At 37.2% G+C, this 72,089-nt stretch overlaps 3 protein-coding genes across 9 annotated transcripts in view; all 3 read right to left on the bottom strand.

Annotated features, from left to right (window-relative positions):
• Positions 1-9,652: 9,652 nt before the first annotated feature.
• Positions 9,653-33,722, bottom strand: zfand3 (zinc finger, AN1-type domain 3). Of its 6 annotated transcripts, XR_014029129.1 has the most exons (9): positions 33,486-33,633; positions 33,355-33,415; positions 33,058-33,253; positions 20,468-20,508; positions 20,201-20,380; positions 19,717-19,782; positions 16,668-16,835; positions 15,739-15,856; positions 9,653-11,115 (listed from the first exon to the last, which is right to left on the bottom strand). XR_014029129.1 is itself a non-coding variant. In XM_081351898.1 (8 exons), the coding sequence occupies exons 3-8, from the start codon at positions 33,126-33,128 to the stop codon at positions 10,961-10,963; spliced, it is 681 nt and encodes a 226-aa protein (XP_081208024.1). In that variant the 5' UTR covers positions 33,129-33,253; positions 33,355-33,415; positions 33,486-33,707; the 3' UTR covers positions 9,653-10,960. The 6 variants fall into 6 exon arrangements, 3 of the variants coding, with proteins under 3 accessions (XP_081208024.1, XP_081208023.1, XP_081208025.1); XR_014029128.1 differs by having other exon boundaries at positions 33,355-33,635; XM_081351898.1 differs by lacking the exon at positions 15,739-15,856 and having other exon boundaries at positions 33,486-33,707.
• A 14,378-nt stretch (positions 33,723-48,100) lies between these two features.
• On the bottom strand, positions 48,101-62,423 carry btbd9 (BTB (POZ) domain containing 9). Of its 2 annotated transcripts, XR_014029024.1 has the most exons (12): positions 62,205-62,417; positions 60,282-60,493; positions 58,828-59,191; positions 58,476-58,743; positions 56,900-57,122; positions 53,611-53,730; positions 51,972-52,081; positions 51,681-51,870; positions 50,554-50,661; positions 50,369-50,447; positions 49,870-50,152; positions 48,101-48,734 (listed from the first exon to the last, which is right to left on the bottom strand). XR_014029024.1 is itself a non-coding variant. In XM_081350285.1 (11 exons), the coding sequence occupies exons 2-11, from the start codon at positions 60,464-60,466 to the stop codon at positions 49,994-49,996; spliced, it is 1,806 nt and encodes a 601-aa protein (XP_081206411.1). In that variant the 5' UTR covers positions 60,467-60,493; positions 62,205-62,423; the 3' UTR covers positions 49,356-49,993. The 2 variants fall into 2 exon arrangements, 1 of the variants encoding a protein (XP_081206411.1); XM_081350285.1 differs by lacking the exon at positions 48,101-48,734 and having other exon boundaries at positions 49,356-50,152; positions 62,205-62,423.
• A 1,057-nt stretch (positions 62,424-63,480) lies between these two features.
• glo1 (glyoxalase 1) overlaps positions 63,481-72,089 on the bottom strand; it is a 9,692-nt gene continuing 1,083 nt past the window's right edge. Inside the window, exons 2-7 of the mRNA XM_081351462.1 lie at positions 68,992-71,128; positions 67,813-67,895; positions 67,193-67,333; positions 65,732-65,799; positions 64,726-64,815; positions 63,481-63,879 (exon numbers count right to left, since the gene is read on the bottom strand). Coding sequence (XP_081207588.1) covers positions 63,788-63,879; positions 64,726-64,815; positions 65,732-65,799; positions 67,193-67,333; positions 67,813-67,895; positions 68,992-69,060 — 543 coding nt within the window. The 5' untranslated portion in view covers positions 69,061-71,128 and the 3' untranslated portion in view covers positions 63,481-63,787. The remainder of the gene's footprint in view (positions 63,880-64,725; positions 64,816-65,731; positions 65,800-67,192; positions 67,334-67,812; positions 67,896-68,991; positions 71,129-72,089) is intronic.

Genomic DNA, 72,089 nt, shown 5'->3' on the forward strand with positions numbered 1-72,089 from the left:
TACTTAAAAAATACTTGTTTCTTCTTATTAGTAATAATACTTTAAATATAATTTAATACTAAATGTAAAAATTGAAAGAAATTACAAATGGAATCTATAATGATAAAATATAAATTAAGATAAGTAAAATACTTGAAATATGTAAAAATAATAATAATAGATTTCATTTGTGCTATCATTTAATTTAATTAATATTATAGTGAATATTATATTTAAAAAAATACAAATGTAATATATATAGGCTAATTACTAAATTAATCCCATTAAGATTAAATGAATAATATTACTTAAGATGTTTTTCAGATTTTGTTTTCATTGCCAACCTGCAAACAAATATAATTATAATATATGTATAATTTGTCATCATGCCAATAAAACCCACTAAACTGAAAAGTGTAATTGAATTGAGAGAGAGGGGGATTAAAGAGAGATGTTAGAGAGTGTTGCTCACAGATATTTAAGCACTGCTGTGTGGTCATAGGTCATATCTCTCCACCAATCAGACGCGAGTTGTTGCAGGAGTCCCTCTGGGCCGAAGAGCTCTCTCTCTATCAGATGACTCTGTTAGTTTTCCTGCTGGTTCACTCACAACGGCTGATTGATATTCCAAAGCCGTTCGCTCCGAAAGCACCAAACACTAAAACTCTCCATGACACCGGTGCCCTCTCAGCTCATGAACAACAGAAAGCAGATAGACACCGGAAAAGACCCCCTGTCAGAGAGAGAGAGAGAGAGAGAGAGAGAGAGAGAGAGAGAGAGAGAGAGAGAGAGAGAGAGAGCCCTTCCAAAGAAAACAATCTCCTCCACTTGGTTTGTTTTAAGAGTCCAGGGGACAGAAAAATCAATAACAGAAGCCACTGAGAGGGAGGAAGATGAGAAAAAAGGAGGAGGAGAGGGAGGGGAAGACAGAGGGGGCGAGACAGGAGAAATTAAAATGTTGAAATTCACTGCAAACCCTATTATCATGGACATCATGAGAACAGCAGCAACAGAGCCGTCTGCACACCATTACCAGGTGCCTTTGTCGACGGACGCCCGCTCTCACACGTCGCAGAGATACTCCTGCCATTTTAGTTTCATCTGATCGCTGAAATAAAATAAGAAAAGTACAATTATCATTTAATACTGTCCAAGGTTTTAATACAATTAATACTTTTATTTTGCAAGGATACATTAAAGGGGGGGTTGATTATTTCATTTTTCTAACTTTAGTTAGTGTGTAATGTTGCTGCTTGAGCATAAACAACATCTGCAAAGTTACAATGCTCAAAGTTCAAAGTAAAGGGAGATATTTGCTTTTAAAGATTGCTTTTTAAGGACTAGGGACTACACGAGCTTCCTCCCGGGTTAGTGACATCACCAACCCTAAAATTTACATAAACCCCGCCCCCGGAACACGATTTGTAGATTATCAAGACAGAATATGCTAATCAATGACTAGAAGATAACTACACATCAGCTACATAAATTCATCAACTAACCATTCAAGAAATGTCCTGTTGCTTCTACATGTTGTCACTTCTTCTTGAGTCTCTCCATCATTGTCTGACTCCGGTTTGAACATAAAAGGCTAAAGGATTTTGACATTTTCAGTGCATTTCTGTGTGATGTAAAAGGACACAAACTGTTGAAGCTCCGCCCCCTGTGCCGAGAGCAGCAGCTCATTTGCATTTAAAGGAACAGACACAAACCGGTGCGTTTTTGCTCACCCTCAAAAAGTGACAATTTTACCATGCTATATAAAATATCTGTGGGGTATTTTGAGCTAAAACTTCAAATACACACTCTGGGGACATCAGAGACTTATTTTACATTTTGTGAAAAGGGGGATACCACCCCTTTAAATTGATCAAAAGTGACAGTAAAAAAAAAAAGATTTCTACTTCAAATAAATGCTGTTCTTTTAAACTTTCTGTTCATCAGCGAATTATGATGTGTCATGATTTCCACAAACATATTAAGCAGGACAACAGTTTTGCAACACTGATAATAATACGAGATGTTTTTTGAGCAGCAAATCAGCATTAGAATGATTTCTGAAGGATCATGTGACACTGAAGACTGGAGTAATGATGCTGAAAACTCAGCTTTGATCACAGGAATAAATTACATTTTAAAATATGTTCAAATAGAAAACAGTTCTTTTAAATTCTAATAATATTTCACAATATTACTGTTTGTACTGCATTTTTAATAAAAATCCATGTAGCTTTGGTGAGCATAAGAGACTTCTTTCAGAAAACTTTAAAGAAACCCCCATGGAGTGTGTGAATTGATTCCTGAGAATATTGTTCAGTAAACTGAAATAAACCTCTGACTGTAACTTCAAAACTATAGCTGTGGGCTACTAAATTAATCCATAGTTTTTAACCGCATGGAAAATGTTTGATATACATTGGATTTGCAAAATTCAAGGTTTTGAATCTTTAAAAGACTTTTGGTTGAAGCCATGCACAGTAGAAACAATATTCTGTCAGTCTATGAAATAATCACTTATTGCTTTCAGCCAGACAGAAATTCTGATAGCAAATTCACACATTTCCAGCACTTTCTAAGCAACCTTTAAAAATTGCTATGCCATGTTTTGAAGGAGAGCTTTTCTCTAGCAGTCTGTTATTGTGATCTGATCTATTTCAGACTGACCCAGATGTGGTTGGCCGTTGTGCATTTCGGTCAAGCATTCTCTTCCTGTTTCTGTTGAAAAGCTGAAAAGTGGATCAAACCAGACTTTTTGACAACGCAAGACTACAAAAGTTAACTTTGAGACTATCAGAATATTGAAACTGTTCTTCAAACCATTCTTATGTCAAATGTTATGTCAGCAATTAATGTAAGAATAATTGGGCTCATTACATGAAAAAATGTTTTGCTACTGCTTTCCAATTTTATTATTGGCTATTTTTGCCATTACTTATTAACAGTGACAGGCAAGAGTGGACAGGAAATGTATGAATTGACATTATTTATGAGGAAAATATTGTATATCTTTGAAAATATTTTAAATGTGAAGGAAAAACATAACACTAAAACGCATAGAAAAACAAAAAGTTCACAGGAAAAAGCATACACTGACTACAACATAATCAGTTATTAATATTTTGTTGGTTATCTCTTGTTTTTGCGAGTGTTCATAATTTCTTTGCATGACAGCCTGGTCAAAAATTGCATCAGTATCACAGATAAAACAATTGACTCCAAGCACTGGGCAATATGCTTGCACAATCTTTAACAAATGTTTAAGAATATTTTAATAAAGGATGAAGATGTCTATTATCCTAGACCGGATAATGGCTACTTTTGGTTGCTACTGTATATCAGCGTCATATTTATATTTTATAACCCTCTTTTTTACATGCAGTGTTCCCTTTTATTGTCCACTGGACATTCATCATCGTCAGGATAGCATGTGCATATGATGTTGACAAAAGGATCCCAAAGTCACTATGATTGAATGAATACACCGATTTAAGGGTGTTGATGTGCCAGACAAACAGCTAATTACCCGTTCAACATATTGACCACGTGTAAGCGTTAACAGAGCTGAAATAAGGAGGATCACAGCATTTCACTGCATTCAATAACAGAAATCTGTGTTAATAAAGAGCAAGTGTCACTCTGAATCAACATCTCTTATTAACTGAGCAAAATTACCAGCACACAAAGAGCATATTAGCATATAACCAACATCATCTTTAAATGAACCACATTAATGAGCATTTTGTTACAAAATACGCAAACAAACTGCGCCAGGACTGTGTTTGGGAATAGAATTCTATATATACTATTTTATTTTTTTAAATGGGTATCCTTGTTACCTATGTTACATGTACTTACCATAGTAATAACAGTAAATTATGCATAATTACATGCAACTACCCTAAACCAAATCCAAATCCTCCTAACCCTATAGTATATGTAATTGCTTAATATTTCTCAGTACTTAAATATATAATTACACCATGACACCTTAAAAATTGTATGTGAATCAGTATGCATTAAGCAACACTAAATGTTTGTATACCATGTTTTCAAATTGCAGCTTATTGCAATGGCGTCTAGTTATCGTAGTTATTTTGCTATTTATTAAACCAAGTTTAAAATGTCTTTACTTTAAAATGCCTTTGCAAATCAGCCAAATTTCCGAAACTTCCCAGACTCATATTTTTTATTTTAATCTTTTTTTTTTTGGGGGGGGGGGGGGGTGAAATAAATACATAAATGAAGAATAAAGCCAAAGTATGAAATGTCGCAGATGTATATTTACTATATTGAGTAATCCACTCTTTTGTAGAGGGGGTCAAAATGACATTGAGATTTTGAGTCAAATTACAGGGGGGTAAAATGGCTTTAAAACGTTGGCAGCATCATTATTTTATTTTTACATTGAGATTGGTAGGACTATTAGTAAAATCTGTTAACAATATCAATATTTGATACATTAAATGCCATCGTGATTGTTCAAAAATGGGAATTTTGCTGGAAGTTTGCATGCCTGAAACTCAAGAAGTATTAAACATCTTTTAATATCCTTTTAGATTCTGGGTCTTAACTTTTCTTTTGGTATCTTTTGGGATTTCTTTTGGGATTTCAATGTGGCTCCATGTAAATTTTCAGTGCTGAAAAAACAAATGTGGTTCACTCTGCATACCTTTTTCTTTTAAAGAAGAATATGTGAAGAAGACACAGAATGACCCTGCTATTTGTGGCATATACAATTCTAGCCCACTACCGCATAGGCTACTGCACACTATACACTGAATACTATACATAGGCTACTGTTATTTCAAATAAAACAGTAGTTGACCACAAGACGTAAGCATAATGCAATTACAATGCTAAGCATTTTAAAAGATAGGGTCACCGTGACTTTGCCAAGACAGACATGTTCCTGGAGCAACATATTCTGTTATCTCAACTCCAGGAACATGTCTTATAGTCTAAATACACTACTGTTAAAATCATAGATCAAGTGTTAGGAATGGAAAGAAATACATGCAAAGAGCAGAAGATTAAGAGAGATATGAGAGAGGTCACTGTCGACACTAAAAGCTCAAGATTGATTGTTCATTTAAGACTCGGACTGAACAAAGTGTGCATTAACAAGAGATGTAATTTCAACTCGATTCTCAGAGATAATGAACGCAAATCACATTAGACACCCTTGCAGTCTTTCTTCTCTCGTCCTCCACCAGATATCTGACTAATATAACAGTAAATAAGAACATCCACTGCTGGCCATCTTAATTAGATTAGAAAAAAATCCTCATACACACATGAACCCTTACAAGCGCGCACACACACACTCACTCCATTAATCCAGTGGTAATTTGCTTTCACTTGCTATCAGCCAGAACAAATCGCTCTGTCTCAGGAAAACATTTGCAAGAAGTGCGAGAGAAACATGAGGCTAATTGGGGGAGAACAGCATTAGGACGCAGCAGGACGCCTGTTACCGGACGCTGGGGATAAATCTGTGGATTACACGCGCATGGCCCATCAGAGGATCAGGGTTTGAGTGGATTACAACTGGACACAGCGGCCCTCAAATCCGCTTCAGCACGAAAATATCCTATCAAGATAAAGAGACAAGAGGGTCTGAGATGGAGATTTAGGGGCAATCTGTGCCCTCATATATATACACATCCTTTTAAAATAGTGTGTGTGTCTGTGTGTGTGTGTGTGTGTGTGTGTGTACAAGTAGGCCTATACACTATTTTAAAAGGATGTATTTCTGGACAATGGCACTACAAACATGTCATAAAACTGCTCTGGTCAAGATCAGATGCTTGAACTTTATTCATTATAGGTTATAACTTGATTATTTACTTAGAGGAAGAACATTAACTGGATGGAAAGCGCTAAAGTCATTGCTCATTGGTCCTTGGATTGAAAGCTGTTTTACATGAGGTTGTCAACTTGAAATTCATTTATTTTTTGTTTCAATCATCTTGAAATGATGATCAAACTGACTTTTGTAATTTTATCCAACAGGATTTGAGACAAACCAAATGATACCACAAAACACCACAGCGATTCGTCAACTCCACCACTAATACTCACTTCTGTTTGTGTTGTCGATTTCATGACGGCCCTCCAAAATGATGTCACTTCCTGGAGGATGATGTCATTAAGAAAGTGGCTGCTGTTGGTTAGTTTTTTCTTTTAATTGCAAAAACAACAGGATGAAAAGAAAATGTTTTGTTTCGAACATTTTGATTAAGGAGAGTAAAAATGAAGAGACAGCTTGAGTTTTACATGTTGAAAGTTAACAATCAGTTATGTATGGAAGCTTGTTTCCGCCACTGAATAAAACATTTTAAAAGATAATTGCGACTTTTTATCTCACAATTGCGAGTTTACATCTCGCAATTCTGACTTTATTTCTCAGAAATATAAAGTCAGAATTGCGTGAAATAAAGTCAGAATTCTGAGATATAAAGTCAGAATTCTGAGATATAAAGTCAGAATTGCGAGATATAAAGTCGCAATTGCGTCTTATAAAGTCAGAATTCTGACTTTTTTTCTCGCAATAGGCTCTATGCACGATCGCTTCCGCGTTTTGTCTCAGCCCGCCCAGTTACATCCGGTCATTCCGGTGCTGCGTCAGAAGCCGTTTTTTGCATTAGGTGGAGATAATGGCAAATTACACTCTCTGTTTACAAGAACTTCCAGCGGTTAACGTGAATGATGTAAACAATATTGTGAGGCAGTTAACTGTCACAAATATGAGTAAGAAAGAGAAGTTCTTTAAATTAAAAATTTCGAGCTACATCGACAACTTTGAGGGTGAGTATTCTCTCATATCACGCGAAATCCGACTAGCGAATCAGTTTCTAAAATCGTTGTCTCCGTTTCTGAGAAAATGAATTTTATTAAAGTGAATTGTCCTATAGAATGCGCTATGCGGAAGTAAAGACGCCGGCTGAGATCCTACCGGAAATATGTCAGCAGCGTTCGTGCATAGAGCCTATTGCGACATATCACGCAATTCTGACTTTATATCTCAGAATTCTGACTTTTTTTCTCGCAATTGCGACTTTATATCACGCAATTCTGACTTTATATCTCAGAATTCTGACTTTATATCACGCAATTCTGACTTTATAACACATAATTGCGAGTTTATATCTCGCAATTCTGACATCTTTTCTCAGAATTGTGAGATATAAAGTCCAATTCTAAGGGGAAAAAAGACGGATTTTTTTTTTACCTTAGAATAGTTTATATCTCACAATTCTGACTTTATAACACGCAATTACGACTTTATATCATGCAATTCTGACTTTATATCGCAATTCTGACTTTATAACACGTAATTGTGACTTTATTTCACGCAATTCTGACTTTATATCGCAATTCTGACTTTAAAACACGCAATTGCGACTTTATATCACGCAATTCTGACTTTATATCTCGCAATTCTGAGAAATAAAGTCAGAATTGCGAGATGTAAACTTATTTTTACGCAATTATCTTTTTTTTTTTAGAAACAAGCTTCCATATGAAAAGTTATGAAAATGATGTATAAAACATTTTCATTAAACAAAAACAAAAAAAAAACTGTTTTTAAATGTTATTAATCAGTACAAAAATAACTGCTCACTGCAAAGAAGTGAAATTATTTAAAATTGACCCCATATAGGCCTACAATTTATTATGTAAATTTATTTATTATTTGTAGAAATAACTCAATTACACTGAATACAAGCCCTTTAATTATTTATTCAATAAATGCTGAGCTGCACAGTATGTATTGTCATTTTTTTATGTTTCAGCACAATGAGCCACATATTTATCAAAGTTCTGTGTTTATGAGGGATATTTTGTCTGCATGTATTTGATTGATCAGCCCGTCTGCCAGTGCTGCAGTGGCCGTGTTGACTCAGTAACACAGCGCTGGCAGCGCTGCATCTGAAGGTGTTATTTCATTAGAGATTCTCTCTTTGCTGACACAGATCTGCGAGACTGATGTCTGAGAAGATTGAACACTCATCATCCACTTACCTGACATTCATCAAAACACACACACAACTGACAAATGTTAGCTACTTTCCATGAATAGGGTACATACGTACATATATACACACAAAGAAATGGCAATATATTGACTTTTTGAATTTTTTACAGTGTGTTTATATACAGTATACATACTATATATATATACACACACACACACACACACACACACACACCCCACAATACACAACCCTGATGTATTTTTTATATGTATAAAAATGAGCATTTTGAATGAGAAAATGTAATTAAATAAATAATGTTGCCTTTACCATCATATATCAACAGTGACATTGCATATAATTAATTATATCCGGTGCAAACATTCATTTAAAAACAGATGTTTCATGCTATAGGTGTTTTATTATTATTTTTGTTAGATAACAGTTCTTTTCATATCTAGTATGTCTCACAATAAATAAATAAAAATCAGTGGACACTAAAATGTACCATATTCATGAAAAGTACACTTTTACATGCCATCATATTTAGCTAATGGCAATGAAATATTGGCTGTCTGAAATGAATGGTAAAACACCAAATCATCGGCTGACTTGGCAGAAAGGCAGTCGTCGGTCTTTGGTTTCAGACACGGCCATTATCAGTTGAGTTCACAGCTTGACATGAAGCGTCCAGGCCACCGTAGGGATTCAGGTTCAGAGCTTCTTCTCAACCTCAGGTTACACAGCACTGACCTCAAACACCAGCGGTTTATGAACGCCCGCCGTCAGACCCATATCCGTGGGGCTCGTGATGCAGGTTTTGTTGAAACTGGGTCACAGGTGTTCATTCCATCCAGGGGAATTCATGAAGCCATTCCTCTAGCCTGCTAATTTCTGTCGGCCCTGTGGCTGTGCTTCCAGCTTTTACAGCTAACCTATTTGTCTAAGGAATTCACATTCGGCTTATGCTGGTTGACAATTTTTCTTTTTAACCACATTAAAAATATGAGAATCAATGTCGGCTTTGTTCCAATTTAAGCTCTGTTTACTCTCTGGACCCGCATGACCAAACTCTGTTATTTCATGTTTTAGTATCGCTTGCACATGCACATGTCTTCAGTACTGCACACATACAACTTAACTTATTTAATATGGCTAACATCTTTATTGAAGGAAGTTGGTTTGCCCAGTGGCCATGTTCAAAAGTGTGGGGTCAGTATAAGATCTTAAAGATATTAATACACATTAGATTGCTCAAAAGTGACAGTAACAAAATGTACAATGTTACCACTAAAATATGAAGCAGCACTACTGTTTTCAACATTGATGAGAAATGCAGCAAATCAGCATATTAGAATGATTTCTGAAGAATCATGTGACACTTGATGCTGAAAATTCAGTTTGATCAAAGGAATAAATTACATTTTATAGAAAACGGTTATTTTAAACGAATAATATTTCACAATATTACCGTTTTTACTGTAACAAATGCAAACTTGATGAGAATAACACAATCTTTATAAAATCATACAAATCTTATTGATCCCAAACTTTTGAATGGTAGTTTATTACTATATTTATGAATTGTTCTTTGTATATTTCACTGTTCTGCTATTTAAGTCAACGTGTTTTTGCACAAACTCTGTATTTAAATGAAAATCACTCTTGATATAGCAAAAAAAGAAAAGCATGCCACACATCCTCTAATCCAGTTTTATTCTTTTTCAGCAAAAGAGGAAAGGAAAAAAAAGGAAAACAAGAAAACAAAAGAAAGGCTACAGAATTTTATCTTATCCATATCTTCGCTTTTTGTATGCTTTTTTTTTTTAAATGTTAACCTAAAAAGGGCAAAGTAATGCAGCTCTATGCTTAGAGTGAGAGTTAACCAGAAACACAAAGGAGGTTAAATAAGGATTTTTCTTAAGATACACAATATTCATCTCTTATCTTCAGTTGTCCATGTCGACATCAACAGAAAACCAGTCAAAGTAATAATAATAAAAAAAAAAATTCAAATAGAACAAAAGCGCCGGTAAATTGAGACTCCGCCTTTCTCGTTCCCACCAGAGTTGAACACATCCCTCCATAATGCCATGTATGGGAGGGAAGGAAAGAAAGCAAAAGAGAGAGAAAGAATCAAGAGAATACAGAAAGAAAGGTTAGCATGAGCAGGCAGGAGAAACAACAGGAAACTAGTGAGAATGATGGAGGAAAGAGAGAGAAAGCGAGAAACAAGGGCAAAAAAAAAAGAAAAAAAGAAAAGAAAAAGCCACCGAGATCTTCAGCTGCTTTTAAAGAGGCAGAGTGTATGATGCAAGGGCTGATGGGAGTTGTACGAGGTTACAGAGTGTGTTTATTCAGACCTGAACGAACTACAGTTCTCAGATGAGCTGTGGGCGGCTCTTTCCCAACTGAACCCAAACCGGAGGGTACCGTTTTGATTGCAACGAACGGTGTAAGTGCATATGTGAGTGTGAGTGTACGCGAGTAGAACAGGCACGGCTCTGACGCGGATCGGCAGAGAGAATCAACTCGAGTCGCGGCAGAGCCGGGCTTATTTTCCGGGACGGAGTGACTCGTGTGATCCAGGTCACCCCCCGTTCCCTCGGTCAGCGTCTGTCCGTGTGATGGAGAAGAAGTTCCCAGAGGTCTCGATCGATCGATGCGTTTCCCCTGGAGTCGATCGCAGCCTCTGAGACAAGAGCAGTTCTCCAAAGTACAGGCCGCTTGGGAGCCCAAATTGGTCTGACCTACTGACCTGCATATGCACTGGGTGTGGAAGGGGACTGAAAACAGAACGTTAAGGCTGTGCGGGTCGCCTGTGTGTGATGAGCACAAGGCTACTGAGGGGTCAGAGGTCAGAGGTCAAGCAGGGGTGAGGGGTCCTCTGAGATGTGTTGGAGGAAAAAAGATGCCACTAACAGGTGAGTGATCGGTGGATGCGCATGTGTGTGTGTGTGTGTGTGTGTGTGTGTGGGTGCGTGCGTGTGTGCGAGTGTGTGCGTTCAAGAGCACTCCTCTCCGATGCGCTGGCAGGTTCGGCCCACCTTGCGGTCCAGTTTAACCATCTTCAGCACAGCTTCCTCTCGGCCGCGGCCCAGATGGTCAAACATACAGTCGTGTTGCTCCGGCAACCGGTGCAACATGCAGAACACATAACCTGAGAACGAGAGAGAGAGAGAGCTCACAATGAGATGGAAGTGTTGTATAACCTGCTCAAGGTTGGTTTTAAAAAGCGTTTAACCGCAAGTAACACTAATTTGATGGATTTTAACAGCATGCTTGAGTACATCTTGCCACACACATCACAAATTACTCTAAAAAGTCACTATTTACGTCACTGTTAGCCTGCTGAAGTTTCTGCTTTTTAACATGAATGCCAGAGAGATTATATTGATCTCAGATCATTTCTAAGTAAAAGATTTTAGTGGTGCTTGCCCATGCAATACATCACTGGCATGAGGAGTGTCGCTGGGGGTTGTTACTAACTAGAACAAGTAAAAAAAAAAAAAAAAAAGAATAAAAAAGAAGTCTCTACGAGATCATAAAGCTTGATATTGCTGGTCTGTCCTTCAATGCAGGTAATAGTCCTATGGGACTATTTTTGTTGTTGGAGTTTTCAATTTACTGTTTAATTGGCATGACAAAAATTGTGCTTTAGATTTGATTGAAGCTCAGCTGTGCTAAAAGGTAAATCATATGAAATAAAATAATAAAAATTTGAATAAATAGTGCAAACAAACAAATAAAAAATAAAGTCAAATAATAATAAAATTAAGCCAAAGTTCACGCTCAATTCAGATTTATTGCTCAGAACTGATTTCTTTTTTAGGCTGTTCACATGATGTTAAATGTGGCCAATATTAGATCTGATTATGAACTGGTAGCAGGCCTGAACTGACCGTATGTGCAAAAGAACGATAAAAAGACGGAGCGCAGCACACTGTCATACGGAAGTAAACACAGGGGTTACTGAAGTCAACATTTAAGTGTTCTTTTATAAGGGGATGTGGCACGGAAGACATAATTTGTGCGCAGGCAATAAGGAGGATGCAGATTGGGATAAGAAAGAGAGCAATGTTTTCTGCAGTGTCCACTTAGCCTATCCTAAAGCTTCTTCAATGCAATTTTATGGGATTGTTTTTTACAATTTCTCTCCAAATTAAATTGCAGTTTCAATCTGGTTTATTGATATAAGTTGTGCATTCAGATTTGTTTGCAGCTAAAGCTGTGTTAAAAGCTAAATAATATGAAACAAATTTAAAAAAAAAATATTTAATAGTGCAAACAAACAAATAATAAAATCAATAAAAAGAAAAAGTATAATAAAACAAAAGAAAATAAAAAAATGTGTGTGTACCATGTAGGGGTGGAACGGTACACAGAAGTCACGGTTCATACCTCGGTTCAGACATCACGGTTCGGTACGAGTTCGGTACAATGGAGGGAAAAGCAAAACAAAAATGCAGAGGGGTTGTGCATGTCTCAGGCTGTTCCACCAAAGGAAAATAAATTACTTAAGCCTTGTATTTTTTAAATAAGTTTTATTAATAAAGTAAAGGCATAGAACCAGTTTATTTGCAGTGCAGTGACAATAGTTTTATATAAAAAAAGACCTTGAGATATGTTTGGTAATTGTTCCTGAATGAATTTAAAATTAATTTGCTACATTTCAGATTAATATATTTGTTTTCCTTAAAATTTTAATTAACATTAACTTAAACACTTTGCAGTTTAAATGATGTCCTGTATAAACAAAATGACGGAGTATGTTTTTATGTTTCCACTGTTCGATCGTGCCCGCGCCTCACACACACACACAAATATAAGTAAACACTTTGCGACTTTTCGATCGCTTCGTTTCGGTTCAATACGAATACATTTACCGTTCCACCCCTAGTACCATGTGGTTACTAGAGTGTTATCTAGCACAAAATGAAGTATCGTTTGATTATAGCACAAATGTGCAAAGTTAAAATGCCAAACACCAAACTGAGAAATAACTACGCTACAAAACACCACTTCTTTATAAACAAGACAATCGTAGACTGACTTCCTAGGGAGCGTGAAATTGTGATATTGGATCATTTCAAAGCAAGTAACCAGATTTTAGTAGTGCTTGCTTGTGCAAAATTCATCGGCATAATGCTGAGGTAAAAATTGTATTTCAGCTTTTAATTCGTTTTTTTGGGGGCATAACAAATGGGGTGCATTCATATTTGCTTGCAGCTTAGCCAAAGACTTCAAATATAGAAAGACAGTGCACTCATATTACTAAGAATGGGAGAAAGTGCAACGTGCAATATGGCAGAATACGTCCCGCCTTCTGAATAAAAGAGCCAATCGTCGATTGGTAAAGTCAATGCGTCACTGCAGTTAGTGTTCTGAGATGCACATTTCACGACTGCACATGTGCATTGGCTGGTCCAGCCTGAAAAATGCAGTTTAATATCATGATTTGAGCATTTAAAAACAACATTTTTGAGATAGTTGTTGTCAGATTTCATTTTAAAATATGAAATTTAATCGTAAGCTTGGTGAACAGCTTTGGAGAATTTGATGTTTCCCCATTCAAAGAGAAAGGAGCTGTACTTGCATGACTGAAATACTGAAGCTGCCCAAGAGGAGTTTCAAACATGGCCGCCGAGTGAAATGACTTAGTAGTTAAATCAGATAAAATAACACAATAAAAAATGTATAATCATATAAAATAATACATATTATATTAATAATTTTAATAATAATAATAATAATAATAATATGAAATCTAAAATTAATCGTGCAAAACAATAAGGTAAAATAAAATACTTAAAGTAGGGCTATTCAATTGGCGGCCCGCCAATCATCTCCATGCGGCCCGACGGCACCAACCTCCCTCCTCCTCTTTTCGCTCCGATTGACCTGAGAAACGTTTTACGTGTGAATATTTCCGCAGTTATTATATGTGTCCCGAATTTATGTCGACTGAACCAGCGATAGGCTACCAATCATTCGTGAATGAATCATCCTTTTAGTTCGATTCTTTCTAAACGCGCTTGCATAACGGTCTAAAACTATTCGGATTCATTCGGACTGCCCCGTCACTGAATCATCTGAAGCGGTTTCTCGTTCAGTACAGTAACAATAAATAGCGATGTTTTCAGTTGTTTCACTAGTTGTTTAAACACGGCCCAGTGCGGAGTTGCGTTTACTCCCGGTCCCGGACACACTAATATTAAACAGCGTTGCGACAACCAGTGGAAGCGTTTCAGTTCGACAGAAACCTTTCTGTTACAAACCACAAATCACTCGATGATTTAACTAGTATTAAATCGGATGAAACAGCCTCAACATTCCCAACAAGACTGATGAGGAAAGCAGGAGAAACATTGTGGCATGAACGAAATTAAAAGACTTTAAAATCCCCTAATCACCCTTACAAACATTTACTGTAGTAATTTACCATGGTTGGGCAGAAATGTGCAATATTTATATTGAATACTATGTAGTAATAAATAAATATAGTAAATATATACTATAATATTATATAGTATAATAGTAAATATAGTGATTTATATTGCATTAGATTTATTAGGTGGGTAGAGGAATATATATTTAATGCTTGTTATGAAATTATGTCAGTTTCTTTGTAAAGGTGCGTATAGTTTTTAACTTGTGTTTAGGCATTTTTTATACAGTGGGAGCCTGTGGTTAACAAGTCTCACTGTCAGAATATTTTCATTTAAGCATAACAATTATAAATAAAATAATTATTATTTCTCACCAACAGCTATAAGTTTGTATAAATAAAGGAAAATAGTTGTACACAGCTGTAAATTATCAAGTTATTTATTTATTATGGTTTTATATATTTGCATACTGTTGGGTACCACATTTCCAAGTAAATACCACACTTCTTTAGGGTTACTTTAGCTTATTTATTGAAACTGTTATGTTTCAATAAATAAGATAAACCCCCAAACCAACCCACCGGCCCACCTCAACTTTTCGATTTGATAATGCGGCCCTCGAATGAAACTAATTGAATAGCCCTGACTTAAAGGGTTAGTTCACCCAAAAATGAAAATGATGTCATTAATGACTCACCCTCATGTCGTTCCAAGCCCGTAAGACCTTTGTTCATCTTCGGAACACAGTTTAAGATATTTTAAATTTAGTCCGAGAGCTTTCTGTTCCTCCATTGAAAGTCCATTGATAAACTTAAGATCGAGCCACTGATGTCACATGGACTACTTTGATGATGTCTGTATTGCCTTTTTGGACGTGAACAGTATGCCGTCCATTGACTTTCAATGGAGGAACAGAAAGCTCTCGGACTAAATCTAAAATATCTTAAACTGTGTTCCGAAGATGAACGGAGGTCTTACGGGCTTGGAACGACATGAGGGTGAGTCATTAATGACATCATTTTCATTTTTGGGTGAACTAACCCTTTAATACTTAAGGTGTTGCTGTGTGTTTGCTAAGGTGCTCTGCCGCATAATTTGAGTTATCATTCATGACCGTAGCACACATGCAGAGTTCAAATCCATTAAATCGATAAGACCAAGCTGAACGATATCTACACTAGCAAACACCACTAACTATGCATAGACCAAACGTAGTTTGACTTCTAAGAGAGTGTGATCTGAGATCATTTCCAAGTAAATAAAAACCAGCTCTGCACACAGAGGATCCATTCCATCTTCAGAGCCTCATTAAGAAGAGAGTCTCGTTAAGGAGTTTAATATATTCATTAATACACATGGTGTTTTTAATGAGTCAGAGATGATTAAAAGCTTACAATGTTTCAATTACGACAGCCACAGAAGAGCTGCACGGCACTACACACACCAGTGCATCATGTAGCGCTATTCAGGGGCGACGCCGCTGAATATATATTCTAGATGAGTTGTCAGCTTCTGAATTGTTTGACGAAAAAGAAAAACAGGGTTGTTCTCACTGACTGCATGCAACCATAAACCCACAGCATAATGTGCTGCCCGATTCACGAAAGATTCGCTCAAAATGAAGCGCTTCATTTTAATGAATCATTCGAGTAGATTAGCAAATCAGTCTGAATCGAACACAGGACTTAAACACTTAAAACGACTGGGATTACTCGCTTTTACGTTACTGTACATTTTAAAAAGCATCCAAGCAGGTTTCCTAACCCTAGGAAGAAAATGCAGCATAGTTTTTCAACTGCAGGAGTCCTGCCTGAGACAAACATTATCCTGGCAGGATAATGACTCAGATGCGAGCTGTCACGGGAACAGTCAGATCCATAAGTGTATTAGCAGAGCAGTGGGAATTGTCATTAGACTGATGACTTACAATACCACCTTCAGTTTAACAAAACAAGACAAAAAAATAACTAGCACAGCCAGGAGGACTGATGTTAGCTGCGCAATTATGTTTAAACGCTCACTTTATTTCCTTACCTACAGTTAGCATCTGAAATTTAAATGACCGAGGGGGGTTAAATATACTTTAGTTCTGTAGGGATCTAAAAGTTCTCGCTGAAATTGCAAACAGTCAGGTGAGGAATGAACAGGCTCACACAGAATTGGAAAACCCATCATATACGCCGTCAGAACAAGTGACGTGATGTGACAAAACTAGAAAACTTTCGATATCATCAACAAAGCTGTCGAGACTTGACGCATGCGAGTCATGAAGCGTTATAGTTTTGTCACATCGCCTCGCAGATGATACGGCGGCCATACTAACCACAGCGACAGGACCCCAGCTCCTGTTGTACGAGCTCCAGTTTGGTTTGGCAGCGATGGCACCGCCGACGGTTCTTCTGCTTGGGAACTCGTGGAGAATCTTCAGAACATGAGGCCTCTCCCACACGAACACGCTTCTCCGGGGACGACTCGCTCTCTGAACCTGAGGCTGAACACACAAACAAGAACTTTTAAACTGCAACTGCATCACTACTGCAGAACTACCTGGTGCGAGTTGAACTGCACTATATAACACACTGGAGAGCACAAAGAGCTTCAGTTGGGAAGTAAGTGTTCGACTTACCATGCATCTCATTATTAAACGGGGGGGGGGGGGGGGGGGGGAGGTAGTTGGCATGGTTTATGATGGATTGAAGGTTAAACCATTCAGAACACCATAGTAACAACCTAGCAAGGGCGACATCCTTTAAACCTCAAATCTCTCTTTAAACTAGGGCTGGACCCCAATATTCGTTCGGTGGGTTGGTATTCGATTTGAAAATTTGACAATCGAATATTTTTTGTTGTTGTTTTGCACACCTGGCATCCCCCTCGAAACGGTTCTCATTCGCGCTTGAATATGTTCAGCACTATAAAATCTGACGAAATACAATACTCTTTTTTAGAATTATTTTATATAGCCTAGCCATTTTTAATAGGATGGACAGTTGAAGGAACCCAACCTCGTTATACTTAATAAATATATTTGCTGCTTCTTGGCCTACTAAAGTGTTCCTGCAACGGGAGTATTCTCTGGCTAGAGCGCAGAACAGCGGAGTGTGTGTGGACAGAAGTGCATGCCTGAGCTTGTATTTTGGGTTAAGCTGCGTTGCTTTGACATTGTGGAAACTGTGACAATAGAAACAAAATGTATTAAGCTTTTTACCTGTTATTATCAATCTAAATTAATCTAGTTTTTAATTTAACTTAATTTAGTTTTTCTTTAATTCAATTTAGTTTTTTTCTTTATTTAAACTTTGTTTTTCTTTATTTAAATTTAGTTTTTTCTTTTTTTAAATTTCGTTTTTCTTTATTTAAATTTCGTTTTTCTTTATTTAAATTTACCTTTTACTGTGTCAGTAATTTGTTAGTCAGAAAAATATTAGACTACCTTATTAAAAGTATTACTTAAGTTAACAGACCTGTGTGTGTGTGTGTGTGTGTGTTACGTGCGAGTGTATTTACTTTGTGTTGTTCATGGGGAAGATGTGTTTTATATCACTAGTGCAGTGTCCGTTCTCGGAGCATATAAGCCCTGCCCGAGTGAGGTGCGCCGCTTCCCTCTCGCGTTGTTCTGTAGTTTATTAATTCTGAACGTGTCGCGTGTCTATCTACAGTATATTGCACCAAATGCGACAATGCACTCCCTTGTGAAGTCAATTGGATGAACGGTTCTCAAAATAAATCAAAATGCAAACGGACAGACAGACACATAGAGAATACTGCCTTTATTAGAGAGAAGAATATGTTCAGCCCCCTCTCTCTGAAGCTTCGAATATTCGATGTTCAGTACTACCGAAGCTTCGAAGCTCAAAAAATGGTTTTCGGACCAGCCCTACTTTAAACTGCCCAAATATTAAACTACATTCAGTGTGCATGTAATTTGAATATTTGGGCAGTCAGAAGAAAGATTTGAGGTTTAAGGAATGTAGGCCTTGCTAGGTTGTTACTATGGTACTCTGAATGCTAGACAGGTGTTGCCACACAGTGACCTATGAGAACCTGTATTTCACAAGTAATTTAAAGTCATCATATTTCACAAAAACATATAGTTACATAGGTACATGTATAGTTTATTCTTCATAATTAGAATTAAAATATAAGAAACAACAGGACACATTTAAGAAATATATACATACAGTACGATACAAATGAAAAACAGTGCATTATTAAACCGTTTTTGAGGTACAGAATCTATTTAATAGTAGGATTCAAGTAAAAAAAAATACAGATATTGAATAATTAGATACAATAAAACAAAACTGCAGTCTTCATTGTATGAATTTAATATATACTCATTTGACTAAGAGTCAAAGCTATTCAGTCAAGAGCAGGAGCAGTGAGCACCTGTTTTCTCTTTTACTTTTGTTGTTTGATTAGCATTAACGACAGAGGAGCAGGTTTATTAGGCTGCTGTCACTTTAAGAACTAATTCGTGGATCTAATATACTGACACATCTGATTTCCAACTGTTTACATTCACTTAAGACATAACCAACTTTGTTTATGAGAAGGCAGGCATTTTGACAATTTTGTTTTGTGATCGCATGCTGTTTAAAAAGGCAGATTTCTATGTGTTAGTCTGCGTGAGTACAGAGTTCTTTAAGGCTTATTGCACTTAATAAATATTTTTTATATTATACACTTCCCACACTTTATTTTCTCATTCATGCATGTTTCTTTATTGCTCTAACGCATCAATAACTTTAGGCAGTTCGCATACATTTACATACTGCAATATAAACTATATACCAAAATCTCTATCCACTGGCACTTTATATTGTCACTACAATTTCACTATCCATACCAAGAAGCAGTTATATCATGAAGCCCCTAAGGAGGGACTTCAGAGTCGGCCGAAAGTTTTCAAGTACTCTAGACAGAAGTATGGCTTGACCAATGCTTGAACTCCATTGATTTTAGCTCTCTCTGACCTTGGTTAGTCAGTCTAAACCAAAGCTTCCTGTGCTTTCAGAGCTTTGAAACTATTCTTTATTGTGGATAGAGAGGTGGAAATAAATGTGTACGGTAGGTAACGGGTGGGAGAAAAAAAATACATTAATGCACCACATTTCTGCATCGATTCACAAAAAATAATAATTGGATATTTAAATTAAGCTTCCTAAAAAGATGTTGCAACAAAACATTAGAGATAAAGACACGTTTTGTGGAATATGTAACACCTGATTACCTTCAAGCATCTGCTTTGAGACTTTCAAACCACTTTTGTACGCTGCTGTACATTTACAGCTCAGTTTCAAAATGGTGTGATGTGCGACTATTAAAAGCTGCCAGACACACACAAGCACAAGAGCTGTGGTGAGATGTACCTGAGTCGCAGGGTCGTTTTGTAGGAGTGGATAGCGTGCCGCGAGCTGTGTCTGTACTGGAGACTTCTGGGAGACAGAGAGAGAGAGAATGATATAAGATTTTGATTTATGCATTTGGCAGATACATTTATCCGAAGTGACTTGCATTGCATTTATCGGTTCATGCATTCCCTGGGGATCAAACACATGACCTTGGCGTTGCTATTTAGGAGTGTTCTTCGCTGCAAACCCACCATTTGAGAACCACTAGTATAGATCTCTAAGGATTCAGACTTTCTGGTTGACTTCAACTCAGATTTCACATTCCCAAAACAAACATTATAAATGTCTCCGTTAATCTTTTTCATCCACAATATTCAGCTGTCTATCATTCTCCATGACTACTGTGGAATATTAAAATGATTAAGGCCCATCTGAGACTAGATGCAATGAAATATCATCTAAGTTATTACAGGTAAGACAGAAAACATTAGTGTGTCCTCACCGTCCTGTGCAGGAAGAGGCGTGGCTTCTGTCGAGGGCTCCTCGGAGCTGGCTGGCTTGGAGGACAGGGTTTGGCTACTGCTGCTGCTCGTCTCATTGCAGAAGACTGCTGATTGGCTATTGCTGGAGCTGGAGGCGGGCTCTGGAGTGCAGTCCTCGTCTGGCTGTTTCTTCTGTATGTCTGATGGAGAGAACAGAGAGAATGTGAGTCTCTCAAACACAGATTAGGCATAATGATTATATAGACCACGTACTATAAGTAACTTACCAGCAAAACATTTGGAGCAAAGGTTCATGGTTTTGCTGGACCTGGAGAGAGAAAAGGACAAAGGAGATATTCTCTTAAATATCTGTATAGAGGGAGAGCACATATCTATTGTGAAACGACCATCACAACACCAAAATATAAGTAGTTGAAACCAACACTAGCGAAATTTCACGGTTCTTGATTTCAATACCACAGCAAAATCAAACATTATTGAAAACCTAAAAATGTCCATTAATAAATTAATGAAATTACATGTAAACCTATTTTCAAAATATTGATTTTTTTTTATTAAAATTCCTAAATAGTTTTTTTGCTAAATTATTCAAGTAAATAATTAATAAACAAATATAAATTAAAAAGTAGGGCTGTTTTCGACTAAGGATTTTCATAGTCGAATCTGATTTGTTAGATTTTGCCGTAGTCGACTGATAGTCGAACCTTTTTTTTTTTTTTTTTTTTTAAGATAGCAGCTAGATTTTTTCCATTTCAAACAAAAGAGTTAAAAAACACATATATATCACACATATATCATAACATTTCATAAACATGAGGAGCAATATGAGAGAGAAATTTGGTGATGGTTGTTTAGGTACATTAAAGCACGTAAAGCTTTTTCACACCCATGAGAACCGCGTGGAGTCAACTCACAGCCGCTCCGCTGCCCTGCTGAAAATGTGAAGCAGAAACGCTTAATATCAGATAACGTCCATAATAATTGGACTCTGGGTTAGATTTTTTTTACCATTTTAAGTGGTTATGAGGAGCAACATGAGAGGGGAATTTGGTAATCATTGTTTAGGTACATTAAACCACGTAAAGCTTTTTAACGCACATGAGAACCGTGTGGAGTCAACTCACAGCCGCTCCACAGCCCTGCTGAAAACGTGAAGCAGGTTTTTGAATACATTTTTATTTATTTACATTAGTAAGCTACAGGACATCGTCTTTCAAAACATGACCTGCGCGAAAGCGAAAAAAATATAATAAAAATGGTACCCAGCCCTTCTGAAAATGCGAATGCGTCTCTGTCCCCAGCACATCTCAAACCAAACTGACGCCCATGTATTCGACTATGAGGTTCATAGTCGAATCAGACCTCTCCGAATCGAATCGTCGAATCCTCGACTATTAGAAGTCAGCCCTATTAAAAAGGTTACCACACTTTTATTCAATGCATTTCCTGCGTCACCAAAATTTAATTCAGAAATATTCGCAAATGAATCACTGAGACTTTGTGAACCAGTTAATTTGACTCACTGAAAATAACAAAAAAAAAGTATTTTATAATACTGCAGCTTCCTACACGCGCAAGACGCAAGCTATTATTAGAGCAAATGGCAACTGTTTACACTTGTATGCCCATGCCCAGTGTGCATGAATGGTCATGTGATGTGTTTTCAGTTGTGTAGTGTGGACAGAGATCTTTTCTAATAAGCAGTGGACACGCCAGTATGGACGAAAACGCACTAGTGTGGACATAACCTCAGACACCTCTTCAGTGGAGAGTTCCTCAATGCTCTTTACCTGCAGGCTGAGGGCGGTGACATAAACACTTTACTTACACAAACACAACAAACATCCATTGCACTCCCTGCGTGCGACTCGAAACTCCCTCTCAGGATGACAGAGGTTAGCAATGAAAACAACATCAACAGACCTTCTTCGGTACAATCAAGCGCAATCATAATCAGCAGCCAATCAAGGAGGCGGAAGGAAGCATGCAGAGAGAGCAGGGCATTGTGGGTAGGAATAATGCATATTAAGAAGATGAGCACATTTGAGTGTAGAAGAGCACATCACCGCATGAACACCCCGGTGGGGTAGCTGCTTGTACATGAGCAATAAAAAGGTCGGAAAGGTGTTACTGACAGTGCTGACTGAATAACGTATGACGGTTGTCACTGAGTTAAGCTGAAACAGTTAAACCTGTTGATCCACAGGACACAGTGCCTCCTGGGCACGATAGGCTGATCAATGCCATAGTGCCTGCCTATTATAATTGATCCGCAAATCGGCCTGAATGGATCACACTGGTGGAAAAGAATCGTCTAGTGCAGCACGAGGGATGAAACGGTTACCAGACTGATAAACCATGATAAAAATTCCAAACAGTTAGTATTACAGTAGCTGCAGAATAGCAGATCTATTCCGCTAAGAACAAATATACAAATCAGTTGTTTTATTTTAACCTTTAATATTATAGTAATGTACCAGCTGACTGAAGTCCCTGTTGAGTTTAATAGTTGAGAATTTTTTTCCCTGAGAAACAAGTACTCCCACAAGTACTCAACCTGATCAATATCCAAATTAATCGATAATGAATCGAACTGAATCTATATCGGGATCGAATAGCAAGCTTATGAGCATAATTCTAATCGTGACATTTATGTCAATGCCCAGCTCTAATAAAAAACGTATTAGTCATTGTAAAAGTAGGCCTATTGATGACTTCTGAGGATGACAAGGAGATTGGTCTATTCAGTAGGCTCAAAGTTGACTAACAAGACATTTTCAAAAGCGCTTTTCCTTGTTTTATTTATTAGTTAGAAAAGGTTTAACTCAATATTGTAACTACTTACAAAAAGCTGAATAATCGATCAAATCTTACCGATTAATTTGGGAAAATAATCAACTATTACGATTAATCGTTCTAATAATCATTAGATGAATCAATTATCAAAGTAATCATTTGTTGCAGCCCTAGTTGGAAAAAAAAAATATACTATGGAAGCTTGTTTCCACCACCACCACAAAAAAAAAAATATATATATATATATTATATATATATATATATATATATATATAATTGCGACTTTTTATCTCACAATTGCGAGTTTACATCTCGCAATTCTGACTTTATTTCTCAGAATTGCGAGATATAAAGTCAGAATTGCGTGAAATAAAGTCGCAATTGCGTGTTATAAAGTCAGAATTCTGACTTTTTTTCTCGCAATTGCGACTTTATATCACGCAATTCTGACTTTATATCTCAGAATTCTGACTTTATATCACTCAATTGGGAGATATAAAGTCAGAATTGCATGATATAAAGTCGCAATTGCGTGTTATAAAGTCACAATTGAGATATAAACTATTCTAAGGTAAAAAAAAAAGTCCGTCTTTTTTTGAGAAAAGATGTCAGAATTGCGAGATATAAACTCGCAATTAAGTGTTATAAAGTCAGAACTGCGTGATATAAAGTCAGAATTCTGAGATATAAAGTCAGAATTGCGTGATATAAAGTCGCAATTGCAAGAAAAAAAGTCAGAATTCTGACTATTTCACGCAATTCTGACTTTATATCTTGCAATTCTGAGAAATAAAGTCAGAATGTAATGTAATGAATGTAAACTCGCAATTGTGAGATAAAAAGCAATTATCTTTTAAAATGTTTTATTCAGTGGCGGAAACAAGCTTCCATAATATACAGCATTTCACTGTGCAGCAGATAAACTTTTACATATATTCAGAGAATGCAACAGTGAGTTTATGTGTGTGTGAGTATGTGTGCATGGTCTTCCTCGGTCACATGATTCCAAGCTAATCAAGCTGGCCTCTCTCTGGATTAATCTGACATCTCCTGTTAAATGTCATCTGCAATTACTGCTTATGAAAAGAGGCAACAGCCCAATCAAGACTCCAGCACACACACACCTCAGCCCACCTTCTGTACAGACACTGTGTACGACACATTCAACAACCTGAGGAACACAAATCGCATCACACCATTAATCAAGCCATTTTCCTAATAACCACAATAACACTGAATCTAATTTGTAGATGTGATTGATGCAGCGCTTCCTTACATAATGAACCCACCTGCCAATAACTAAACCTAACTTAATTAAAATAAAACCTGTTTCAAAAGCAGCAAATGTGTATGTTTAAAAGATTATGTAATTTCCTGCAAACACTGAGTTTCTTTCAAAAGCAATTCAAACCAAAAACTCTGGAGTCATTTTGACTGATTCACTAAAATCACTAGCTTTTTCGACTTTGTACTATTTCATCATACCTAGTCTTTTCTCATCACATTCAACAAATAGTGTTTCAAGGGCAAGCATGAATTGGATTGCTCATATTTGGGGTTAGAAACTTAAAACCCCAAATGAAATCAAGAGAGTCTCTTATCTATCCGACTAACAATTCCATTTGTATTTATGCAAAAGCTCTGTTTCACTCAAACAGGACACGTCAGAAACAGAGCTGCTCATCACCAACATGTGAAGTCCTACCTATAATAATAATAATAATAATTGAACACACACAGATAGAGGTGGGCGATATATCGTTTAGACGATAATATCCAAATTGTTGTCTGGACGATATGCAAAATTGGGATATCGAATATTTCATAATTTGTACAATCCGACCCCCCAAACATGAAAAGAGCTGAAAGAATTTAAAGAGAAAACAAATAACGCACACAATAACCTTCTAAACAATTATATGTAGCGATTTTTAATACTGTAGAGCAGTACTATTCCCGGAAGCACCCTCCGAGTGGCCCAGCCCATGGTCCCGCGTCGTCAAAAACGCATACGTAAATTCGAAATAGTGCGCGCAGAAGCACATGCGCAAAACCGTTTTTAAAATGATATATGAATTATTTTTATCATATGTCATTTTACAAAAGGACATTTTACAAACCATTTGCGCATGTGCTCCTGCACGCACTTTTTCAGTCAGAACACAGCAATCAGAGGAGGACGCGCTGAAAACTGTAATGCTGTTCTCTTCCTTCATAACTCGTAGCCTACTGAGAAGGTTTGAGTTGCAGAGGAATTTGTGACTGTTTCACCTGTTCAACCACATCAAAGTTTCGTAATTAGTAAGTCCGTGCTTTTTCTCTTCTTTTTTTCTTATGTGCAGAAGAGCCGCTGTGCCTTGGTGAAACGTTACGTGAAGAGCTCTTTTCCAAAACGCCATAAACCTAAAAAGCTGCCTCAAAGATCCACCAAAAGTAATGATTATGAATATGTAAAATAATGCAATAAGACATTTTAAATTGTTTATTAATTTCTGTGTCGGCTGCAAAGATGAAGTTGACGATAGGCTTTAATGACTCGCGATCTTCGCAGTAGGCTGTGAACGCAACGGAGAAATGCACATTTATTAGGCTACATAGTTTTATTTTGTTTTGGATGGTTTTGTTTAGAACCAGATTTCTGTAAATATATTTCACATTTTTTAGGCCTGTGAGGCGAGTAGGCTACGGTTCGGTTCATGATGATATAATCTCCAGTTCAAGCACCGGCGCCTTATGTTGTGATTGCTAGCCTATATTTGTATTTTAATGTAAATCCAGGAAATTGGTTAATGAAAAATTAAGATACAATTAATACAAAACGAAATTCGTTTTAAAGAAAGGCTTTGTGCTTTTTGTTTTGAGGTCTCGGTGAAAGTTTGAAAGTCTTTAGTCTTTTTGCCGCTTTCAGAGCACTCGCGTCCATAATGGAGAACTGACACGTAGCCTAATATTGTTTTTTCCTCATAAATGCAAACACGAAAAATAAAAGAGAAAAGACTTGGATTTATATGGATTTATAGCGTTTTGGGGAAAAAATGGATGGATTTATAGCGTTTTGAAAATATATATTTTTTTACTTTGAATTTATCATCAACAATATTGTTGTTTGATTTAATAATCACTGTTGCAAAAGGTGCCTAGTTCCGTTTTTTTTTTTTTTTTTTGTAAGTGGAAAAAGATAGGGGCTTCCTCAGATTCTGTTTAGTTAGCTCCTTTATTGTTTCTTTTATAGCCTACATAGGTAAAATGCAGCAAGTCAAAAGACCAATTGGACCTTCTTTGCCAGTTTGCACACATTTCTTTGAAGGATGGCAAAAATATCGTCTGAATATCGATATCGAGTTATTGGAAAAAAATATCGAGATATTCATTTTTGTCAATATCTCCCACCCCTACACACAGAAATAAATCACTGTGTGTAAAGTCAACATCTACAGTGGATTGGCAGGCAACAGGAATGTTGCATGTTTTAAAAGATGTTTAATTCAGGTTCAAGGTTTCCTACACTATGGTCTGAAATTACTGCACCGACCTTAGAGGAAATAAAGGCAACATTGAAATGGTGAAGGTTTTAATTGGCAATAATGAGAGTTTCTGTGGGAATCACAGGGGACGGTGCATCCAAACACAACAGATGATCTCACTATCCACACTCATTCCCAACCCGCACCAGCACCCAAAAGATAATGCATGCTTGAAAACGAGAAGGCTGACATGCTAACAGGTGTTCAAATATAAGATGCCAGATGGAAGTATGGAAATTGAATGAAAAATGAAATGCCACAGCTGCCCTTCACACTTCAGCCCCTCTGAACTGCAGCACCCTCTATCTACACAAACAGAGAAATGTCTTTAGAAACAGAGCAAACATCATACAATTAGGATGGTTAATAATGTGCAACAGTAGAAATGTGCCAGCTAGTAGCAATCTTTTAAACCACTTATTTATTGTGAATAATCTGATCTTTTGCTTTGCATTCATAAAGATCAAAAATCAAGCGATATTAAGTTTTAATTCACCAGATTATCCAAAAATAGGCATTAACACATAGGCCTAGTTATCCAATATACACATTTTTTTCATTGCATTTACAGCAAAAATAACAACACTATGACATAAAATTACATCTTGTTGATAGACTGGAATTTACTAGAGGATACTAATGATACTAGAATTTCTTGAGGCAAAAGATGAAGTTGAGATCACAAACAAAACATTACCAATCAACATGGAACTAGCAACTGCTGCACCTGTATAACTTCAGAACTATTATCCTTGCTTGTACTCCGTATAATAGTTATCCACATTTTCAGACAACCAACTGCACTACACACAGGCCGAGTTTACTCACATGACTTTCCATCAGATACTTCCTAGCCGTTGGTCTAATCTTGACATGTTAGTGAAGATGTAGGTGTGCACAATTTGTCTTGACTGGTTATCAAAACAGAGCAGCGTTTGCTTGTGTCATTCAACACCAGTTAGGCAGGTTGAGGGAAGAACCACTCACGTTTTGGTACTGCTTTTACACATGAAACAGGTTAGCCGAAACCTTTTCCCTCAAGTATCGGTTTACTAGGATTTATGTTCTGCCCAATCAAAATAACTACCGTGCAATTAACTGAATTTCGATTTCAGCTCCCAACAATCACCAAAATAGTACAATTGAGTAAAAACGAATATTTTGCCATGTTCTGTTTTGCAAGAAAACTCTTTATTTTGTCTTGTGTTCTGAATGACATGAACACATCCGCCCCTCCCGAAGCCATAAACTCTCTCAGCCTATACAGTCAGGGAGCAAGTTGTGTGCATATCATCCGCTAGAATTTAAAAACTCAGCGCGAGCAAAGATGGCAGAAGGAGGGCAGCCACAGCAGCGCTTGGTGAGCAAAAAAGGCAAAACCAACTCCGTTGTCTGGGAACAGTTTGGCTTTAAGGAATCCGACGACGAGCAGGAACATGCATGATTTGTTACATGGTAGTGGCTGTCTCCATTATTTATTTTAATAGTTCAAAAAGTACAATAAATGTTAAAATTTCGATTTTTAAGAATTGTTGAAAAAGGTGTCTTTTTAATTAATGCAACACGTTCCCAAAGTCATGTGAAATAATCATGTTACATAATCGTGATTTCAATACTGACCAAATCGTGATTTTGACATCATAATCGAGCAGCCCCACTTATGCTAGGTATAACAAACATATGCTTCATTTCAGATTTTGATGGAAAACAATCATGATGTGAGACCACTGTCTATAGTGACATTACAAGCCATCAGTAAAGGCCCGTTCACACCAAGGACGATAACTATAAAGATAACAATAAAGATATAATTCTAAAAATCGTTCTCCATATTAAAGAATAACAGAGTTCACACCACAACTATAACGATAAAGATATGAGGAACGATATCGTTGGGATCACTTTCAGAACGATTTTTTTCCAGCTGTCGAACGATAAAACACTGACAGCCAATCAGAATCCTTTCTAATTTAAAGGTGTCGCGCATTTAAAATGGATCTGGATCATCCGGGCGCACGCATGCTTAGAATAAAAAGACCGTTATCGGTCGTTGGTGTGGACGCATATATAGTTATCTTTATCGTTATCATGCTTGGTGTGAACGGGCCTTAACTATAACTTGGTCCACATTAATCCATTCAAACTACAATCAGAGTCAGACAAAAAAAGTTTCAGTTTAACACTAAATAATCACAAGAATTCAGTTTACTTATTGTCAGTTATTATTATTATTCACCAATACAACAATAAAGAGTCAAGAATATCAGAATAGAGTTGGGCTTTGGCTTAAAGCTGTGGGATGTACAGCCTTCAAGAGTCTGTGACATTTTTGAATGAAGTTTATTGCCTTATAAAGGCCAGATATGACGTGCTCTGTTAATGCCCAGTTTCATGTCTAATGTGGATTTTCAATGACAGCAACTGTGCCACTTGAATAAAGAGTCCAAAATAAACCACGGCTACAATCTATTTATGAGTCTTTCAGCTGCACAAATATGACACATTGAAAGCAGAGAGGAGAAAATGACTAGAGTGATTATGATGATGATGGAAAGACCAATTTTTAGATTATTCACCACGTTTATCCACCACAACACACACCTATGTACACTCACACAGACTTTAAATTACATGAGTTCTTCATTCCAGAACAGGGCTCGACAATAAAGACCGCCCGACCGTCTGGAGCCAGCGTAAAAGAAGCTCGGGACAGTTGACGGAACGCTCACTTGCCCAATCGGGCCAGTGCTTCATCGTCACAAAAGTGTATCATTTGCACGTGTTTTTAAGCCTTGCCAATTTAAATATTCAAATGCCAGAAGACGTGAAAGAGAACTCAATTCTCTACTTGCTCTATCACGTCACCAGGACAGTGGATTTGCGTTGGAGTCTATGGGCTCCTCCTGTAGGTAGTGTGAGCTTGTTATCTGCTCGAGTTCTCTTAGGTATGGATGCTGACGCGGATGTTGTCCGTGATTTCAGCAGCTCTTCAACTTTCTATTTTTTTTTTGCTTTGCTTGCCCTTCGTCTCCAACCACTGACATATTGGCAGCACTCCCTTCGTCCTCTACTACCAGAGTCTGTTTGATGAGTCCGGATTTTGTATCTTTGTCATTGATATGATCCCCCTATATCTAGGATCTAAAAAAACAGGCCTTTGCTTAAAGTGTTTATGAGGCAGCCGGTTCATAAACACTGTTTCGAGGCAACGTGATTTCAGAGTCCAGTCCAAGCTCAGATAATGAACCGTTAGAATCATAAGGAGTCATATTGACACCTGACCACATATCAGTTGTGGCAGAGAAGTAGTAGACATTCATAAGCTCGCTTTTTTACTGTGTTGTACATTTTCGGCACAGCAGTCTCTGAAAAGTAGGTTTTGCCCGGCAACTCGTACTGCTTGTCAACTTTAAGCATTGTCTTGAATGCAGGTTGTCCACCGTGTTGAATGGAACCATCTCAACGAGATACTGCGTAACAGCGTCTGTAAGGCATTTACCTTGTTATCGGTTATTTCACGGCTGTATTTGACATATTTTGCAAAGGCTTCAGCTACTCTTAACTGTCGGCTGGTACCGGGCTCAGCTGTCCTTTCTGAGGTTGCTCCGCGACTTGATGCTTGTGGCTGGATGACAGTTAGCGAGATGAGACCTCAAATTCGATGTATTGCCGCATGTAACTGGGACCATTTGCCGCAAATTGTGCATTTTAGCATATCTAATTTTGCTGGCTCATCCTTTTAATTCGGTTGAAAACCGCAATGTTCCCAAACTGGCGACGTTATATTAGGTTTTGGGATGAGAGCACATGCTATTGTTTTAGTCTTATTCAAAATCAATAAAACACCGGATACAAACAGTTGGCAGGAAAATGACACCCGTAACACTCTTGTATTCATTATTAATTTATTTAACATTCAATGTACAGTGATCAATTGTAAAACAAGAAGGCCATAGCCTCGTGAAAAAAAAAAAAAAAAAAAAAGTGAACACTGAGGTTGGCGTGGATGGCTTGTCAATAGTGCGGTATCACGACAGCCCTACTGATGCAAACACCCACACAATGATTTGGCTGTCTATTAAACCTTTGGCAAAGCAGAACATGCACTGTCGCAGACGTTGAGCCATTGTAATAGATATGAAACAGCTTCACAAACATTTTTCTCAACCTCACAGTATCATTATTTCTATTACAATAATTCAAATTATCTCAGAAGCACTGGGATATCATAGTTTGATGATAAACAACGATATCTACAGCTGTGATCAAAATCGATTAAATCACCTTTTGAAAATTAAAATAAAGATTGTATGAATTACATCTTTACACCAGTAGGTGGCGACATAACTGACTGATAAAAAATGTATTTGTCATAAAATCATTCATTCAAGAGATTTGTTCAAAAATGCACATTTATCCAGTAATGAAACAAGTCAAGTCTTTATAATTGAGTCATTGAATCATTCATTCAAATTTGTATGAAAATTGATTGAATTGACTGGCCTCTATTTTAAAAATAAAATTATGATTCTTTATTTATCCAGAATCAGGCTTTATTATGAAGTATTAGGACGCTGTCCACAGTTGAATGGTCAAAAACACGCACAAAAAAAACGCCAAAATGCCAGTCTTGGCGAGTGCACTCATTCGGTAATGTCATATCTGAACGTAAACAGTTGAGAAAGAAAATGCATGAACATTGAATCATTGCATTAGATCTTAAAGTAACAGCAGCCTAATTTACCTGCTGCTATACATTTTGATGTCATAACATTTTTTTATTACAAAACAAGGGTTATATGGAAATAACAACTACTTTAATTTATCACTTTTTGGGGGTGGGGCCAGTGAAAACTTTGGCAAGGCAAGTACAAATTGAAACCACTTAGCATTAAGCCCTGGATTTACAGTCTAATTTACACAAAACACCAGATTGAGTCTATTTTATAACAGCTTAGTCAACGAGTAATGTGAGAGGGGCTCTATGTGATTGATTCAACTGGTATACGAGCCATGAAACATGTAATTACTGGTGTATCATCAGCATTTTACTTATTATCAAACTATTTCTCCAACCTTTATTTTATTTTTTTAAAAACCTGTTTGTTTGTTTAATGGCTAACAAATAAAAGATCATTGAAAAATCCCATCAAGAGGTCTCTCTTGGTCTTGCCCAGATCTGGTGCTTTTGTTTGGAGAACAGACAACATGGAGTGTCAAATGACTGCACCTGTGAGCCTGACACATGCTTGAAGAAGAGCCCTGATTTATGTGTCACCCAAGCAAAAGTCTATCTATCATTATCCTTTGATTCAGCAATATGAAGACACTTGCTGTGTCTTAATACCTAGGGAGGTGTCTACCTAGACAGAATTTCAAGACATCAGAGGTGTGTACCAAATGTTTAACCAGCTGTCTAGGTAGGCGACTCACTAGGTTTTGATATAGGCCTACAGCACACAAATGATGTCCCCAATGATTCAAAAATCTGTTGTAAGCAACTACAATGCCAGCATCTACAAAACAAACTAGGTTTTGAGAAGGAAAAAAAAGTTAAAAATGTTGTCTAGGACAGGGGTTTCGATAAAAATAAGATCTGACTATCTAACTAAATGTTTAAAATAAATAAATTGATTAAAATACAAAAATGGATTACTACATCTAACAGTACAGTATTATTTTAGTGAGTTTCACCGTATAAACTGGGACCTTTTACATGAAATATAGAGCTGCCTATTAAATTTTAGGATGGGAGTCCCTCACACAACGATCATCACATTTAAGGGACCATCACATTTAAGGGGCCGTAGCATCTAAAAGATTGCAAACCCCTGGTCTAGGAAAGCCAACACACAATGTTTTGAAATACAGCACAAACACAATGTCCCCTGTGGTGCCCTAAAAACCTATCTAGGTAGGCTGCTTACTATGTTCTGAAATACAGTCCACAAAATTATGCCACTTATAATGGCCAAATTGTTTTCTAGGTAGGCAGCACACTAGGTTCTGAATACAGCCAAATTAGTAATCATAATGCTGGCTATTTACGTTTTGAAATTGAACAAAAAATGATGCCCCCCTTTGATGCCCCAAAAATTCTACGTGAACGTCAATGTTCACCAGGTTTTTAAATACAACAGCAACATTACACAATCTATAATGCCAAAATGTGTTGTCCAGATAAGGTTTTCAAACACAGCCACTGATTGTGATAGAGGACAGTCAGATATAGACTAAGTGATCTGTCAGTCCAGCTCACACGGCTCGTAAAAAACTACTGGATCGCCCAAATCTGCTTTTGATTAGCCCTGCTGTTTATATGTAAAACGTGTTTGATGGAAGTGTATGTTTTATGCGTGTATTTGAGGAGAAACAGCAGCTGTAGATGTGAAAAACAGGAGTGGTTGTTCCCCACCCCCATCCATCGGCCTACAACAATGAACAACAAACACTCCACATTTCATTCACATTTATCGCCTTAATCCACATCAAATTCGCCGCACGGGTACACTCACGTGTAAAATGAATCATCTTACCCCCAAAATCCACAAGGGCAGCGGGGAGGAATACTAGGCGGCTTGCTGCGCTCGCTTCCTGTGTCCCCCATGGCGGCGATGTGAAGGCGGCAGGTTTCTGCAGGAAACACCGGGGATCCAATGGCGGCCTAGTGCTTGTGCGGGAATTCCTCGGCTCGACGTTTGATCAAAAACGCTTTACAACGAAATCCCCGAGCTGAAAAGGCAGCGTAAGAACTGAGAGATACAGACACGAGCAGCCGCTACTATAAATTCGAAGTAATTAAGACAAAATTCAAGAAATTAACGGCCGCGTACAGTCCGACGGACCGCACCGGGAGTCGAGGCCGATCAGCTGGCGAGTGGAAGATACCAACTCCTATATAGGGTTTTGTTAATCATGAGTAAAAACATTTAAACACTCAGATTCCGGTTGTACACAAACTTACATAAAATATTGTTGTTAAAAAGTGAAATACATAATATGATGTTTAAAGGTTGTCGGTATATCACTAATATCACGTGTTAATAACGTTTCATCGAAACAACGTTCCCCCAAAAGGATGTGGAACGGTCCAAGCTGTATTCCTTGTTTGTAAAGGGGATTTGAGCTTTAAAGCTGTTTAAGTACAAGACCTGCTGTAGACCCCTGTATAAGATGAGCTGCACATGATGGCCTTGACTACAACACATATTTATATAATTATATTATATAGTCATTAGAAATATGAAATAACACTACAAATACATGACATTGAATAACGCATTGACAACACTCTGGCTCGAGGCCATAGAGTATCCTTGGAAGGGGGATTCCAGTGATCGAATTTTATACGTAAAGTAAATTATATTATATTCGCCTTTTAGTATGGTTAACAAAAAATGCTTTATGTATTGGAAATATTCAGGGTTCAAAGCTATTTTTGTTTACACGATTTATCATGAACTAAAACTAGAAAAGGAAAGTGCATCAATCTGTTGTAGCATGCCTGAATGTCTAAAGCTTTTGAGTTAGTGTATGTGCTTAATGAACTTGAATACTTTATGAATAGGGCTACTTCAAGATCTAAAGATCCATCATAGATGAATGGATGGATAAATATGGATTCTGTTCACATAAGTAGGCTACTTAAAACCATTATATTGTTAAAGAAATTAAAGCCAAATACAAATTTAGACAAATAGAGCTTGCAAACAAGGAACATGAATAACTATTATAACTAGAAAATGAAATTTCTTCAAGAAACACTTTAAATGTTGTGTATGTTTGAATGGTCCGACAGTTGGAGTTTAAAATCAAGAAGTCCAAACATACATTCAGTCATTGAAAGTCTATATAATCTCTGGCTGTACAGGACAATCAAAATCCAATCAATTAGAAAAATAAAGCACATTGTGACAGAACATGCGAAAGGTCTGCTGATGTTCCTTAGTTTGGTGGATGTAATAGAAAGTTGCAGAATGAGTCAGAGTCAAAATTTTGGTCTTGGGTTTGGGACTTATTCCTAAACCATATTCATATATATCATTCATAATTTCAGACTTCTGAAATAAAACTACTGAAAATACACTGCAAAATAGAGATTTCATGTTCACATTTTTATTATTATAATATTCTAGCAAAGTCAGATTACATTTAAACGCACACAAATAGGCCTGATATATAGGGGAAACTGGAGCTATAGTTGTCAGTTTATTTTTCAAAATAAATTTTTTAATAAGCATATATTCTTGATGGGCACAATTTCTTAAGCATGTAAAAAGTCACATCTACATTCATTGCACTTGTTGACATTTTATGATGGCAGTAAGAACAAAATTCGTGAAATGGCAAAAATATAAAACGTAGCATATAGTTATATCAAAGAATGTGGCTACAAGAAATTGTAATTAATGATTACAATAATGAAATTACAACATATAAACAGTGTTGTAGTTTTTTTGTGACAACGTGCCCCAAATATAGTCAAGTCACCTTTATTTATATAGCGCTTTACTTTATATAGCAAGTTAATTTTGTCTGTACAGCAGCTCTAAAGGAAATAGTCATTGTTCAGCTGAAGTTAGTTCTTGATTCATTTCCTTTGTAAATACCATCAGTTCCTAAATTGTTATTATTATTATTGTTCATTTAATCAATATGAAGTAGTTCTGCAGAAAACAGTGTTGTCCAGCTCAGTTCAGTTCTCATCCAATAGTGTCAGTGCAGTCAGGTCAATAATATTGTTGAATATTAAGTTTCCCCAACTAAGCAAGCCAAGGGCGACAGTGGCAAGGAACCCAAACTCCATCAAGTGACAGAATGAAGAAGAAGAAAAAAACTTTGGGAGAAACCAGGCTCAGTTGGGGGGAGAACTGGCCAGTAAGAGCATAATTCATGAAACAACAAAAATAAAAAGTAACATTTAATCATTGTGGCTAATAGAAATTGTAATTAATAATTACAATAAAAGGTCCCACTTTATATTATGGTGTCTTTAACTACTATGTACTAACATTTAAATTACTAATTTAATACAATGCACTTATTATGTGCATACATTTTCACATTGTACTTATATTATTATAATTACCAGCATCTAATTACATCTGTAATTACAGCTATAATTACACTGTTGACCTTTCCCTTCCCTTTTAAACCCATACCACCAAACCTGACCCTAAACTTTAATGTCAGTGCATTGTTCACTCTCAGAAAAAAGGTACAAAAGCTGTCACTGTGGCGGTACCTTTTCAAAAGGTACACCTTTGTACCTAAAGAGTGCATATTAGTCCCTCAAAGGTACATATTGGTACCAAACGGGTACATATTAGTTCCAAAAGTGTACATATTAGTACCTAAATGGTACATATTAGAACCCTTTTGAAGGGTACTGTCCCAGTGACAGCTTTTGTACCTTTTTTTTTCTGAGAGTCAAGTCAAGTCAAGTTTATTTATATAGCGCTTTTCACAACACAGGCTGTATCAAAGCAGCTTCACAGCAATAAATTAGAACAATACATCAATGTTTGTTTCTAGTGGTTTCTAGTTTTGGTGCTAAATGTGAAAATGCTCTCCCTCCTTTGGTGGATCTGGATATCCTAGGTATGACCAAAAGCCTCGAATTTAGTGACCTTAAAGAGCGCGATGGATTATAGGGCGATAGAAGATCCGTTAAATAGACTGGAGCTAAGCCGTTTAGGGCTTTATAAGTCAGTAGCAATACCTTGTAATTAATACGGGACTTTATAGGTAACCAATGTAGTGATGATAAAATCGGTGTTATATGATCATATTTTCTTGATCTAGTTAGAACTCTAGCGGCGGCATTTTGGACTAACTGTAGCTTGTTTATTGAGGATGCAGGACAATCGGCTAATAACGCATTACAGTAAGCTAGTCTCGAAGTCATGAATGCATGAACTAACTTTTCTGCATCAGAAACAGATAGCATATTACGTAGCTTAGCAATGTTTCTAAGGTGGAAAAAGGCTGTTCTTGTTACATATGAAATATGATTTTCAAAAGACAGGTTGCAGTCTAATATAACACCCAGGTCTTTTACTGTAGAGGATGAAGTAACAGGACATCCTACTATGTTAAAGTTGTATTGTGAGAGGTTTTGTGGGTGGTTTTTTTTTTTAACCGATAAGTAGTACCTCTGTCTTGTCTGGATTTAATAAAAGAAAATTATGCGTCATCCAATCTTTTATATCTTTAACACACTCTGTCAGAGTGTTGTGTCTGCAAATATACAGGGTCCGTAAATTCAGTCTACAGAAATTGCAAAGCAAATTTAGTCACTGTTTCATGACCTACCAAACATTGGAGTGAGTGATCTTTTCTGTATCAGCATATGCTCTGTGCAACCATGAGCTGAACATGAGCGGAGGGTGGAATGATTCCCTTTCAAAGCAACATCTCCCTCATCAATGGCTAAGTCCAGCCTGAGGCCTCCAGGTCTCCTGAGACGCTCCACACAACTTCAAAGACAAATTTCCCCTCATTTCTACACACAGAACTTTAGGAATTAATGAGAAACTGTTTCAAAGATGACAGAACTATAATGTAGCTTGAGCGCTTCAAGAGTGACACAGATTCGCTTTATTCCACAACGTTTCACTCACCCGAGTCGCACATAAACACCGAACAGTCACTCAGGAAAATAACCATCTGACTGATACACATATTCATGAGGGTTTACAAGAGTTCATGTCAACTTTTCAACTTTTTACAGAGTTAGAAATCCCCCTGTACCCTCTGTGTTGTTTCCTGCCTGAAGTAAATCTACAAAGACTACACTCTCAAAGGAGGTTTGATTATTTAATGGGGGAAATCAGGAGGTGCGGTGCAGCGGGACCTTGAAGATGCATTGATGTGCAAAAAAAGAGAAAGAAGCTCAAGGTGCCTGGAAGAGCGGGAAAACAACTGCGATCATTTTTGCAGTGAATTGATGAACACGGGTGAACTTTCATGTTTTTCAATAACACTGCAACCAGGCCTTTTGGGTCAAATATACTCAGATGTCACTTATATATCAAGGTAGGTGCATTCAAAAGCTTTGAGTGCTACATTGAAAGATGAAGGTTTCAGAGTGATATGTGTCCAATGCCATTCAGTGGACTTAGTGCAGGTGCAAATACACTTGAAGCAAACATCAAGAATCTAATCAATTTGTAGACTTCACGATGTTGACATCTACTGAATCATAGGCTACGACTCAAGTTAGTATAGAAGAATAAAACATCATCAGCGTGCACTAGAGGTAAACAAATGCAAGATGAATCGCACTTTGGCAACTGTGGTTTTTATGTGCAATGAAAAAAGAGGAGGAAGTGAAAGAGGAGAATATTGATGAGGAAAAGAGGCCAACTTGGCATGCCAATCTTGTAAATGAAGCTTGAGGTAAGTAGTAGTTTTAAGTTTTAGCGTCACATTGATCAATACGCCATTTCATGTTGTGTTTTCATTAGTCAGCAGACGTAGGTCGTAGGAGCAAACACACTGTGAGATGATCATGCCAAATTTCTGACACTTTCAGAAAATTATCGTAGACTATCTTTGGTCGCAAGGCTGTGACAACGACTGTCTTTGAACCTTCATCACTATGTATGACGAAGGACCACGACCACAGAAATCACCATGATTGGTCATCTTTCATCTCGAACAGCCCAAAGTCTAACAATGTGCACCGGGACACAGTGGAAAGTTCCTGGTTCACAAACACACTCTTAAAAATAAAGGTTCCAAAAGGGGGTTTCACAGCGATACCATAAAATGACCATTTTTAGTTCCCCAAAGAACCTTTCAGTGAACAGTAGTGTGAAGAACATTTCAATAATCTTAAGAACCCTTTTCCACTATAAAGAATCGTTTGTGGAATGGAAAGATTCTGTGGATTTTAAAGGTTCCTCCGTCGGGCCGAACGATTCTTATGCCTGGCTCACACTACAGGAGTTTTAAAATCCTAACCGATTTTGAAATCTGGTTGAAGCACAAACTTAAGGAGAATCTTTGCAGATTTTTTCCCCCAAATCTTAAACATGCTCACACTACAAGGTTTGAAAATCGCGGTGCACCACACACTACAAAATGTTATTAAGATTATCGTGCCAGAGGAAGCGTCTCACGTGATCACGTGACGCAGCAGATCTGAAGTGTAAAAACATGGAAACATATGGGATATGCATTGCCATGAGACACACACGCATGCACGCACATACACACGCACAGAGACTTTGAACCTACCGGTACTTTGAGTTAAGAGCTTAGATCGGGCCCAAAAAAATCAAGCCCGACCCCTACCCGAGCCCATGCACGTTGTGTCCGAGCCCGGCCCGGCCCGACACAACACAACACAACACATTAACATAACTGTAATTATGAGCCCGAGCCCGATTTAAACCCGACCATTTTTTTAATACGTGGGCCAGGGGCGGTGCGAGATATTTTTTTAACGAGGGGGTGCTAGATAGCATATAAATACTATTGCAAAAATTGTCCACTTAATATTTAATATTCATTCAATCATTTTAATTGTCACAATTAAAGTAGCCTATTCGTTTTATTAAATTGACCAAGCACAACATTCAGCATTCAATCAAATATTAATTAAAGATTTATTATTATTAGTCTAATAATGTTAACATAATATACTATCGTTATTTCGGCATAATATGTGTGCGTGCAACAAGCTAGATGTGCATTTTTAAATCCGGTGATGCGTGCATTGATTTTGAAATCCACGCGCTTTTTAACGCGCTTTTTAGTTTCGGTTTCATTACTGAACATGTAACGTTTGTGCCTGCTGACCACAGCGTAATACTTATTTATTTAGCAATAAATAAATGGAGATAAAAACGCATATCGAGTTGAGTCATTTAAAATTATCTCAAGGGAAATTCCTTCAGCACGACAGCCCTGCTGTCTTTTTGACAGCACTGACGTAATCACAATCTTGCTCATCCCGATAAATATCAAACATGTTTGATATGATCGGGGCGAGCCCGATTTGTGTGAGAGCAGATCGGGAGGGGCAAGATTCGATCTGTGAACGCCTCACATTACCAGATAATCTGCGCCGAACATCGGAACCGATCGAGGTCCTCGACAAGATTTTTTCTCAGATTCTCGGGAGGGGTAAATCGGGCATAAATCGGCCTAAAACTCCTGTAGTGTGAGCCAGGCATTAGAATGGTAAGGAACGGTTCCAGTTGTGTTTCCACTTGAACCGTGCTGGTAGAATCCGTGAAGTGACGTCGCCACTCAGGATTGGTCACTTGTCTGTTGCCTGGCTAGTTTCTCTGAAGCTGGTTAAGCACGCTATTTGAGTGAAGTAAACAAAGCAATAATAAAATTAAAAGCAATAGTTGATCATTCTCCATAACGCGGCCGCGTTATCTCATATCATCAGTAAACCGTTGCGTTACCAAGACAACGACTGACTCGCCTATCCGTAAAACCCCACTGGACCTCTAGGTTGAAAAATCGTCAATGCAAGTGAATGTGAGAAAATAATTATTTTCTGGTCCCGTTTGAATTGTGCCATGAATGTGAACATATGTTGTCTGTGAATTTTTAATATAATTTTTCATGTTACGAGTTTGACAGTATATTGTATGATTCTTTGGCTAGCAGTTGTGGAAAAGACATAACGAGAAAGACTACATGTCGCCTATGTGACGTCACCCCATAACACATTTTCCCTCCACTTGTCAAATCACGGTGCTAATGCTGCGATAATCTATGGAGACAGATCGAGATGCCTGTGTGTTTTGTACCCAAATGTCACCATTCAAACCAAATGGGCTGTTCTTTCTTCAGATTCCCGTCGAAAGCAGCGAAGAGTTGTAGTCCACAAAGTGCTCTCACACAAAATCTAACCGTATCAAACTTCTACCCGCTAAATTGTAGCATTCTTCACACGAAAAATTATATTAAAAATTCACAGACAACATATGTTCACATTCATGGCAAAATTCAAACGGGAACAGAAAATAATTATTTTCTCACATTCACTTGCATTGACGATTTTTCAATCTAGAGGTCCAGTGGGGTTTTACGGATGGGCGGGACTTACCAGCTCTATTGCATCTGGCATGGAATGTAACGGGTACGCAATGAGAACCATTCGGCCCGACGGTGGAAAAGCGGCTATTGATTCCGATAAAGAGCCTTTACTTTTTTCAAGTTTTTCTCAGTCGCTTGGGTACATTAGATCACAACTGAAATTCTCAAAACTACTTGTTCAGCCCCCACATCCACATCATATTCATCATTTTCACATTTAGCTCCAAAACTCTGGAATAGCCTTCCTGATACTGTTCGTTGCTCAGACTCGCTCTCCCAGTTTAAAACTAGATTAAAGACGCATCTTTTCGGCCAGGCATTCATATAATATTTTTAATCTTACAGTTCAAACTACAATCCAGCCTCTAGTTCATAGATGCCAGCGGAGAACTGGCCCCTGACTGAGTTTTTTTTTTCTCCATTAGGTCACCTGATGGAGTTTTAGGACACCATTAGGTCACTTGATGGAGTTTTAGGACACCATTAGGTCACCTGATGGAGTTTTAGGACACCATTAGGTCACCTGATGGAGTTTTAGGACACCATTAGGTCACTTGATGGAGTTTTAGGACACCATTAGGTCACTTGATGGAGTTTTAGGACACCATTAGGTCACTTGATGGAGTTTTTCGGTTCCTTGCCACTGTTGCCTTTGGCTTGCTCAGTTGGGGATATTTTGGGGATATTTCATTTTATTTTATCAATCAATAAATTCCACTAGAAACAAACCTTGTTGTATTATTTTAATTTAATACTGTGAAGCTGCTTTGATACAATCTGTATTGTGAAAAGCGCTATACAAATATACTTGACTTGTCATATAGCAGGTGAATCTTGAATTTCACTAATGAAGGGAAATGTAATGGGCTAGATAAACCAATGATCAACCAGTTCTCCAAAATAGCTCAGAGATGCATGTCATGAATCTTCAATTTGAAAGCATAGATAGACAGAGCACAACACAGAGTTACAATTTATTATAGTGGAAGAACAACAAGGAAACAAACAGGGTCAACAGCCGGGAAGTAGAGGAGTAAGGATGTGTGGTGGAAGGGTAGGGAGGCAAAGCAGAGGAAGAGGTGGAAAAGGCAAAGGAAGTATGTACGTTTCCATAAGGGCCACTATTGTGGACCATGTTCTCAATCATGAGTGAGTCATGACTTTACAATGGCTGAGGCGGGTCGAAAGGTGCAGCGAATGTTGGGAGAGCAACTGGTTCCTCAGTCATTCAAGCATTTCATAGACAGAACAGCTTTGTATTTCAACAATGTGCACTGTAATACTGCATAATTACTGTAATGCTTCATATTACAGTAGTATTTTTACAGTAGCATATTACACTTGCATTTTACAGTATATAGTAAATATATTTAATACAAATACATACTATTACCACACACACACACACACGTATATACAGTGTATCGTCTTGATTTTTTCTTTTATATATCGCAATGACATTGTAAAGTAATTTGTTAACAGACTAACACTAAATCCTGTCCTGTCCAGTCTTTTGCAAATTGCAATCAATATACCATAAATAGTAATGTGTCAATTTGTACTGTTAAAATGTATATATGCCATACAGAAAAAGTGCATTCTTGTGAATTTTCATTGGCATCAAAATCGTAGCCATGGTTAACATCTGAAAATACTGACAGAGTACACTGTTATATTGACAATGTGGCTAAACAATCTAATCTTGTTTGGGAACAATGACACAAGGACTCATCATTTTGCACTGATGTAAATAGTTTTACGAGATGAACTTAGGAATTTGAGCAATTTATAGGCTTTTTGCAGGTACTGTTTCGTGAAATGCACTTACTGGTTTGCAAATGCTAAAAACGATTCGAGAAAAGTGACTGAGAAAACTGTAAGAGTGAAACTTTTTTTGTCTTTTTTTATGAAACTAACATCAGTTTGAGAATGAACGAGATGAAATGAAAGGGAAAAAAAGTGCTGCTCTAGAAACTAGTATATCAATACAGCTGCTTGATTCATGAGGGCCAATTTCAGAGGAGGGATGTTTAAGATACAAACAGCCATGGATTTCATGGGAAATCTTTATGTGTGCATGTCTTTCCATAAACGAGTGCTTCTCTTATCCTTTAATTCCTTCCCAAGAAAGAGCGAGGGCTTTATTGACAGTGTGCTAGTAGTGTTTCTGTGTTTATAGGGTTGTGGATAGGATAACAGAAAGCCTCCATCTTATAAGAACATTAATCTGGTTATAACTGGATTGGACTCTTGTTGCAGTAATGTAATGTCTACAGTAATGTGTTATGAAGCTGCGGTGTGTGCGGCTTAGCAATTTCCCCCACTTACAGTGTTTATAATAGCTTAACTAGAATAAGTGTGCAAATAAGTACTTTTTCAAATTGTCCAAAGGTTTAATACATTTTTAAGAGTGCAAGTCAACTGAAAATATGCTTAAAGATTAATTAAAGATATATAGCGCAAAAGTTAGGGCCCAATGAGATTTTTGGTATTGAACGAAGTCTCTTTGTTTAAAAATATTACAATTAACAAAACAGTTTTTTTATTTTAATATATTTTCAAATGTAATTTAATGTGTTGCAAAGCTGGATTTTCAGCATCATTACTCTAGTCTTCAGTGTCACATGATCCTTCAGAAATCATTCTAACATGCTGATTTTAGGGCTGCCCCTTAAAGGGGTGGTTCAGGATTTTCAACATCGGACCTCATTTTCAAGTGAGCCGGTTTGTCATTCATCAGTGGAGACAGTTTTCAAAAAAATTCATCCAGTCCTTACTTTTGGATAGTTCGCTGGTGCTAGGCTAGCGCAAGTCATTGGTAGATGCGTTAGCCTGCCATTAATAACAGTTTTACCCACTCCACAGTACACCAAAAGCAAATCAATTATAACGCCAGACTACCGATATAAATGTCTGTTGAGAGAATAATGTTAGAATTCAAACTACACTTGCATCTCAATGATCGCATTACATTTACAGGAACTAGTTTCTCAGCAGTGGCGGAATTTTACTTTGCTCCGGTTAGTACTGCGCCGAAAAGTAAACACAGAAAAGAAGCGCACTACAGTCCGGACATCTAGCTAGCTAGTAGTAGTCTCGGTTGCCTAGGTAACTTAATATCACTCCGCCGCTGCTGTAGACTGTGCTAATAAACACAGGGAACAAAGTATAACTATTGCAATGCGATGAAAGGGTAGTTTGATTTCTAACATTATTCTCTCAACAGACATTTATATCGGTAGTCTGGCGTTATAATTGATTTGCTTTTGGTGTACTGTGGAGTGGGTAAAACAGTTATTAATGGCAGGCTAACGCATCTACCAATGACTTGCGCTAGCCTAGCACCAGCGAACTATCCAAAAGTAAGGACTGGATGAATTTTTTTAAAAATTGCCTCCACTGATGAATGACATACAGGCTCACTTGAAAATGAGGTCCGATGTTGAAAATCCTGAACCACCCCTTTAATAGTCAACGAGAAGATGCCTAGTCCACTACATTTTGATTAGTCGGGTAGTCGCAGAAAAAAAACTGATTGTGCATGACTGGACCATGCAGGTAAATCTTAAGTGTTGGAACATTTCCATAGGGTAAAGAAAGGCCACAAAAAGGTGATGCACGACCTCAAGCATGACTTATCATTTAATTTATCGACAATGTCAAAACAACTAAGCATTGCCTCATTTTCCATGTGGCATCCTTGCCATCAAATTCATTAGATGACAATGTGTTAATGTATCAAACCTTCACTGCTTGTCCCCTAATGACATATATTATGTTTTGCTGGCTCTGCTCCATCGGTGCAAATAAACAGGCTTCAGCCTCCATGGCACAGAGAACCAGCGGAGCGACCCAGCAACCGTCAGAGCAGCCCGCTTTACCATCCACTGATCAAAGCAGCTCCAAACTGCCAGCAACTACAGAAGGCAAACAAGACTGTTGCAGCAGCCACAGCGACTGGTTTTCTCATCCTGCAAACACCAAGAAGAGGAAAAAGCAAATGGAGATGGACAGAACACGTCCACGTCTGGTCACGTGAATTTGACTGGGGCTGACGGGTCATCCAGTCTTAGGAGTCTTACTAGAGCTTCTAAAGGGCATGGGAAGAGAAAGAAGAAAGATCAAAGGGACTAGGGAGGAAAAAAAAAACTTTGGCAAATGCAATGGAAAGAAAGAGAGAGATTTTAAAACAGGAGGAGTGCAGGGATGATAATGAGCTCGATAGCAGTGAGAGCGCGAGACAGAGGTTAGGAAGGTCAAGTCAACTATGCATTCAGGAATAACCATTTTGTCTTAGAAAGATCAACACGGTGTACGAATCAGGCTGCTGATGAGTGCAGGACTATACAAAATTACTGATTCTATTGCGCCATCTTGTGGAGGATTAACAATCATTTTAAACCCCAAAAAGTCCTTTAAATTAATCTACAGACCTGTGAAAATCACAATGTTTTCTTCAAGACTGTGTTATGAATAGTTGAGAGAAGACAGAACAATTCAGGGTTGTAAAATAAAATTTTAGTTTCAAAACAATGTTTCCGCCCGGTTTCGAACCGGGGACCTTTCGCGTGTGAGGCGAACGTGATAACCACTACACTACGGAAACTCACATGCTAAATAACCTAAAGATAGCTAAAGATAGCTTTTCTTACTTATTACTAAGGAGTCCTTAGCACTTTTCGCCATGGACGATTTTGTTCCCATCACTTCTCAAAAGGTTTTCTTCTGCTGAAAAAGATAAAAAATTCGCATGTTATTGTCTGCGATTTGTGAGAACAACATTCAGCAATACTTCTTTCATGAGTCTGAGGCAAGAAATAAAGAATCATTTCTTTCCTTCATGATAATACTCATCGTCTTTACATTGATACAAACAGTTTAATAGGCTGTTAGATATAATAATAATAAAAAAAATTGCATTGTAAAATTAGTAGCCAACTTTGTGTAGACTACAGGCAAATAACTACAGTTATTTTCTGTAACAAAAATCTGATGTAATAATAACAATAATTGTTTCCGCCCGGTTTCGAACCGGGGACCTTTCGCGTGTTAGGCGAACGTGATAACCACTACACTACGGAAACTTGCATGCCCTATCCTTGCCAACATGTCATAATGATGTAACCAGGGTGGCTGTCTCATATATCAGTCATTTTGCATGTGGCAGTGGCATTTAGCACAGTGTCTTACTGTATGTAGGCCTATATTGTTATTTTTTATTTTAGAGCTTGGCATAAACAGAAATATATAAAAACAAATACTAAATATTTTGATTGTTTGTTGTTTTAGATTATTTTAAAGTTAGTTTTGTCTTATTTTAAATATTTTTAAGTCATCTTAAGGCTCCCTTGGAAGTTTGTTGAGCACCCCCTAGTGGGCTCCGGCCCCCTGGTTGAGAACCACTGCTATAGAGAGAGCGCAAATAAATGCAAAACAAAATGCTCCAACCAGTGACAGACACTTTTAGAGTAACTATTTAAAATGCCTTGCACATTAAAAAATGCAAAGCCGACTGCTGAACTCCAGCAATGTCTCTACATTTCACTCGCCGGCCATCTTTGAAACGCCTCTCTCAGGCATGAAAGTGTATTTCTTTGAATGGGAAAACACCAAATTCTCCAAAACTGTTCGCCAAGCTATATGGCAGTGAAGCAAGCAAATGCAACTGAGTCTGAGGCTGGTAGGTCACATGATAGTGACATGTCGAATGTAGTATGTTCGGATTACACTCAAACTGCACACATTCATACTAGTAGCCTACGAAAAACAAATACAATTTTCGTAAGAAAATATTTGAGAACTCCTTCCAAGATTTTTTCCAAGAATTAGAAACATTCTTACGAACTACTTTGAAATTTATCTTCAGAAATGTAAACTTCTTTCTTAAGAAGATTTTCGGACCCAGGTTTAAGCATTTGAAATAAACAAATATGTCCGTGAAATCAAACATCAAGCAAAACTAAAAATGATCAGATGATTGTGTCAAAAACGTTTAACGTTTACTTACCAGGTAATTCGAAATGATAGCAAATGGTGACCTGCGAACCGCGCGCTTGAACTTGTCGACAACGGTTTAACTTAGATCCGTTCAGGGTTGCCACCCGTCCCGGTTTTCCAGGGATTGTTCTCTTTTTTGAGCGACAGTCCCGGAAAATTAATATTCTTTCCCGGGACACGAATTGTTCCGGTTTTTTGTTAAAATGTACTTCTAAAGTAGAATTTCCTGGTTTCAAACCGTTTCCTTCTACTGTTACTGCAGAGCTGCCACGCGCAATTAACCCTTCTCACGCACAGAAAAATCGCGAAGCAAAGAGGACACGGAGACCGACAGACTAGACAGAGCAGGTTACTTATGATATAAAAAAAAATCTCAGCTCTCAGATTCTGTCAATTGTATTACGAAATTCAAACAATAAACACCGTTTTGGCCTTTGTAAATGTGACGTGAAAGATCCCTAGCGGCACGTGAACTGATCACCTCTAACTAACGTTAATAGTAAATAAACACGAATGAACAATGTTAAAATAAAACGTACAACTTACCGAAATGTATATTCATCATACATAATATCGATCAATCAGTGTTTTTCAACCGCGGAAAGGGTCAATAAAACAGCTGGAGAACAATTTTCACATAACATTTACCTCAGGAAAGCCATTTGATGACCATAATAGGCTATAGCACGTTAACTGTTAGTTGGCTAGAAAAAAAGAGCTAGAGTATTTTGCTAAACATAGGCTACTATATTACATATTTATTATATTTACTTATCATTAAATAAAGTTTATAATAAATAAAACTGCATTATATTTAATTTATTAAATAAAGTTATTTTTATAATTTTACCAGCTGATAAGGCTCTCTGTATGTTTACAGCATTAGGTGAGATTTTTTTCTTGAGAAAAATTAATGCCTATCTTCTAATATTTATCCAAATCAGTCAATTAAATCAAATCACAAGAATTGAACTGAATTGAAATCCTGAAATTTGTTTCAAGCAATAATAAAAAACGTATCTTACCAGAAATTGTACCATATAAACATTGTAACATGTTGTCACAAAACCTAATACAATTCAGTTTAGTTACTAAAATCAATGTTTCGACAATCACAATACACTTATTTGCAAGATAATTTTTTTTTAGAGTTAAAAATGTCAGTTAAATATAAAGGAAAAACAGCGCATTTGTCTGTATTGGACCGTTGGACAAAATATTTGATGCATAAAAATATATTAATAAAAGTTTGCATATGTGTTCTATGTTTTGTCATAATTTGATACAACAGGCTTTTATGGCTCATGTAGACTATGATATAGAAGAATATGGAGATCATACTTGAAAAAAAAAACTGGTCTGCTTCTTGAGACAAAACAATGGCACTGACATTTTAAGATATGTCAGTGCAAGTTGTTTTCAGTTAAAACAGCTCAAACCTGCATTTTAGTCTGGCTCATTTTTAGACTAGTTTAAGCCTCATCTGTGAAACGGGAATATATTTAAATGCTTAAATTTCATGATCAAAGCTCTGTAGTTTTTATTGTGGGAGCAAAAGATATAAAGTAATGCAATAAATGATGATTGAGAGATGTACAAATATACATTCCTCAAAAGCCTGTTTCATATATTTGATACTCACATTTTAACATTTTCCCTAAAAAAGGATGTATGTGTAATAAAGTAAACCTAAGTTGCTTAATTCCATTAAATATTCATCTTGAAATATTACTAACAATATAAAAGTTATTCTTACGTTTACTTTATAAAATAATTAAAAATTTCATTGTAAAACACAAACATGTACATCACAAACTGAAAGTGGACTTAAAATTGTACTAAAAGTCCTTTTACTAAAATGTATAAAATATCAACCAGGTGACAGAAGACATGTAAAAGATTGCGTGCAAACAACTTTTTCAGCAAAGTGTTGATCATGTTGATAATTTAGATATTGTAGGTTTCATAGGGTTAACCTGGTCTTTTCAACAGGGTACTGGCATCCTAGTTTTCATTTCAACTGTCTGTCAGTATCCATCATCCTCCAGCCCTTGGGGAAGTCTCTTGATTGCAGCGAGGAAGTTTGATAGTGTGCATCTGTTCCTGGTGGCTTAATGAAGGTGGTATTATGGTGTCACTCACCCTTCCATGTCTGATTGAGAAACAGTATTTATTAAATCTCCTCAGAGAAGGAAGCATGTTAATATGTGATCTGACTGAAGAGTCACTTTCACACTTTCCATCTGTTTCATTGTCTCTGTTTCTCACCATCACCTGACAATAAATCAGCCCCAATTCTAACAGTTAGAGCTTGCGTTACAATAAAATTAAACAATTTTCATTTGAGCATCCTTAAAGTGGTTCTTATTTGGTGGGTCCCAACCCTAGTCTGTAATTTACTTTCACAGATAGCCAGGAATAATAATGAAAAATGCTAAATGCCAATAATAGAATGCAACTACGTAATATATAAATATATATATATTTTATCGTATATACAAGTTAGGATAAGTAAAATAAGACACAACCTAGGGACTTTGAAAGGGGAAGAAAAAATGCGTGAAAAAATATATTTTGTTGTTGACATCAAAGGCTGTGTATCCAATCAAACTCTAGAAGTTAGTTAGATGCCAACATAAAAACTGTTAAAAGAAAAAGAAAAAATACACACAGACTACATTAAATAAAGCTGGTTTGTGTCAGCCACAATACGCTTTGAGTTAAAATTATTGTCAGCATTAAAATAAATAAATAAAAATTCAAGAGACTTTTAGGCCTATGCAGTTCATGGTGATTTTATTATTTTAGCCACCATAAAGTCAAAATTGAACATTCTTGTTTTTTTTATGGAATATTGCAGTATTTATCGTAAATTATTTTTCCATGCACATCTTTTTTTAATATTATTCATGTGCCCTCGTAATCTTTAATCAAAACAACATCTCTTCTCTCCACTGATGATGTGTTTACTCGCGAGAGGGCGGTACATACAACCTGTCACTCACATGAGATCGACCAATAGCAAACACATCCATCCAATCAATTCCCCATGGACAAAATCAAGTGTCACAATAGGGAAGGAAAGACTATCACAACTTCCGTTTCATGGTGATTTTAATTTTGGATTTTAAACAGGATATTTGTTTACTTTTCTACGATGAACAATTTTAAGATATCTAATAAATGAGACAGTATTGCAAAACCCATCAAGTCTGTAATACTTATGTTTTTTGTAGTTATCCGAACATAATAAAATAAGTGCATGTGACAGTAATTGTTATACTCACCATCATGTTATAATCGGCTCAAGTATTTTCTCAATATAAATATAAAGAATTCTTTGTTTAGCAGCACGTAACCTTGAGAACACAACCTGAGCGTCTCAAGTGTGTCTTATCAGAAACATCCAGTCTATGTGTGTGGAGACGTGAAGGGTTTTTGGGGCGTCATGCCCTGTGAACGGGAGGACTGGGAGCTGGATTCTGGTTTGAGCTGATCTGGTCCAGAACTTCCTTCTTTAACAAGCGTATCCACCTGTGCAGGGCACTCAAAGTGAACGCAGTGAAAAACCTAGAGGAGACAGAATGTGAAAAGAGTGCATTAGGGTGGTAGAATTTCATCAAAAATGTGATTATTTTGACATACACTGCATGTATAATTTGTTTTGCAATATGATGCAAAACTGACATCATATTATCTCAATGTAAACTTATGAATGCAGCATTAATGTGATGCTGGAAGGAGTCACAGACACACATCCTGTGAGAGTTTGCAGAGATCGCTCACCTCATTAGCGGTGTTGTGAGTTCCCACAATACGAATAAAGGAAGCAGGCTGTGTCTCAAACGTCAGATTCTGCCACGACCTGTAAGAATTACATGCAACTTATGTAAACTCTGAGGTGGTTATAGACATAATTATAATGCAAGAAAATAATGAGGTAACAATAAAAAAAAACAGCATTCACTGACCTGCATGCCACTTTTGTGTGGTCTATGACTCTCACCCAATGTTGCTGGTTTGTGGACAGCTCAACGTAATAGCTGTAGCTCCTCTCATCACAGTCCCACAACAGCAACCTACAGACACACAGATTTCAGTGTCAGCATATCTAAATAAACTGAGACAGAGACTTCAGTGATTGAAAGGCATATTGAGGGTTAAATACAACTTTACCATGTTGTTTTGGGTTCAGAAACACAAGATTATTTCAACTCATCGTTTTTTTTTTTTTTTTTTTCATAATATACACTGTAAGAAAGCATAATAGGTCCTCTTTAAAGGTTATAATTCTGTCATGATTTAGGATGGGTTTCTTCTGTGGAAAATAGATAAAAGATGTTTAGATGATGATAAATTAAACTCAAAGATTCTCTCCTCTCAAAAAAAAATCACATTAAAGTATCATAAAAGTAGTCTATATGACTGGTGCAATGTGTTCCAAGTTTTCTGAAGCCGTACAATAGCATTGTGCGAGTAACAAAATAAAATTGAATCTGTTATTTGCCGAAAACCTCCTCCGCCACAGATCTCAAATCTAATAACAGTGCATACAGTAAAGCACTTACAGTGGAATTAAATAGAAGAAAACAAGACAAGGTAATAAATTATATGATATACTTTCTTTAGTGTGTAAAGTGCTGTTTGAGCATGAAAAAGGTTGCAAAGTTACAAAGCACAAAGTCACTGAACTCCCTGAAACGCCTACATTGTAGTCTTGAATTTCTTCTGGGAACGAACACGTTACTATATTTCTCATTTAAATAATTTCTGCCCAAGTCATACGCAAAATAAAGGGGCGAAGCCTGGTTGAGTTGCGTTAGAAGTGTGTTGAAACTCACAGTTATGGTAAAGGGCGTGACATTTCACAAACTAGTTCGAAGCAGTCGACCAATCAGAGCACAGAGCAATTTTTGCAAAGAGGGGCTTCATAGAAACATGAACTAGAGCATTATAGTAAAATATGTGAAAAGTAATGTTAATTTTTTAACATTCATTCAAGCATAAAAACCTATTCTAGTAGTCTCCAAAAACAAATTCAAGAATTTGTAAAAGGGCATAATACGGCCTCTTTAACTGGTAACATAAGATTGCGTACCGCATTGAGCCCAGCATGTATGGCTGAGCAAGCTGGATAACAATGGCTCCAGAGCCCAGCTGATGACAGGTGTATCCCGAGTCCCAGTCATAGTGGCTGGTGTCCCCGTTCAGCAGGGCGTTTCTGCTGCGACTCACACCCTCTACCACACTAGCACACGCCTGCACGGTCGCCACGTTCTCTGTAGGAACTGCAGGGAGAGGCATAGGAGACGTGGGATGAGTTTCAGTAACTGAGCTGATATGTGTGCAACTTCCGGAATAACCACTGAAATTAGGAAAACTATATTACCTATTAGGCCTCTCTCCAGGGTGAAAGGTCGCTGTGTGTACATGCACTCTAGAGCCACCAGGTGAAATACTTTGTTGACTGTGTTATGTGTCCCCACAATGCGAATAAACCTGAGTAAAAAAAAAAAATAATTAGTGTCCACAACATTCTACATCCTAACAATTAATTTCTCTCCTCTGCAGAAGACATTTATTTTTAGTGGATTTCTTTTAGACCTTACATGTCACCCAGGACATCCTTACCTTTTCAGAGATAATAAGCTTTGAGTTTGAGCATTGAAACGTTCTCTATTTTCTTTTTTGTATCACAATTGAACAAATCTAATGGAAATACCATTTGTATTTGATTGACTTACTAAAAGATACCCTAAAAACATGTTAATATAATAATTGTACATGATGTATAAGGTTTGTTCAGCATGTAAGCATTATATAATAAACTGTTATAAATTTCGATTCTGTAATACACTGTTCATAACATAAACCTTAACCTACTTTTCAAAATTTTGAGATTAGTAAGTTTTTTTTTCTTTTGTTAAATACATTAAAGTGCCCCTATTATGCCTTTTGAGTATTACCTTTCATGCAGTGTGTAATACAGCTGTTTGTGAATGTAAAAGGTCTACAAAGGTTTAAAAATGAAAGTGCACAACAAAGTAATTTGTCTCCTAAAAGAAAGAATCGACTCTGAACTGCCGAAACGAGTCATCATCCTGTTACATACCCACGTTAAAATGTAACAAATTTGTATAATGGTCTTTTCTGGCTGCCCGCGAACAACATCAACTTTGACCCGTCTGCAAACACTATAGTGGTAGCTGAGACTGGAAGAGTTTGGTTCATGATGTGAACGTGTCGAGAAGACACTCTTTTCTGCGCTGCGAATCCACATTGCACTTACGGTAAAACCGACGCCTATCATTACTGTCCGTATCACTGTGTATCAAGTGCTGAGGAAGACTCATGCTGTAAGCGGTAGACCAATCACAACAGACAGGGCCATTTGACCAATCAAAGCAGAGTAGGCTCAAGTAAAAGGAGAGGTTTAGAGAGACTGAATCTTCGAACAAACCATTTTCAGGCTCTTTGAGGAATGAGGTGATGTGCAATGTATATTAAAAGAATATTTAAGTGTTTTTTTTTTTTTTACCTCAGATGCATGTAAACCTATTGTAGGAAACCTCTAAAACAAAATTAGGAACCTTTAAAATAGCATAATAGGGGCACTTTAATACGTTTATTCAGCAAGGATGCAGTAAAGTGAAAGTAAATTGTTACAGAAGGCTTCTATTTCAAATACGTGTTGTTCTTTTCAATTTCTATTCATCAAATAATCCTAAAAAATTTGTTTCCACAAAAATATTAAGCATCACAAGTCTGTTTTCAACATTTCTGATTATAGGAAACGTTTCTTGAGCACCAACTAAGCATATTAGAATGATTTCTGAAGGATCATGTGACACTGAATACTGGAGTAATGGCTTTTTTTTTGCAACTTCACTTTTTTGTCTAAACTTAATCTAGATGTCTTCTACTGCGTAAGTATAGTACAACAAAATGTTTTTTTATTTCAAAGATAAACAAGGTTTCCCGAATAAAAATTGAGAAACAGAGTACAGTTGTTGTGTAATGAGTTCTACCTGCAAACTCGTGCTGGGAAATAGAGATGCTGCCAAGAGCGGCACAGGAACTTGGAGTGATCCACCACACGTACCCAGTCCAGCTCATCCATAGACACCTCGACATAGTACGAGTAAGACCTGCAGACATGAGCGAGCCATCAAAATGCTGCAAATGGACATAATTGAATAAGTTAAGTGAAGATATTCAGTACATTCAAAATAAGCCACATGAAAACTGGGTGTGCCCAGCTTAACATCAATAATCAGTGCCAGTGGTTCTTGTGTCTAGTATCCAAAGATATTGCAAGTAATATGTGCTATTTTTTGGAGCTAATCGGCATCCATTCTCATTCCTTTCATTATGGCCACGTTCACACAGCAGCAGAATATGGTTATCAATTCTTTATTTGAGTCCTTAATACACAGTTCAGTTATTTAGGGGAGAGACAACTGCATTCTACAACTAAACTTACACTTGTATAATTTCAGGACTCACAACCACATTCTCAAAACCTGTGCTGTGTTAAAGGGCACCTATTATGCTCCTTTTCGATGTAAATGTAAATGTAAAATAAGTCTCTGATGTCCCCAGATTGTGTATGTGAAGTTTTAGCTCAAAATACCCAACAGATAATTTTTTACAGCATCTGAGTCTGAGTAAAATACGCCGTTTTTAGTGCGTATCCCTTTAAATGCAAATGAGCTGCTGCTGCCGGCACAGAGGGCGGAGCTTCAAGAGCTTGCGCTCAATGTCAGGACAATCTCATCTCACAGAATGATAATATCAGAACAGAGACTCTCAGTGGCAGTGTTCATTTCGACCCGGAGTCGGACAATAATGTCCACAGAGCCAGAGAATATATGCTGTATGGAGATAGAACAGGTATAATTTAGTTCAATTACAGTTATACATTATTTTTCATCTTGCTTTTATCCACTATTAGTACAAGCCTGTTGTAGCAGACCATGTCCGAATGATGGCAAAAAAATTACTGTTGAGTTTTATGAAGTTTATTGTACATCACACAAAAGATGAAGCGTCAGTTTTACTCCAGAAAATCTATATATCTATAATATACAGTATAAGAAGTGCGCATTAAAGTCTAATCCATAAACTCTCTCTCTCCCTTTCATTATCAGCGAATTAAACAGAAACACTCGTTACAACTAACAGTAAACAAATATATACACAGGTTTTCAGGGGGTGCTTAATAAACTGGTAAACTTTATCGTTAAAACAACTAAGATGACATGTAATAAAATGCCCGCTCTCCCTTCCATTACTGCCGTGATCAGTAACGTTAGGCCTATCGCTCCGGAGACTGTAAGCTGGATCACGAACAGTTGGTACAGATCCATCCTCGAGTAACAACAAGAGTACATGAAGACTGCTATGTTCATTCTTCCATCTTATAAGAAAACAGGCCAAGTCTACGCTTAAACTGCAGTGTCCATCAACAGTCGTGGGAGGGGCTTGTGCAAAAGTATGTCACATTGCCCAGAATCTGAGAACGGGTGGTTTCTGAGACAGTGCTTATTTTATTATAACACACATTTATGTTCAAACACCATGTAAAAGTGAATTTTGCATAATAGGTGCCCTTTAACGGAACCGGACCAGATAACTAGCTGTCATGTCATACTGTGCGACAGAGCTGCACATGCAGTGCACAAACGCGTGTCTACTGTGTGGTCTTCGATATTATTTTGGTCATTCTCACTATGGTTACAACGTAACATTTCAAGAATCAAACCTGTAAGTAATACGGTTGTCAATCCCAAAAAATGACTGTGTGAATGTAGCCTATATGAATAAGAGAACGGCAGACAATCTCCATTTGAGTTTGAAACGACATTACTGGACAAAAAAACTCCAAAAGTAATAACCTAGAATATTGTCTAACAATTGATGGCTGCTCTGTGAAGTCTTCGTCGTCAGCTAGGAACCTGCGTGAGCTCTTTGATACCAATCTTTCATTTGAAAACCACATTTCTAGCGTCTGTAAAACCGCATTTCTCCATCCTAAAAATAAATCTAAGTTATGACATATGCTCTCAATAACAAATGCAGAAAAGTTAGTTCATGCATTCATGACCTCAAGGCTAGATTATTGTAATGATCTACTGGGTGGTTGCCCTGCATGCTTAATAAACAAACTCTAGCTGTTCCAAATTGCAGCTAGAGTTCTTACTAGAACCAGGAAATATGGCCATATTAGCCCGGTTCTGTCAACACTGCATTGGCTCCCTATTAAAATTTCCCTATTTAGCACCCAATCTCTGGAACAGCCTTACTGGCCTAGTTCGAGTAGTTTGAGTCTATAATTTAAATCCGTTAAAGGATTGTTAGGCTGCATAAATTAGGTCAACCGGAACCAGGAACACTTCCCATAACACCAGACGTGTACTTAAGAAAAATGGCATCTACGGTAATATTAGTCTGTCTGTCTCATCCTTATCCCGAGGTTACCGTAGTCAGCCGGATCCGGGTCATATCCAGATCAGATGGTGGACCTGCACTTGGACACGACCTCAACGCAGCCCTGAATGTCAGCAGAGACCATGTCAACTAGAACAATCCCCTATGAAGACCTCGTCGACATGACAGCCATAGGCACAGATCCTCAGCAAAGCCCACAAGAACCTATGACCAGCTTCGTCTCCATACCAGAGTGATGAATCCGATCTTCAAGCAGAAGGAACTGGATGAAATATTTTGAATGCTACCGTTTCACAATCTGACTTCTGACTTGTGATGCAGCATGAAACATAATCGCACCGTGTTTGTTCGTTGGCCAGAGGAGAACTGGCCACGACTGAGCCTGGTTTCTCACAAGGTTTTTTTCTCTCCATTTCTGTCACTTGATGGAGTTTGGGTTCTTTACCACTGTAGCCTCTGGCTTGCTTAGTTGGGGACACTTAATAGTCAGCAGTGTAACTGATTTGACTGCAGTGACAAAATTGGATGAAAACTCAACTAAGCTGGAAGATGACAACACTGTTTTCTACTTTTTTGCTGAATTCATTTCATAATTGATGTACTTTACACAGTTACTGAACCAAAATGAATCAACACTGAACTGAATAATGATTGTTTACTATTGTCTTTTTAGAGCTGCTTTACAGCAGAATTGAATTCTGATTGCATCATTGAATCATTATCTTCCTGTTTATCACTGTAAAGCTGCTTAGAAACCATCTGTATTGTATAAAGCGCTATATAAATAAAGGTGACTTGACATGATAGTGATCAAATGATGGCAGAATTTAAATTTTTGAGTGAACTGTCCCTTTAATGTTGCATTACCTGCTGTCCTTGTCCCACAGCAGTAGACGAATGTGGTTGATGATGGAGGACTGACCCAAGCGAACCTGGATGCCAGCAGCTCGTCCCTCTTCTTCTATGGGGTGTCTCGAGAAGCCATGGTCCAGATCATAGTTCTGCGTGTCTCCATCCAGGAGAGCAGACTTCAGCTCACCCTTCACCACCACAGCGCCATGCTTCATAGTGGCAATGTTCTCCTCTGGGACTAAAACACGCACAACGAAGCAGAGGACACATTTTAGTCAAACTGAAGCATTATAAACATTTTCCGTACTCTACGGATCTTTACTTCACATGTCAGTGTTGTAAAAGGTGGACAAATAACTCAAATTTCCAGATATTTACATTTTTAATTATACTTTGCACCAAGAAAAATACACAAATTGTAATTCTCAAGCATCAGAAACTGTTGGCTACAGATTAATTAGGCCATATCATACATTTTATAATGTTAGTCAAGGTTTTTTGCACCAAACATGATAGTCATTTAGTTATACATGACCATTTTACACCGTTTAAATTAGACAGGCCATGCAGACCATTTTTGTTTCACGATCATATTTGTCTTTATATGCAATATTTGGGTTTATTTTCTGTGCTCTGTGACTTTCCATACTGTTAGTGTTAGTCCTTAGCGAAATCTCTTTAACTAATAAAAGCCAGCAGCCGGTTCTTAATGACATCATCCTCAAGAAAGTGACAATTTTGGTGGGTATTAGCAATGAATTTGATTAATTCTGTGAGGTTTTGTGGCATTAGTTGGTTTGTCTTATTTTAAAACTGGTCATGGTAAATACAATTACACACAAAAATATATATTATCAATTAAATTTTTTTTTTAAATAAATATTACAAATTAACTTGTCAACAAGTTGATATTCTAATGAGCTTCAATAAAACTTCTGCAAGATGAAAATCATGTTTGATGCAGGCAGTTGGTTTCCAATAATATTAAAAATGTATAAATTATAGATCGTTTTAAAATGAGACAGTAATATATATTTTTTTTTAAAGTCAAGAAAAAAGTTAACTGATTTGTCAAGATGTGACCGGTTTCCTTTAATAATCTAAAGCAGCTTTTGCACAGTCGGGCCCAACGGTTCTAAGAACGGGAATGGTTCAAGGTATATTTCCACTTGAGTTTGGTTTAGCACGATAACAAACCGTTATCAAACAAACCGAGGATTGATCACTTGTCTGTTGCCTGACTACCAGTTTCTCTGTAGCTGGCCAAGCATGCTATTTGAGCAACGTAAACACAAGTTAATAATAAAATTAAAAGAAATATTAGATCATCCTGCATGACACGGTCGCTATTTACATCCCATACCGTCTGTAAACTCTTGCATTACCAAGACAATGACTGACGCACTTAATATTATATTCCAAAGAGCCCCGTTATCAGCTTCGTTAATGAAACCATATCCGTACAGGCTGGGGCAGATCTGCACGGAATTTAGTGGTTAAGCAAGAAGTGCGAACGGTTTGGCCCAACGCTGGAAAAGCAGCTTAAGTGTTCATTATGTAAAGAGTGATAAGCAGAGAAAAGTAAACGGACTGAGCATGCCACGGTAGTTGAGGTCCATGTCTCTGCTTTCTGAGCGGGTCTGTATGGCATCTAGCAGGTCATCCGGGCTGAGGAGGCCCGAGGGACGAACCACATTCAGCATTTCAGAAAGGGTCATCAAGGGCAGTCGGACTGATGACATCACTTCCTTTGCCTCTGGACCATCACCGTTGTGGTGACACCAGCGGCAGAGGGCCTGAAAGATCTCCCTTTCACTTGCAGCAAAGGAATCTCTCCTCACAACGGTCAACAGTGCAGACTGCAGAGAGCAAACATAAGAAACAGCCAAATTACATACTAAACTTAATTAAGCTTTAAAATTGTCATATCTTCTATCACTCACCTTTGAAAGGCTGAGAAAGCCGTCTGACTTCAACACTTCGGTGGCGTTGCGGTCCATGTAGGCCATGCAGGCCTCAGCCAGCCCATTCAGACAGTACAGACTAGCCACATCAAACACCAGACAGACGTTTCGCGTGCTCAATAAAGTGCGGAGGAACTCACATATGGAGCCCTCTAGTGGTTGGAGGCCATAGCGGTGCGCCAGTCCCAGGAAATCTAACAGAGTCTCTTCCCTGGCTTCACTCAGGGTGGCTCTGCCCGTGTACAGATACCGCAATAACATGGAAAAAGCCTCGGCACGTGTTTCCTCCAGCCGAACCTCTGCCTGGGCCTGGGACTCTCTCAGCCCTCCATACAGCAAAGCCCTGAGGAGTTTTAAAGACAAAGAAAAGAAAAAGGATGAAATGAAAGAAGAATTTCACCAAGGTTAGGTTACAAAGCCTATTTTAGAAACGAGAAATGATTTTACAAAATGGGTACTTATTTGCAACATTGACACTGTTATTGTACTGAGCTGACTCAACACTGAATCTAAATTGAGCTGGATAATGATACTACTGTCTTCTATAGAGCTGCTCATGGCTGAAATTGAAGTGGTTTCATAATTGTTACATATCAGCATCAAATTCTTTTGAACAGTTGAACTGTTTGTAAAGTTAAATTAGACAGTAAAACATTAACCCTGTTACCTTTCTGAATTGATAATTATATCCTATCAATGTTAGTTCAGGTCTATTTAAAGGGATAGTTCACCCAAAAATGAAAATTCTGTCACCATTTACTCAACCTTGTGTTGTTCCAAACCTGTAAGACTTTTGTTAAAAGCCTAAATAAAATCTGTTCAGCGTATAAAGCGATTGTGTCTCTTCAGAAAAATTTGGACTAAACCGCTTAATTCTTATGGTTTAGTTTTACGATCTCTTTATGAACTTTATGAAGTGTCAAAGTGGTAGTTGCGTAGCTGTCAATGGAGGGACAGAAAAATATCAAAAAAACATCTTAATTTGTGTTGTTGATCAAAAGTCTTTGGTTTGGAACGTCATGAGGGTGAAAAATGAATGACAGAATTTAAATTTGTGGGTGAATTAACCCTTTAAATAATATTATCAGATAACTTTTGATTTTAATAATGTACTGGTAAATGCTGAAATTAAATAAGATGAATACATGCATTAGAAGTATTTTCATTTGTTAGCTAATGTAGCTAACAAATGAACCTTATTGTAAACCAAAATGTATTAGTTTAACTTCAGATGACACAATGCAATTTATTAAATTACTGCATCTCTTTTGTCACATCATTTTTCTGAATGTTTAAAATCGTATAAAAAAAGGCATGCTTTTCATAGAATGACACTGATTCACTATAGTACAAAATTGATTCTTTTTTTCTATCATAAATAATTCAAATCAAGAAATGCCCCAATTGACAAGCAACATCTCATGAAGAGCAACCTGAAATACTGGCAGCGGGCCGCTAGAATGACTCTGTGTGCCGGAAAGTGCTTCTCCTCCACCACGAAGGTGACATCGCTGTACTCTTCCCCGGGAACTAAAGCGCCGAGCTGCTCCGACAGGAGATGGAGGTGGTCGATCTCAGACGCAGAGCTCACCGGCCGCAGAGGATGACTGTCACTCATGACCACTGCTGGGGAACACCTTCACATCTGAATCATAAACAACAAACATTTGAATTTGTAAATGAAAACAGTACATGGATGTGTGCATTCATTAGATCATTCCTGCTGTGCAGAATATGTTGTTCTTATGAAATTAAATATGTCTAAATATGCCAAAAATGAAAATTAATCCATGATTTACTCACCCTCAAGTCATCCTAGGTGTATATGACATTCTTCTTTCAGACAAATGCAATTGGAGTTATATTAAAAAATGTCCTGGCTCTTCCAAGCTTTATAAGGGCATTGAATGGATGTATGTCCATCAAAGTGCATCCATACATGATAAAAGTGCTCCACACTGCTCTGGGGGGTTAATAAAGGCCTTCTGAAGTGAAGCGATGCGTTAGTGTAAGAAAAATATCCATATTTAAAACTTTAGCGACTATAATAACTAGCTTTCGGCAGACGGCCTATGCAAGTTGACTTACGTCAAAAGAGTAACACTTGATGATGTATGACGTAGGATGTAGGAGTAGCGTAAGCTTTGACGCCTCTCGTGGTTCAAACAAACAAACTCAAGCTTCTCCAACATTTCTCTTTAAAAATTCTAGTTTTAAACTTCTAATTCATGACTGGTGTTTTGTTTTGCTCTATCCTCTGCACTTCCGTGTTCATCATAACATTGTGCGTCAAGGTCAAGGGTTAGTCTTCCACCGTAAATCGATGTGTACTGCCGTCTGTCGGAAGCTAGTTATTTTAGTCGATAAAGTTTTAAATATGGATATTTTTCTTACACGAACGCATCGCTTCACTTCAGACGGTCTTTATTAACCCCCCAGAGCAGTGTGGAGCACTTTTATCATGGATGGATGCACTTTTTTGATGGACTTCAAAAAATATACATCAATTCAATGCCATTATAAAGTTTGGAAGAGCCAAGACATTTTTTAATATAACTCTGATTGTATTTGTCTGAAAGAAGAATGTCATATACACCTAGGATGACTTGAGGGTGAGTAAATCATGGGATAATTTTCATTTTTGGGTGAACTATCCCTTTAATACATTCGCTTTCTCCCTGTCATGTCACTTTCCATACTGTTCATGTTTTGTAAAATGAAATCTAACACCCCGGTTTCACAAACAAGGCTTAAGCCTATAGTTCCAGTTTTTTTTCTAAGGAACATTTATAAAAGCTACTTAAATGTCCAAACTGAACCAAGGCCAAATCTAAGCACTGTATGTGAAACCAGGCCAAAATGTATTAGTTGGTTTGTCTTATTTTAAAACATCAATAACACCATGATAAATACAATTACACATATAAATGCAAAAGATCAAAATGTTAATATATAGTTAAATAAATAATTATATTAAAAACAAGTTGACACTCTTGAATAATAAAATGGCAAACCTCTGTGAGAAGAAAATTATGTTTACAATAACATCAATAATGCATAAACGGTCTGAGCGTCATTATATAGTAGTTATGTAATATAGGATATGAATATCCAGTAAAATAAAATAGGATTATATGTCTCAACACCAACAAATGTTTCATAATATGTCACTAAATTGCGGTTTCTCAGCGGTTATAAACATAACCGAACATTCAGCGTCATTCGCATTAACAATAAAAACACAAATATTACTCAAAGATACAATGATACATGCAATGTTCGTGGTAAAATCAATGAAATATAGCAAGGTTACATTAGAGCATATGTGACGTTATCGTCTATAAGCTTCTACTCACCAACACCAATAAAGACTCGATTTGTCTCCGCCTAAAGCAGACCGAGAAGGCAACAAAGCTCTCTTGACTCCAAATATGTTAAATTTATAAATCAATTAATAAGTAAAATGTGTTAAATACAAATTTGTAACGAGCCACAAATCCATTCGTTCAACAGAAAAACACCTAACCGGATGTTTATAAGGCGCCCGTATGTTACGCGTTTGTCACAGCGCCTCTAGTGGACTGATGAGGTAGAACGTCTTTCCTCCTCCGGAGCGGTTGAGGACTCAGAAAGCAAAGAAAATTCGGTCATTTACTCACCCTCATGTTGTTCCAAAGCAAACCTGTATGAATTTCTTTTTTCTGCTGAACACAAAAGAAGATATTTTTAACCATACAGTTGATTGCATGGCCCCATTGACTTCCAATGTATGGAGAAAAATATATTGGGGGGGAACTAAAGTTAGTAAACAAACTAAAGCAGCTTTAAGCTAACTAAAAGGGATAGTTCTCCCAACAATGAAACTGTTGTCATTACTTATACTAACTCTTTAAGTTGTTCCAAACATGCATGCATTTCTTCCTTCTGTTGAACACAAAAGAAATGATTTTAAAGAATGTTGGTAACCAGACAGTTGACGGCACACATTGAAGAAAAAAAAACACTAAGGGTGTATTATAATATATAAGGTGCCGTCTGGTTACCAACATTCCTTTGTGTTCAACAGAAGAAAGATACAGGTGTGGAACAACTGCAGGGTGAGTAATTGATGACAATTTTCATTTCTAGGTGAACTATCCCTTTAAACTAATTTTAAGAAGCTAATGTTCAGCTCAACTTCCCATTGTCCTTCCGCATTTATTTGTAGAAGGCTTTAGGACTTAAAAACTGAACAGCTTTAGTAGATAGACACCAATCTAAACTAAACTTTATTATTACAGATCCTCAAGAGGATGCATACCAACTGCATTCTTTATCATAACGTGAATCTAGAAACAGGTTGGATCCTTCCCATGCAAGATTCTTCACTTTGACCAAACCCATTTCACAACCACACATACAAGTTTTTAAGCTTTTGTTTGAACTCTGCTTGAAGTCACATTTTAATGCTGATCAACTGTTTGAGCAACTGATCTTCTTAAACCCTGTTCATTCAAACCCTGATGTCCCAGCATGTTCAAACCTGCAAAGTGTGCTTGAGGTTGTATTCTACATATACAAATCCTAATAAGGTTACATGCCAATAACATTACTGTACTTTTTTCAAAGTCAACAAAAGAGTGACACAACAAAAATGCTTTCTTTGCTTTATTTTCACAAATAAAATGTAGGGTTTTAGGGCTGGGACTGCATCAATTCAAAAATATTTTATTTTAATAAAGTAGAATGTTAAGCTTAGAATTTAGGACTGCATCATTTCAAAAGGTGTCAAATTACATTGTTACATTCAGCCTAATTCATGTCTAACACACTGCCACTGTCATACATAAAGATTGTCTGTCTTCACTGAGCACAGAGATATCACCATTTTCTGATCCCAAACTGTCCTTGAATTTCATAATTAGTGTCTTCTGATCTGGTCACAGCATAACTATAGTCTTTAAGAAGTGATGGACACCATGTTGTTGGGGCTGAGAATCTCAATCCAGTAACCGTCAGGATCCTGAATAAAGGCCAGGCCCTTCATTTTACCTGCAAGACAGACAGAATGAAAATGAAATGATAATAAAGTATTTCTGTATGACAGTTTCCAGTGACATCTGGAAATCAAAAAGGGATAATTTGCATTTTTAAAAGGGTCATGACCTGGCTTTTTTAATGTTTTATATTGTTATCTGAGGTCAACTTATGACGTTCGCTTGGTTTTTAGTTTTACATTCAAAAACATCAAAATGAATAAGTATTTTCTACCCTGGTTTTGAGCCTAGCTCCTGAAACGCTCGGTTTTTATGGGCGTGCCGCATTGAAGACTTGGAAGTAAACGCCCACTGCTATGATTGGATAACAGCTTTGCATATTATAATGAGTTTCATGTAATGCGCGAATCGGTGGGCGGGGCTAAACAGGCAGTGTTGAAGTAGGCGTTGATCTTCTCCTGCGGAGGCGGGGTTTGATACCCTTTGACATCATAGATCCCCACTTTGAATAACCTATCGTTCGCTGTGCCTGGTGTCAATAAAAGCTTTTATTGGACTAACAAGGATGTTTTCAGTTCTGAAACTTACAGGATATTCTTATAGTATGATGACCTCTTATATGTCAAAAGCTCAAGGAAAATTTGATTTCTAAGTTCATCACCCCTTTAAAAAAGTTATCCGGGTATGCCATGCAAACAGAATATCTGCATATGATATATGTGCTGCATAAATACTTAGAGTATGCTATTAAGAACACAGTAAACATACAAATATAAACATCCTAAATTTGTACATTCCACAAGACTAACATATTTAGAAATGAAAGTTTAGCTAGTTTGTTATTGGTGGAGAAACACTAAGTAACTAAAATAATTGTGTATGATAATATGAAAGAATTTACCATCATCAGGCTTTTTTACAAAGGTCACTCCATTCTCTTCAAACAGCTTGCAGGCAGCATAGACATCCGGCACAGCAATTCCAATATGGCCTAAGATAAATATATTTGACATTTTTAGGTTAATAATATAATATAAGTATATTACGTTCTTCTTTTATCCATGACTACATTTTCCATAGGGCTGTCCAATCGATTAATCGCATCTAATATATATATATACATAACTATATTTCTGGCAATATAAAATATAACAACATCATGAATGTCACAATGATAGCGAAATGCTTTGGGGACAAGTGTGATGAAAAGGGTCGCAAGCATTGATGATTTTAAACAAATCGCCAAGACGGAACTCGATGGAATTCTCTGTGACATCTACGGAACCGTCAGAAGCTCCAAAGTGGAAAAATATGGCATCAGCAGTTATGAAGCGTTATGTGCCGGTCTGGGTTTGGGGGTTTTGGAGTTTGTCCAGGTGTTTAATGAGATACAGCGAATTCACGTCATCAAATAATGTTTTTGCTGGAGTCGACTCTTGTACCTTATTGTTTCCTTGAACATTACATTTCCTAATGACTTGCTTTATTTGCCACTCTGGTTTAAAGTTCAGAAACAAAAATATATTAAAGGAAATAAATCTGAATTTGAATAGTTTTGCATTATCATTCAAAAATGTTCACTGAAGTCTGTGGGTATGTGGGTGTATATATGTGAGTAAATATTGCTGTTAGTGTTCAGTAATGTAAACTGTTATATTGGCGAAATGGTTCTTGTGTCCATATAGTGAAATAGTTTAACTATATTTTTTGTATATTTTTGTTCATACATGCAACATGCAAGATGGCTGTTTAGTCAAAATGACGGTTCCTATAAATTAATAAACACCAATTTAAGCTGGAGATGTATCTTGAATATAGTCAAAAGGCTAATATATATATACATATATAGTCCAGCCTGACTTTGATACTATGACAGGGAGAAATTGTGTTCTGCTTGTTATATTCACCAAAGCCTCTTGGGTCTGTGTTCCCGTTGTGGTAAGACTGGCTGTCATCTGTCTCTGAACCCCAGTTACTGATTAAAAAGAGAAAAGAGAAATACAGAATGGCACATGATAACAGCTTCAAAGCTTGGACTTCTGATGACAGGCTCTACAACAGCGGTCGGCAACCTTATGGCACACAGAGGGATAATCACAGAAGCGCAGACCACGGCCCTGCGAATGGTTTGTCGGATCTGTGTGCTGAGGTTAAAATCTCACATTTTAACTAAAACTGGCTGTGTGACTATAGACCCCTTTTCAGTTAGTAAACATGGTGATGTTTTTTGTCGGTGGAGCTGGAGGCAAAACGATTCCCCTGGGCGCTTCACTAACGCTAGTTTGCAAGTTTTGTTAGCTTGTTTTTTAACAATGACTGGAGAAAATCAGATTTTATCTTAATGTGTAAGGTCACTCACTGTCCAGGACCGCGGTTGTTATTTGCAAAAGTTAATTTTAACGGACGGAACCTGATTGGCTGACCCGCTTAGTCAATGGATGGATGATCTGACAGGATTAACGTTAACGCTACCTCCGGTTGAGTGGCCTGACTTCTACACCTACCCGATAGAGAAACCAAGCATAAACTGAGGGCATATAAATCTTTAGATGCCTATAACTATGTGCTGAATGGTCACGTACAAGACTTGTGTTGTGTGGTACGATCCGCAGTTCTGCCTAGCCAGCACCAAGAAGACGACAAAGTAAAGAGTGACATTACGGTGCAATTTTAATGATGTGAAATAAATATTCCAGATACAGCATACTAATTTTTCGTCGATTCTTGCACCCGACAACACAACAAGATGACATTTAATAATAAAAATAATAATAATTTAAGCTCTTTATTGTGTAGCCGAATCTGTGCTGGTTTGTATTGGCCACCTCCAGTTTTCCCTTTGATTGCCGAGTTCACGCGCATAGGTTTAGTTACCTATGATCACGCGCGTGAACTCGGAAATCGACTACTTTGGACTTCAACCGAAAACAGGATGTAAACACAGGTATTTGCGCTGGCTTAAATAACATCATTTTTATACATATCTTTCACATCTACTGCAGTCAGATTCACTCGTGTTCACTCAGAAGGAATCACTCACATTTTCTGTGCACCTGTAATGACACATCAAGGATGTTAAGAGGCTAAAAGCAGGTTTAGTACTTGCCCTATTGAAGTCAACAGGGTGCAAATTTTAAAAATAGAATAACTCGGTGTAGGCAACACCGATTTTTTGTCGTTGTTCTCTGTATTGACAGCACTCCAAATGTACAAAAAAATGAGCTCAATGTTAAAATTGACCGGAGTTCTCCTTTAACAGAACCTGCCAGATATCACGGTGAGGATGGTAAAGGGCTTTTCTACTCAATGCAGAAGGTTAGTGGTTAACTTTTAAATGGCTGATGCTGAAGGTTTTAATCTGAACTTACTGTGTGAGCTCTATAGTGGCTCGGCGGGAGAACGTCCAGGCTGTCCTCTCCTTCACATCTGCAGGGACCTCTTTCTTATCCTCATAACCCAGGAAGTAGAGGGTGAATTGCATGGAGGGAAAATCTAACTTCTGTAACAGCCTAAAATAAAACATTCGCATTAAAAAATACTTCATTGCAAAGGTCAGCAATTAAAGCCCATTCACATTATTGCAATGCATTTTAATATGCAATTTTGATTATGAGCCAAAATTGAACTAAAATGCACAACATTTCTACATGCATAACACATTTGGATATTATAAAGTAATGGCCTGGTTTCACAGACCAGGCGTAGATTAAGCCAGGATTAACCCTGGCCATTTAAACAGCTTTTATAAACGTGTCTTAGATAAAAGACAAAACATGTCTTGAGACAAAACAAAGGCACGTATTTTAAGATATATCAGTGCAAGTTGCTTTCAGTTAAAACAACTTAAAGATGCATTTTAGTCTGGGACTAGCTTAAGCCTTGTCTGTGAAACCGGGCAAATGAAAAGATCAAGACTGAACTCAGATTCTCATTCACAGAGAAAAAGTTCAGTGCTGAGAGATGCAATCTTTTACAATAGTAAACTCACGTCATTCCCAGGATGCGCGTGTAGAAATCCAGGGATTTAACTGGATCCTTAACCCTCAGCATTGTCTGCTGCATCATGAAGTCCTACAGCAGTGGCATGAATAACTTTTGGTCAGAAGAACATAATTTAAAAGATGGATAAGCCGATGAAAATGATCAACAGTGGCAACCAAAAGTCTAAGACCATTTTGGAGGACTAATAAAAAAAAAGCATTAGTGGTCTCAGACATTTGAGTAACACTGTATCAATAATAATAATAAAAATAATTAAAAAAAATTGCCGTTATCAATCTCTCTCTCTGTATATATCTCTGTATAACACGAAAAATATATTTAATGTAGTCTCTCATTCACCGCAATAGAAGTTTACCCAACTATGACAACTTCCGCTTCTGAGAAACCCGTAAATGTGAAAAGGTTGGAAAAAACCAGCTGATGCAGTTTCAGGCTGTGCATGATGCTTTTAGAAATCCATATCTGGTCATTCTGTAATATCTTGCAGCTCAGCTCAAAAAAAGAAGAGTAGTTTATCGTTTTGCAAATGCATCAAACATTCTAGGAATCTCTGGTAAATGTTTGCACTTTAAATTAATTATTATTCATCTCTCTGATACAGGAGTTATTTTTAAGCATATCTTTGGTTAAGATTGTTTATGACATGACTTTTCAAAGAATGGAAACAAAGTGTTAAAATATAATTCCCTGATATATGAAGTTTGTGTCCTTATGGTAAAATCTGTCCGCTTGCACTGCTCTGTATGACACTCTAGGAGCCGCGGGTCAACACTTAATCTGTGTAAAATGTCATAGGTCATCATAAATGATCATAAACGGTAACTTTAAATGAATTAAAATTAATTAAAATTAGGCTTGATTCTGAATGTAATGCAGATTGATATGTTACTAACATATCAATCTCCATTCCATACATAATTAAGTCTGTTTTTTAATTGCATTTCCACATGACTGAGAAATAAAGCAGTTACGCATACAAACTTAAAGTAAGTTGAGTAACACACATAGATGCTGATAAATCACTAATAAACAACGTAAGAGAGATGTTATCGCACTATTTCCCTGCAGTGCTTTGAGTTATAATGGAGAACAACAGGGAAATGAGCGACGATGTTCGTGTTTGATTGAAAGCTCTCTAGTTCTGGACTCAAAAGCAGTGTCTTACTTTAGTGATGGGGTTTCCGTCTTTACACGCAGCGGCGGCTGCTTCGTTCGTCAGCCCTTTGTCGGTCATTTTTAGGTGTGCTTCGGCTTGATGTTCGGCGACTCAACAGCTGACAGTCCCGCAGAAAGATCCCGCGCAGGGGGCGTGGCCATCGCGTGCAACGTCGGCGGCGTAACGTAACTGTGGGAGGAGCCATGAAATATCTGAGATGCTGTAGTTTCCCTTTCCTTCCTGCAGAGGGAGACACAATTCTAAGTTAAAGTGTGTTTACACAAATGTATTGAAATCATGCATGGATTGTCAAGAGAAACTGAGTGTTCTCTTCCCATCAACTAAATCAATTATATTAAGTGAAGAAGGAAAAATTACAGAAAGAAAAGGGTTAATGAACTGAGAGAAATATGGGAGGCTATGCATGAATGTGATGGAGACTGTGGCTCACACATTCACACACATCCTGTAAGATGACAGTAGTATACCACATTCTGTGTGAATTTATGAGCTCTTTGTGTAAACTGAAAATGTATAGGCTGAATGATATATTCCAGAAATCGGATCAAATGTATTGTCAACTCATTGACAAAGGTAAAAGGCATAAATATAAGGCCTGTGTGTGTGAAAGAGAGATAGTGAGAGTGATAGGAATATAGATAGGCTACTGAATGCTTAATTTTAGGATGAAAATACAGCAACACACCTGCTTAACTTTAAAAAGTGCATCTATCATCCATTTACTTTTGATGAAATTAAACTTCCATTGCAATAAATGGGCTTAAATGGCATTGAGTGGCTTGTTGCTTTGATTACAAAGACAACGAGGTATAGTAATTAAGTCAATAAAAATGCAAATGTAAAAAAAAATGTAAACAAATGTAAAAAAAAAAATATATTAGAACATTTGGAAACTGATGAGTTTATGCGATTGTATCACACACAGCATAACCCATCTTTTAGATTGTCTTAGGAAACAGAGGAATTGTTGGTCATAGCAAGGATTAATACTGTTTAATAATTTATAATAAAAAAAAAAGATAAAAACTTCAAAGTATATAATGAAAAGGAGATGGAGCTCAGGTAGATTAGGGGGTGGGGTAGCTTTTTATTTTTATTTTGAATTTAACATCTTAAATCTTAAAATGTTATTGCTGGCTATTTGTAGCCTACATTTCGTTTTGCATAGCTCAATGCAAGCTATTAACAGTGTGCTTAAAAATAAAATCTAAGAATATAATTTTTTGATTGACAGGCACAAAATGTGACTACTTGTAGAGATGAACCTTGTCTTGCAGTGTAGGATTATACATTTTGAGTGTTTTGTACATGCACGTTTACACAATCTTATGTGAAAAGAGTTTGCAGTCCATATCTAAAGAAAAGCAATTTTGTTATTGAGGAAAATAATGTGAGAAAACAGGACAAGATGCATGTTTTGAGCAGATTCATAGTGCATATGTATAACTTTATTTTAGAAAATTATTAACATGATTGATTTATTGTAACTGTCTTTAGTATGCAAGCAATTAAGAAAAACTGTAATAAAAAAGAAACCATGTGAAGCTCTTCATTGGCATCGTGCAGGTACATAAGAAGGGCATAGCTGAAAACAAATAAGAATGAACCATAGGCTAAATCATAAATTCATGTGACATGCATGAATGTACATCACATCAACTTTTGTCTGAATGCAGTTTACGATGCATATCCAAGGTGTATTTCTAAGGAAAATTCTTTCCACAGTCTGGACAGGAGAAAGGCCTCTCTCCCGTGTGAATCCGCATGTGTTTCTGCAGCGTCGAGCGGCGTGAGAATCCACTTCCACACAAGGGGCAACAGAACTGTTTTTCAGAATGAGAATCGCTGTGGTGGCGTTTAAGATCAGTGAATTTTGTGCATTTTAAGCCATTGTGCACACCGAAACCCTCTCCCACAGAGTTCACAGGTGTACGGCGCTTCTCCTGTGTGTATTCGCATGTGACACACCAGACTTGTGCTGCGTCTATATTCCTTGCCACACAGCTTACAGCTGAATTTTTTACCAGGGGTCTCTAATGAACTCTCCCGTTCAGTATTAGACTGGTCCTTTTTGATCACAGGCTTCATATCGATGCAGTCGGGACACCAAGAGAAACAGCAGCTACTGGAGAAACAGATTGGCAAATAAAACACTCATATTTATGTAGTTGTAAATATTTATTAGTTGTATATAGGCTAACTTAAAGTTGCAAGAAAGAGTATCAATAGTGTGTGTGCATGTACAGTTTCTGTACTATTCTAAAGAAACATCAGTTGGTTAAAAGCCAATGCAGAAAGCTAGGTCTGAAAACAACTTTACACTTGCTTTGATTTAGCATCTAATCTAATTTCAAAATTAGAAATGATTTAGCATTTCAAAGAGTAACTTTGAAGAAAAAAAAAGTGTAAAAAAAATGGTAACACCGAATGTCACTGTAATAATAAGTAAATGTTACTGTAGTAATAACTATAAAGTATGCATAATTACATGCATCTAAACCAACCCTTATTCCTAACCCTATCCCTAGGTACATGTAATTAATTATTATTACTCCGTGCTTAAATGTATAATTACACTGTAACACAGACACCTTAAAATAAAGAGTAACCAAAAAACTTTTTAGAATTTTTGTATTTGCCAGGCCTATTAAATTGCCAATATTTGGACTTTTACAAATCCATCTGGACCACAAACCGCAATGCCATATATCATGATGAATTAAGGTCAAATTAAGTTGGGGTGGGGGGAAGTCAGTTCTGTTATAAATTTCGCTAACTATATTTTTATCACCATAATGGAAAATCTTTTTATTATTGATAGCTTACAAAAAAAAAGTAACTATCACTCTGCAACTGTACTGGTATATGTATGACTTAAATATTGTATGACATGTAAACATACATTTGCATGACAAAATGCATGCATTAGACAGACCACTGAGACCACACTTAGATCAAAATCACATCGAAATCAAACTTGAAATGGACTGAAAACATGATGACTGTGGGGGTTTAAATGAGCAACCAGCTAGGTGAAATATATGTGTGTGTGTGTGTGTGTGTGTGTGTGTGTGTGTGTGTGTGTG

Source organism: Scardinius erythrophthalmus (assembly GCF_964197995.2).
Source record: "Scardinius erythrophthalmus genome assembly, chromosome: 21".
NCBI classification, from domain to species: Eukaryota; Metazoa; Chordata; class Actinopteri; order Cypriniformes; family Leuciscidae; genus Scardinius; species Scardinius erythrophthalmus.

Excerpts from the sequence above, each read along its gene's own strand:
- zfand3 (XM_081351897.1), bottom strand. The coding sequence starts at position 33,128 with ATGGGGGACACAGGAAGCGAGCGCAGCAAGCCGCCTAGTATTCCTCCC. Across the intron at positions 20,381-20,467 it reads TTGCTCCAAATGTTTTGCTG|ACATACAGAAGAAACAGCCA; the intron begins GTAAGTTACTTA and ends TCTCTCCATCAG. Across the intron at positions 16,836-19,716 it reads AAAACGACCCTGCGACTCAG|CCTCAGGTTCAGAGAGCGAG; the intron begins GTACATCTCACC and ends TTGTGTGTTCAG.
- btbd9 (XM_081350285.1), bottom strand. The coding sequence starts at position 60,466 with ATGAGTGACAGTCATCCTCTGCGGCCGGTGAGCTCTGCGTCTGAGATC. Across the intron at positions 57,123-58,475 it reads CAACTACCGTGGCATGCTCA|TCCCAGAGGAGAACATTGCC; the intron begins GTCCGTTTACTT and ends TGCGTGTTTTAG. Across the intron at positions 50,153-50,368 it reads CTCACAACACCGCTAATGAG|GTTTTTCACTGCGTTCACTT; the intron begins GTGAGCGATCTC and ends TGTCTCCTCTAG.